Genomic DNA, 72,089 nt, shown 5'->3' with positions numbered 1-72,089 from the left:
CACGACAGCGCGAGGCTGCCGAAATCCGCGCAATCATCGAAAATATCGAAGGACGCAACTCTCCCATACCTCGAAGCCTTTCTCGCAGTATCTAGTCCTTCTGCCTTCAAAGTGGTGTCTTGTATAAGAAAGAACAGCAACGGCAAACCCTAACTTCTCGTCATACCTACTGACATGCGCGACGACATTCTTTTTGGCTGCCATGACAAGCCCACATCTGGTCACTTAGGCTCCTCACGAACTCTCGCCAGAGTTCTACAGGCGTACTACTGGCCCAAACTTTCTACATCTGTAAAGCGCTATGTCAAAAGTTGTGAAAGTCAACGCCGCAAATCCCCGCCACTGAAGCCCGCGTTGCTGCTGCAACCGATCGCACCACCGAGGGCACCATTCGATCAAATAGAAATGAATTTACTCGGGCCATTTCCATTATCATCCGCCATGAACAAGCGGATCGTAGTAGCCACAGACTACTTAACCAGATACGCCGAGACAAGGGCTCTACAACGTTCTACGGCTGCCGATGTTGCCCAGTTTGCTATAGACCAGATCGTTCTTCCGACATGGAGCCCCGTCGTACGTGATCACTGACAGAGGCACAGCTTTCAAGGCCCAGCTGATTGACGACGCATTCAAGCTAAGCTACACGAGTCATCACAAGACCACTGCATATTATCCGCAAACCAACGGGTTGACGGAACGATTGAAGAAACCCATCGCCGACATGTTATCCATGTACGCAGATGTACAATAGAAGACGTGGGATCAGGTCCTACCGTACTTAACAATTGCGTACAACACTGCCATCCAGGATACAACGCGATTCAAGCAGTTTCGTCTTGTCTATGGACGTGAGTTTCAGACCATGCTGGATGCGATGCTTCCACACGATTACGACGCGTTGCTCACCCCTGACGCTGAGCAATTTACGCAGCACGCCGAAGAAGCTCGCCAATTGGCATGCCTACACATCACGCAACAGCGGAGTGTAGATGCACGCTGCTACAATCTTCGCCATAGCCTAGTGGAATACCACCCGGGTGATCAAGTTTGGGTGTGGACACCGGTGCGCCGCCAGGGGTTGTCAGAGAAACTGCTTAGTCGCTACTTTGGACCTTACAAGATGCTGCGTCGCGTTAGTGACGTGAACTACGAGTTTCTCCCGGATAGTGCCGTATCGTCCCAGCGTCGAAGGCACCACTCGGAGATTGTGCACGTTGTACGACTGAAGCCTTATTTCGCGCGATAGTGCGACGTCTCAACTTTATGACTTACTTTCTGTTTTCTCCCTCGCTCACCCCCACTTGTACATACTTTATGTTCGTTTCCTCTTTTTTTCCTCTACATACGTCGACTAGCACTAGCATCGGGATGATGCCCGTTTTTTTTTTCAAAGGGGGAAAATGCCGCCAGGTCACGAGGTGCGGCGAGCGCGAGCCATTATTGAGGCAAGGAGAGGGGAAGTTGTTTTTGGGTCAGCCATCTTCTTGGCTAGTGCTCGTCTCTGCCGGTGCAGTACTTTTTGTTATAAAGGCCTTCTGTAGCGCGCGACAATATGGTATTGCTCCTAACAATATTTTTATCGGAAATGTACCAGAATCACGAGAAGTTCATGATCCAGATAAAACACGGAAAGAAAGCCTGATGAAAAAGAAGCCCATCCAAGATTGTATAGCAGGTAAAAAAGGAACCAAGGCAGAAGACCATTCCCCGGATTATTTGCTGGTCGACATAAAGATCCGAGAACAACAACCGAACTCATCCAAGGTCGATATCAGCACCTTGAAAATAACCAGGAAGGATCTTGCCGCAGCCTAAGACGAAGATAAGACCTTAGAGTCTTGCAGGAGCAAAGTTGGTCAAGTGTTCCAAGGCAAAAGATTAGCATCCTACTCGTTCGAAGTGGAAAAGAGAGTGCTGTATCGCCATTACCGGCTACCCTCGGGCAAAACGACCCAACAAGTGGTAGTACCCCAAAGCTTACGTGGTCAAGGGCTCACTTTGGCACTGGAAAGTCTGGTGTCAGGGCACAAAGGAATGAAGAGAACGATCGATGGTGTTCTAGAATCCTACTGGCCAGGAGTCCAAGAGGCAGTGAGAAGATACGTACGCTCTTGCGACAAATGCCAGCGAACGTATCCTAAGAGTAAGGTAGGCAAGGTACTTTTTGGTCACATGCCTTTAATAGGCACTCCATTTGAAAGAGTGGCGGTGGACATAATTGGACCCGTAAAGCCTATGTCAAATAAGGGTAACCGATACATACTGACCCTGGTGGATTTCGTTACACGATATCCAGATGCAATAACTTTGCCGTCGATAGATTCGGCTACGGTAGCCGAAGGACTGATAGAAATGTTTTCTCGCATTAGATTTCCGCGTGAGATACTGTGCGATCAGGCCCCCTGCTTCACATCAGACCTAATAAAAGATGTAAATAACTTACTGGCTATGAAACATATAAGTTCGACGCCTTACCATTTCATGTGTAATGGTCTCGTGGAGCGATTTAATGGTGCGCTGAAAACAAATGCTATGCAATATGTGCCAAGAAGAACCAAAGTGATGGGACGGATTACTAGCACCCCTCCTGTTTGTGTATCGGGAAGTTCCTCAAGCCAGCATGGGGCCACTCAGTCTACTTAAAGGGACACTAAAGAGAAACCGGAAGTTGAGCTTGAATGGTAGATTATCCTTTCACGATCACAGCCATACCATTCTTACTGCAAACAGATGTTTAATAAGCGAGAAAATAGCGCAAAACTGAAGGATAGGTGCTGACGCCCCTTCGAAATTCCCGCACTACGTGATGTGACGTCGGAGATTACAAACGCAGGCCGGTCGCGATTGGTCGAGAGCGATTTATTGCTGTTAATAAAATGCAAAATGAAATACACCTTAAACGTACATAAACAGCATTTGCCAACTTTTTAAACCGTTTCAAGCGTGGAAGTACAAGTTTAGCACAAAATTAAATAAATAAGAAAAAATGGCATGGCGATACATGCGGCCGTGATAGTTTCGTAGTTTCGTTTTTGGTCAATGCATCGTCGCGCGCGCCTGTTCCGCTCTACGGTGTTTGGTTGCGTGTTGCGTGGCTCGAAAAACGTTGACTTCGCGGGAAACAGCCAGAAAATGCCTCGTGTGTGTAGTGTTGAGGGCTGTATAAATGGCCCAACGCGCTTGCTCAGGGGCAGCGGCAGTGTTGACTCGATTGTGTCCTTTCATGTGGTGTCGCGCGGTGAGCCCCGGCTCCCCGGCGTTCGCAATGGCTCAGTGCTCCGCCGATGATAAAACGGCAAAAGATCCAGAGAAACCGATGGTGTGCTCTCTGCATTTCTCGCCCTCGGATTATGTGCATAATTCTGCCCTCGGAAAGTATCTTGGTGTGCCCCCAGAGGCCAGTCCTTTCTCGAGCAGCTGATCCCACAATGCGGCCTTCATCAAACCGCCTACCGGTGCCCCTGCAGCAGCAAACTGGCGGCTCGGTGAGTGCTGAATGTCATTAAATAAAGCCACGAAATAACCATACCGAGTACGTGCACAACTTTCTACGCTTGTTCTGTCGGGAACATCGTCGCCTGGCGGACCGGACGCTTCGCCTCCCGTCGACGAAAACGAAGCTCTGCATTCCGCCGGCGCGGCCGGCGGCTCACCGCCATCGCACGCGGAAACACCTACCGCTCGAGCACGGAGGATCATTTCGCACTCCGTTTCACTGAATATCGCTGAAATGCAGTCCTGCTTTCCTGGCGAGCTCTTCGTTGCAAGGTTCAGCGGCAGCTACGGTATCCATCGCGGCGAACGCAAACGCAGCGACCATGCATGCAGCCATGATGCATCCAGCGCCTCGGCCGTTTACGCAAGCGGTGACGTATCATGGCGCATTCTGATTCGCTGAGAGCAATGCAATCTGTGACGACACTGCTTCAGCGCCAAATCTGGGGTGAGAGAAATTGAGGAAGAGATATTTGGTCTTTGTTTACGAATTTCTCCGCTAATAACTCATATTTTTGCACCCAACAAAAACGGCATGCATTCCTGAAGGTCCCTCTTTTATTCCAGCTGAACTTCCTGTTTCTCTTTAGTGTCCCTTTAAGGAAGTATGGACAGGAGACGACTTATGCGAAGAAGTCAAGGCCACATATGTCTTGGATCTTCGAGATCGTCTGGGAAAGACACTAGGGTTGGCGGAAGAGAACTTGTCGCGATCGAAAACGACCCAGAAAAATTACTTTGACCGGGGAAGCAAGACGCGTCAGCTGAAAGTTGGAGACCGTGCCCTTATCCTGCTTCCCACGACGGCAAACAAACTGTTGATGCACTGGAAAGGGCCTTTCTTGGTCACAGGAAAAAAAAGTAAAAGACCTGCGCGGCACACGCAGCACAGTCACAGTGTAAGCTGGTGGAGCGGCTCAAGAGTAGCTCCAATTTCGGCACCACACACCAGGGTCTTCGCGGCAAAGTCTCATCGCCTCATTTTGACGAGAACGATGTGAACTGCCAGGCTGGCGTCGACGGCGAGCTGCGGCTTGTAATACTCTCTGCACAGCAGTCTTCGGAGCCCGATGATGGCTGGCCGCGCAGCCCTGTGACGTTTGCAGGCACCTTAACTAGATGGCGCCACCATACTCGCGGAGGCTCGGATTGTCTGCGCCTGCGTCAGCGCATTTTCTGGTGCCTGATAGCAAGCGCTTGCGTGGCTCAGTGGTAGAGTATCTGGCTCCCACGCAGCGGGCGCGGGCTCGATACCGGCGGGAACCGAGTATTTTTTTGCGCATTTCCAGCGATAGCGGTTACGATCGCCGGACGCATTCGGCGGAGGCGGCGGCAGCGGCGGCGGACGCCATCGCGAACCAAAGCGGCTTTTGGAATGAGCCCATAACAGCTTACGCTGTAAAAGGAAACTTTCATTACTGGCTGGACTTGGCACATACTACAAAGCTGTTCCATATCAACATGCTGAAGCGCTATGAAAAGAGTGACCTAGAAAGTTCCCCACAGTCAGCATCATTCATCGAGGTGGAGGAGGAGAACACGGACACCCCTATACCTACCTTCAAAACAGATGATGGCTCAGGTATGGAAGCAATTAAACTTGGCGATGACCTTCAAGAAAGTCAACGTGCAGAACTTCGCAGGCTCCTAGCCACCCACAAGGACAAGTACCCCGAAAGGCTAACTTATTAGAGTGTCGTCTTCAACTGACATGTGAACCAATTAAAACCCTGCAATATCCCTTACCCTTCGCAATGAAGGAAGTAGTCGAGGAAGAAATGCAAGATATGTTGCAGCATGGAGTGATCGAACGGTCGGACTCGCCTTACAACTCGCCCTTCATGCTGGTAAACAAGCCCGACAAGAGCTACCGTGCTTGCATCGATTTCCGTCGCGTCAATGATGTTCTGATTTCCGACGCAGAACCTATACCGAGGACGGATGTGATGTTCGCTGAGGTCGGTACAAGAAGATTATTTTCCAAATTTGACCTCACTAAAGGATATTGGCAGGTGCCACTGGACAAAGGTTCACGGCTAAAAACGGCATTTCCCACCCAATCCGGACACTATCATTTCGTCTATATGCCGTTTGGGATCAAGACAGCATCCGCAGTGTTTACCCGGTTAATGAGAATTCTGCTCCAGAGCATACCCAACGTAGTTCATTACATCGATGACGTTCTCATCGCTACGACAACCTGGGAAGAACACATAGAAACCCTGCATTGTCTGTTGAAAATGATCCGCGGAGCCGGATTTGCAATCAAACCTGAGAAGTGCGTGGTGGTTGTAACGTCGATAGTTTTCCTGGGTCATCGACTTGGAGGCGGAACAATTAATCCGGTAGAAAGGACGATCGCAAAGATTGCAAAAGCTCCACGACCAGATACTAAGAGACAACTACGTTCTTTCCTTGGCTTGGCGGGATACTACCGCAATATGATACCTCACTACGCAGAGGAGGCACAGCGTCGGACTGAAATCACAAAGAAAATGCAAAAGAACAAGATATGTTGGAACACCGAAAGAGAAGCCGCCTTTGAAACACTAAAGCAAGCGCTAGCATCTGGACCCATAGTAAAGGCTCCTGGCCTTAAAAGAGCGTTCATACTGCGCAGCGACACCTCTGACACCTGCATCGGTGCAGTCCTTATACAGAAGCACGATGGAGTTTTACACCCCGTATCATACGCCAGCCGTCGGCTATTGCCTCGAGAGCAGAACTACACGGCAATAGAGCGAGAATGCTTAGCATTAGTTTTGGCTATACAAAACTTACATATTGCCGCCAGCATACAGATAACGCAAAGACGCCTGCCGCATCATAGCTGTGTTCAAAATAACCGCCGCAACACAAGCGTCAGGCAAGGCACCGTAAGGAAACGCTGCGCCGCCCGTGCCCACACCACGTGCGGAAAGACCACCGGCGGCTTGTGCTGGAGAATCGGAGGGATGGCACGTGACGGGCGGCGACGAAGAAGAGAACGACGTTCTAAGAAGCGACGCTCGAAGGACTTTTGATTGAGGGTTGAGTCTCTTGAGTTAGCGGGCAGAGGTTCGCCCTGAATAACCAAGTTTTCTTAGAAGCTGTTGTCGTAACTGTTGGCTACAATATAATTTTGTGCGGAACACACGAAATAATAGTTCAAACTGATCATCAACCATTGCAGTACTTATCACGGGCAAAACACCTTACTAGTAGGGTATTGCGATGGAGCTTAGCACGGCAAGAATGTACCTTTCATGTAGAACATATCAAGGGATCTTAGAATGTTGGGGTGCACTATACATGAGTAGAATACAGGGGCGACTACAACCCGACGCCTCTTGATGTTACCGTTACCCGAGCAAGGTTGTGCCATCGCAATGTCGTACTATTAGTCTTTGATGCTACAGTCTTTTTTTAAATTGTTGTGCTTTCTTTGAATTAGTGTTTTTTAATGTTTTGATCAGTATGCTCAGTGAACTTTGGAATGAAACTTTACAGTGCAATTTTGTGGATGGACAATGAGTGGGTGTACAGAGTATACGTGAGATGTGTCGCGTACTGAGCGGCAGCTTTCCCTCAAAAAGCTTTGTCAAAAGGGGCTTAGGTGATGTATGTAGTGCGCGACACGGTGCAGCGGATTGAGACACACAAGCAGCAGACGACAGGGAGTGCGCACGCGGAGGTGAATTCCGTGCTGGATGGAAAACGACAACGTCGAAGAGCGTCGGGCCCGTGAACACGCGTAGCAAGAAGAGAAAAACGAAAAAGGCATCCAATCAGAAGAAACCGCGAAGCTTCGAGCGGCCAATGAGCTGAAGACGAATCATCCAGAGCGGCAGAAAAGCAAGGCGCGCTGGCAGAAGAGAGGGAGAGTTCCAGGAAGCGACGCCAGGAGAAGGTCGGCCACCAGACCGGGAGTTGAAGACGGGCCGTCGGGTTCCAGACACGAACCACCAGGACTTCACTCGACCGGGGCCTCCTGCCAACACGTTCATGGGCGTCGCCACTCTACCCGATCGTGAACTGTTGCCCGAGGCCGGTGGACCTCTGCTCCCGTGGGCAGAACGTAAGCAGTCGGGCTACGGGCCCGAGTTCCACGCCCAGCAGTCTGGCCAGAATGCCACCGCTGTCTGCCCGTGCCGCCTGCCTTCCCTCTCCAAGCCAGAGCTGCCGCGCTCTGGTAGCCTGTCCAACGGTCCAATACAGCGACCTTTGGTGAGACGAACGCCACGTCTTTCGTTGTTTCGTCGCATCCCATCCTCTGCGAACTATTGTGCGGCTTCACACTCGAGGTCAGCCCGGACTCGCGTACCGTTAATACCATTTTAGCTTTAAGTGAATTTGTTGCTGTTATTGTTCATTGAGTGTTAATTTTATGCCTTTATTTTCGTGCTAGTTTTTTAAAAAGTTTGTGTGTGTTTTTTTCTAAACAAACGGCTTTGTCCTGAATTGGGTTCTCGGAGGCAGCGCATGCCAGAACCATCCGAAACCATTAAATAAAAAGAACCTGCATCACGGAGATAAAGCTCGGAGCCGCCGCCGCGGTGGCGGCAGAACTCTCTTGACTCTGTGGCGAGTACATGTAGCCTTGATATGGAAGGACCAAAGAAGATCCGCACACCCGAAGTAGAAGCCGATCATCTTGAAGCGTGTCGCGCGGCCAAGCGGGAATCTGCGCGTCGGCGGCGAGCCGATTCGCAATACGGTGCCTAGCAGCACTTAGCATTTCCTATAGTGAAACTTAGCCAAGCCTAGTAAAACTTGGAAGAAGCTAGGTGGATCGCCAGCTCCGCTGTTTACTCCAGCCTTGCACCGCTATAGTGCAAGCTGCCCTCGTTTTTTTCGCTGAGTCATAGTCATTTTTGCTGATTCATGGTCATGACTATGACTTCTACCATTATCCTTTAGTGTTTTCGTGACTTAGTACGCACGTCCGAACCCATTTTGAGTGGTTTTTGAGGGCTAATTATTTTTCGCTTGGTCATTGTCATGACCTACATGACATGCATGTCATGACCTATCGTTTACGTTCTTCATACACTCTTGTCATACTCTCCTAATTGTGGTACATACCAAATTACCGAAACGGCCATGAGAGCACAAGGACGTAGGTAGCTAGATAGACACTGTCAAAGGGGAAAATGTTCGCCAAGAAATGTTTCGGATTAAAAAAAAATTGAAAATGTGAGGAAAAACCACGAGAGAAACGAAGGGCAAGTGTAACTAAAGAGAACAGAAACGCCCATTCAGAGTTCTGCTGTAGGATACCAAAAAGGCTAACGATGTGCCACGTGATGCTGGTAGATTTCACGTGAAGCGGTGACGACCTCACTCACGACCAGCTTCTTAAACAGCTTAAGTAGTGATCGTGAGCAGATCTTGCACTTGACGATGTCACTTTTATGGTCCCAAGAGCCCACAGCACTAACGATGATGGCGTCAACAGTTACGCGCTGGTAGCGTTGTGCAAGAAGTTGTCGCACGGGCATCTGGAAATCTTGGTTTGCGGGCTTGGGAGAAGGCGTTTGGTCAGTTGTCGAAAGGACGGCAGACGTCGATGGCAACCGCCTCCTTCACTGCGCGCCATGACCAGGTCTGGGCGGAGATTGGTGTTGCCTACTGGCCGGTTCACATAGACAATTAAAAAGCAGTTCCGGCACGCAGTGCGGAGCCGAGCCACGATATTGTTATCGCGAGCCGTGCACATGGCGTTTTTTTTATACATGCAGTGGCAGAGTACGTGGGGCAGGGTCTCTTTCGCGTACCCACAATCTGTGCACCGCTGGTAACGGCCAGTCGTCCACATGAGGCTTAATTTGTTCAGAGGTGGTAGGTGGAGCCTGGCTTTGAGGATGAAACTCCAGCCCGCAAACTGGGTGAAAGACCCGGTGTCCATAAAATGGGAGCTGGCGGGATCGGTGGCCTCTCCAGTGTAACACCTTGACCTCTTTGGGCTTGTTGTGGAGAGCTGCATGCCTCTTAGCCGACCGAATGGCGCAGAGCGTGCGGATGACCTCCCAAGTTTATTCTGATCTTTCGCTGTGCACGTTCGCTCGGTTATGAGGTAGGGCGCCGACGCTCGCCGTAGGAACGGGCGCCTCAGAGCTGCGCTCTGAATATCCGTCTCTAGCATAAATTAATATATTCACGAAGAAAACATATGGAACAGACTGACATTATTAATAGGCTGTCAACCTTATCTTTTGCCTTTGATTGATGGCACAGGAAAAAGCTTGAAGACTATAGGCTAACACCCTTGGACAACATTTGGCGGGTACGGCCGGCCAGCTCCGAACACTATTCCGAGTCATTCCTTAAAGGGCCCCTAAACCACCCAGAGGTCGAAATTTAGTTCTGGCGTTGCACTTGTGCACGAGTCTACAACGAACACGTAGCCGCGAGAATTTTTCGAAATGGTGCCGTAATAGCGGAGTTACGCGCGTTTAATGATCGAAAAACAGCCCTCCCTCGTTTCGCTCTTTCCTTCGCTACTCTCCTCGTCGGTTGGTCTCCCCTCCTCGCCGAGTGCTGCTCGAAATGTCACGTGACAAACGTCATCGCGAACGCGTTCTCAAAACACTGCCTACTTCCGGTTAAGGCACGGCCATAGAATAAAGAACCAACTTGGCACGGCGAACCGGCCTCCAGTCTACCGCGCGAGAGGTGTCCAAAGTAGACGGCAGTTAAGCCGGCGCCCCGCCCGCTGCTCGATCAACAGGCCAATCGAGGACCGCGAAGCTGCGCGCCTCCGCCACCGGCAACGAAAACATCGGCTGCAGCTGAGTGCACGGCTACCGACGGGAGACGACCGGCTCGGCTGTTCTCGCATCGCAGCCGATGGCGCCGCTAATATCAGCGTATTTTTCTTCTTTGTGTACAATTATTGCGAAGAGCGATAACAACGATTAGAAAATATTGCGGCTTGTGAGCGTCGGTAATTCATTTCGAAGCGCTGTCCGCTTTAGCTTTGAAGGGAACCGGAAAAGGCCTAGCGACGATATCGGCGCCGTCGAGCGATCAGCGGCGGTGAGGCTGCCGCACAAATGAGTCCCGGTCTCATCCTCTCTACGTACGGCAAGGAAATCTCGCCGCTCGCGAGCAAAACCGCTGTCGAACGGCGGCCCGCGAATGGCAAACGGCGTGCGGCGAGTTAGCGTGCCGGTAACGTGGACGTAGACTCGGCGCTTCTCGGCTACCCGATGTTGCTGCGGTGCCGGCGCGTGTTATGCGAAGCGTGCCGCTATAGACCCTGTGTTGAGCGCACGCCTGGAAAGGCCAACATTGTTCGCACAGTTAATCAGACCGCTAAGCATGACTGTGTTGGGACACGAGCGATTTGGCACTTGCGTTGCGGGCTGCAATTACCGATGCGCAAGCGCGCACAAACGAGCAACACGACGAGGACGAGCAGGGAGCGCGCGTACCTGCTATAGCAGACAAACCGGAAGTCGTAAGTTCTTGTTCGACCAATGGACATCGTTTCCACCGTTGGCATCACCAGATTCCCCCTGCTGACATCATGACGACCGCTGGGGATACCAGAAAGGCGAGGGGAGGAGGACGGCATTGTTTTTTTGATTTTGTGGCGCTCCCGCGGCGCGTAGCGCTGCAGCGTTTGGCATCGTTGATCGTGACGGCATGCTGAACTCGATGCGCGTGTTTACTTGAAATGTTCAAAAAATATCTGAGGTGGTTTAGGGGCCCTTTAAGCAAAAGCAATGAGCAAAATGTTGGCCACTGAACAGGAAGTGTAATTAAAATTAACTGTACAACCTTCAATTTAGTGTTGTTGGGTTCAGGGCTTCATTAAACATTAGAGCGACAAGTTAAGCTAGTTGGTGGATGTTCATCTTGTAAAAGGGGGAGGGGGGGCACTGCGCTACATAAACGTATGTAGCCTGGAGCTTGAACAATGATCGGAACTCTGCTCTGGGAGCTGATAAAATGATGGATGAGATAAATCATCCTCACTCTTACACTCAAATGACACTGCTGTCCATCTTGAAAACTATCTTGGCAGTTGGGTACTTTCCACGGGTATGCAGAGAAGCTATCGTAGTACCCATTCTAAAAGAAAGTAAAGATGCCTCCCCATTGGCAAGGTACCGCGCCATCGTATACAAGTTGTCTTTGCAGCCTTTATGAACAAAAAAAAAATGAAAATCGCAGGCTTTTAGACTTTATTAAATTAAACGAACTACTCGATCCATATCAGTGCGGATTTAGGGGAAGGCCGATCCCGGACTGCTCAGGTTCTTCGCATAGAAGCAAATAACCGCGACGCTTTCATGCACAAACAATTCTCTCCTTGTTCCTCGGTATGGAGAAAGTCTATGATACAGCATGGCGGTATGGAATATTGCGAGACCTCTCACAAATTGATATTCGAGGGAAAATGCTTAACATAATTCAAATGTACTTATGAAATCGCACATTCCTGTAAAAGTTGGCAATTTCCTGTCCAGAGCATTTGTACAACAAACTTGGGTACTGGAGGCTGGCATGCCCCGCTGTACACATTTTATCATAAAAATGAACGCCTTGCGTTCATCAATACCGCGCAGCATGTTTTATTTGGTATATGTAGATTATGTACACATCGGTGTCCTGTCATGTAGCCTCGCAATCTGTGCTCTACATATTCAGATAGGTCTGAACAAATTGTCAAACTCGGGCAATGGAACAGGATTGATACTAAATCACAATGAAAGCTCTCGTGTTTACGCCCACGAAACAGAGCAGCGGTCGCATGTCTGAATGCAGAGTTTTAAATGCATAAGCATTTCTATGCCTACCCAACGAGGAAACCCGTCCGTCAGACCGACCGTTACGTAAGACGAAAGCGGCGAGAACACAGCGCACAAGAAGCTATCAGCACTCGGCGCACTCTGTCCCCATAGCAGATCGCTTGCAAGATAGCGCCCGCGCGGCCGCGCCATACACAATGTCGCTATAAAAATTACAGGCATAATCACCCGTGGGAGTTATCTAAATGATGTGTGATTTTGCTACTATTCACCTGCTGTTTGGGCGTCGTTAAAGTCCCTAGATTTCCTGGTATTTTTTAAGTAGCGACATATACTCTGTCGGCCGCCATTATCTTCCTAGATAGCATGCGACCGTCAACGGTCGCTCCTATCTACGTTGCTCGCAGCAGCGTGCAAATGATTGCGGGGGAACAGCGTTAGGAAGAACATGGCTGCCGAAATTAGCGCCGCCCAATGAGATTCGTCGGTGGTGCTTCAAAGCTTGTCGCTACCTAAAGAAACCAAAAATATCTAGGGACTTTAGGCGTCGTATGCTGCGGTGTTTGCTATAAGTGCAAAAAAAAAAAAACACCGCAAAAGAATCGCGCTCATCATGAGCTACGCATTGATTCATAAGCTTGAGCGTCGTTGGACAATAACTCCCTGTTTCTCTTCCAGAAGCTATTTTAGTGACGCCGGATGAAGATTTTGGTAAGACCCTAACCACAATTAAATACGTTACCTTGTGGGGGAATGAGAAGTGCCAAGAGTCACCCATCTTAGGCTGCCGATCAGGCTTCAGACCTCCTCAGGCGCATGCTAGGCGAGATTGGAGTGGTCAAACCTAGAAGTTTAAGATAAATGGCTATTTAAATTTGGGACACGAAATTCTCGACAAGTATGATAATGTGAAATGGAACACAATATTTTCGACTCGAGGTCCAGTAAATGGCCAAAGTTGCGTATTTAAACGCAGGCGCCAACCCAGCCACCGCCTACAATACAAAATATTTTTATTTTTTGCAGCAATTGGTCCCCCGGATGAAAGTAAGCATACATTTTTTACACCTATTACTGCTGACGTCTTTTGAGCTACTTATGAATTTACTAAGGCTATATATACTTGGGTAAAAAACGGAACTTTTTGTCCATTGTCCCAAAGGAACTTGCTAAAATGATTACGTCGTTTCTTTTATTGCGTAATAGTAATTTTCTGTGCGTTTTTCGCTATTTTAAATTTGATGAGTAGGTGTCGTATTAGACTATGTCTACAGAAATCGTACAAGTAAACAAGCTTCTCCAGCTGTTGCGAGGTCGAAATACGTGCATCTTTAGGTAATCTTTATTTACGCAGATAGCGAGACGTTCTTCGTGGAAGCATGTTCTTTGTGCTTAGCCCCGCATCATCCGACCACTCGCGCTATATTTGGGGCCAGTTCATTTTGTCTGAACACCTGTGAAGTTTCAACTATGGAGTCTGTCAAATTATTGATTTGAGTTGTCGGTTAAGGTAATGAATAATTTGTTGCAATGCATCCACAGCGTTGCTGAACAGGACAATGTTATGTGCGAACCGAAGATTGTTGAGATATTCGCCGTTGATCCTCAGACCTTAGCATTTCAAGTCTAATAGCTTGAATACTTCTAAGAATACTGGAATAGCATTAGAGAGGTTGTCTCTTTGCCGCACCCCTTCCTTGATAGGTAATTGTCTACTTTTCTTGTTAAGCGAGGTAGCTGTGGAATCTTTGTAGATATTTCCCAAGATATTCACGTATGCCTTCTGAGCTCCTTGATTATGCAATGCCTCTATGACTGCTGGTATCTCTACTGAATCAAATGCCTTTTGCATAATCTATGAAATCCATATAGAGAGGCTTATTGCACTCCGCAGGTTTCTCAATTACCGAAATGATGATGTGGACGTGATTCATTGCAGGAACTCCCATCCTGAAGCCAGCCTGTTCTCTTGGTTGATTCAACTCATGTGTTACCCTGATTACATTGGGGTGAATGTTAGCTTGGTGAATGTTCTAAACCTGACTTAAGATAAGCTAGTGGACCTGTAATTTTTCAGTTCTTATGAGGTCTGCCTTTTTATTCATTATTATAATGTTGGCCTTCTTCCAGCTCTCTGGTACACTTGAAGTCGTGAGGGATTGCTTAAAAGGGCCGAAATCTATTGGAGCATATTGCTTCCATCTTTGATTAAATCGACTGCCATTCCATCTTCCCCTACCGCTTTCCCCCGGACATGTATTGCAAGGCTATTCTACGTTTATCGCTAAATATAGAAGGAGCCTTTGTATCCTGTTATCGCTACTTCCAATGAAGCTTGCGTGGCTTCTCTGTGTACTGTACATTCCAGTATAGAATACATAATTGAAATTACTTATGACATTAGCCTGCCTATCTTTCACTGCATACATCTTGGTAGGTCCTATGCCAGGTATTATTCTCACTGATTTCATGCTTCAGCCATGTTTTACTGCTTCTCAGTCTTTCCGACGTTATAATTTCGGATATTGCTTATTTTCTTCGTGTTTATCAGCTTTGACAGTTCAGAAAATTCTATCTGATCATCCCTTGGGTTAAACACTTCCTGCTTTGTCGTTTATTTTTCGCGCTCCCATGACTCTCGCAACTAAACCGTGGCCTAAAGGGCCGTTTATAGTCCGACGTTTCCGGCGCGCGGGCCAGCGTCGTTTGCGGCCGGTCACGCTACGCCGGTTACGCTGCGCCAGCCGAGATGCCATGCCCTCTATACTCCAACGCGCGCGCCGTCGTCTGCTACGTTCGGAGCATGCGCAGAACGACCCCCAAGTCGCGCGCCGCCCGCAAAAGCCGTCTGCGAAGTTGCGTTGACGCCTGTTTCTTCGCAGTCGGATCAGTTTCGTGCTTCTCGAACGAAACATGGCTTGGACATTATCCGTGCGACAGAAACTTGCCCTTGCGTTATTAGTACACCGTCTGCGACGGAAGCGCAGGCGCTCCATGTACGTTCGTGAAATTTTCGCGGAACGGAGAACCGCCAGCGAGTACCACCAGCTAGTGCAAGAACTGCGGCAGAAGGACCCGGAGTACCATCTCAAGTATTTCAGGTAACCGCACTTCGCACAAAGGGTGTGGTTTATTATTGTTGAGATTGCATGTCCCCTTTTAGCTCACTGTGAAGTACGCGAGCCACTCTTTTCATTGTTAGAGACTACCGTATTTGGGTGCCGGACTTCAAACAACAAATTCATCTGCGCTAAACCGGCCTATTGGAGAGCTAACACCGCTCACAAAGTAGCATACTATTGTCTACATGCTTTCAGAGATCGTTCGCCATTGGCACTTGCCTGGATGTTGTGTAATTAACGATAAGTTGGGGTTCCCAGCAAGTACAGTTATCAAAAAAATTCTGGCTGAGCAGCTGAAATGACGGGCTACGCCACTTGCCGGCTGTAAAGGCAAGCGATGGCTTAACTCGGTGGGTGGGCAAGTTGTGCGGTTCATTGAACATTCGAGTCAGAAGGAAAGAGCCACCGCTTCTCATACTAAAACACCCTTAACATGCTGTGGTAACCGTCATAAACGCACAACTCACCTGCCCACCGAGCTGATCTGTCGGCTTCTTCTTCGATCGGCAGGTGGGGAGCCTTTCGAGGCTAGCTGCTTGGCTCGCGTCTGCAAGTACTGTACTCGCAGCCGACAGCAGTTTTCTGGGAGGCGTCGTTGTCGAGCTCGGACTTGGATTTCACCGAAAGTTTGTCAACCGGGCCCAGCTGATAGCTCGAGCCGCAGGGGTACGCAACTAAAAACGCACCAACCTCTTTTATCAGAGTAATCTAGTCTACTCTCTCTCCTTAATTAAAAAACCCCAGAAAACATAGGCAAGTACCGATGTGAACTTACATCTAAAAGAACACAGACTGTAATATGCTACCTCAAGTATGAGCAGTGTTAGCACCCGATTAGGCCAGTAGTTTGCGCGCAAGAATTTTGCCAAAATGCCCGAAAACAAAAATTGACTGCGTATTATGCTTTGCATAACCGAGTGTGTTCACACTCCGTCGTGTTTTGTTCTCGATTTGTTAAATTTTGTTGTTCCACAGCCTGTTCTAATGAGATTCGGTACTCTTCTGGACATGCTTAGCGTTATTTTGAAGAAATGTTAACTTCTAATCAATTTCCCCGCAGGATGACCAAGGCCTCTTTTGACAAACTTCTGAGCCTTCTCTACGACCGCATCATCCATCCACCAAACCACGGGAACCCAATCTGCCCTGCAGAAAGGCTAGCAGTCACAATACGGTAAATATTCTAGATTTTATTTGCGTTCAATCGCAGTACTCACCGGTGACCGTCTTATCTGGCATGATGCTCGACCTAAGAGGTCACCGCGGTGTATTGCCTTGACTTTTAACCATGCCGAAGACAAACACAGTTAAGGTTTAGTTTTTTTTCGAATGTTCTTTCCTTATCCATCAAAGTAGCTGGGAAAACGACTGTGTGTTGTTTCTCCACTTGTAGCACTGATTTTTCTAAATGCACTCTGACCGGTTAGCCCAGTTGTCTGTTCTTTAGTTGACTTGCGTAGTTCGTACTTATTTCCTTACCACCTGCATGTTGCACGTTTTGCTCAAGTTTTGTCTAGAAAGAGTACGCCTGCAAATGATTCCACAGTTGAATCTAATTGAAGTGCTGAGTCAGCCCAATTGTATATCAACAAACTATGTCAACTGAGTTGCAGTTTACAATCGTGCTACTATTATCAAGAGTTGGGCTTCTTCAAATGAACAGCAGTGTTCGATTATAGTAGAGAAACATTTAAGTAATGTTTCTCTTAATAAAAATGTGTTGCGAGTCAGCACTTGTGTTGTGTGCTCTTCGTCCGTCATGCTTTGTTTCCAAGCTGTTACAAACATGAATAAGTGTCAACTTGCCCAAATCGTATCCATAATTGTAACTTCAATTTGGCTCTGTCTATCCTTCACAGGTTTCTGACAACCGGCGGCTCCATGCTGGACATAGCTTTCAGTTACCGTATGCATGTGTCCACTGTGTCCGGGATCCTGAAAGAAACCTTACCTGCCATTTGGGACTGCCTTTCCCCAGTTGTACTCAGACAGCCAACCAAAGATGAATGGGAGGCCATTAGAAAGGACTTTGATTCCAAGTGGAACTTTCCGAATGCTGTGGGGTGTATAGACGGCAAACATTTTGCTATTACTTGTCCTGATGGCAGTGGTTGAGAGCTTTACAATTACAAGGGCTTTTATTCATTGATCATGCTGGCTCTTGCAGATGCACACTATCGCTTCATATTGGTTGATATTGGTGCCCAGGGCCGACTGTCTGATGGCTCTTTCTTCAGAAAAAGTGATATAAGAAAAAGTCTTGAAAATAACACACTTGACTTGCCTTCGGGTCATAATGGCCTGCCGCTCTGCATCGTTGGAGATGCGGCGTTTCCACTGAGGCCCTATTTAATGCGCCCCTACCCCGGCAGGCAGTTGAATGAAACAAGAAAAGTGTTTAATTATAGGTTGTCACGTGCCCGCCGCTGCGTCGAAAACGCGTTTGGAATTTTAGTGTCTCGATGGCGCTGTTTCCTCGGAACTGTCAGCGGTGACGTAGAGTTGCTTACAGACATGGTTAAGGCGGCGGTTTGCTTGCACAACTTTCTGCTGTCTGACAATGCCTACTGCCCAAATGATTATGGTGACAGGGTCATTGGTGACAGAATCCAAGAAGGCGGCTGGAGGCAGACCATAGCGCATGTAAACCATCAGAGTGCTGGCAATGGCAGCCGCTCTGCTGTAGACGCCATGCAAATCCGGGACACCTTGGCAGATTACTTCATGTCGCCAACAGGTTCCTTGCCATGGCAGCTGAGGTTGGTCAGGCGGTGCTGATGCATAATATGAACTTGCTAACTCTGTGTGTAAGGTTATTTCTTTTCCCTTCAAAGTAGGCAAAAATCACAAGTCACATCAAATATGAGCATTTATTAACAATCTGGTGATCACTAAGTATACGAGATTCACCTGTATTGCACTAGTGACATATCACATATACAGCCTTCGACAAAAGTTCAGACCCCGGGGGTTTCCTTCTGCGGCACACTGTGCGACTCATGGTGTATTCCCTGTATTCCATATCTCGTGGAGATAAGATATTTAGTCCTGCCAGCTACACTGTGTAGGTCTTCCAAGAGTGCCGCAGAGGCCCCACCACACTGCTTATAAGCAAACCCTTCAGGCTCTGAACTTTTGACAAAGGGTGTGCGTTCTTGCAACACTTGTGTTCCTTCATGCCAGGTCATTGCACATCTGCTTTCTGTACAAGCATATCACGAGAAAGTGTGTATTTGTTTTGTACACCATAATAAGCGGATTGACACAAAATTTGATGCTTGACGCTTTATAATTATGTGTAAGACATTAGTGAACATATATTCCCACGTGAAATTAGCCTCCAGACAGTAAATAATTTACAGTTTAATTTCTTCTATACAGTTTCAGTTTCAGGTTGCTAAACAATGGTTGTGATGTCCCGAGTATGTGATCATAGGATACATACGCAAATGAAATATAATGGCTGCTTTGTAGTTTTAATTCATACCAATGATTGCATTAAACTGTTCCAGAAGTCGAAATGACAGTGACTGGACAAACAGCTATTGCACTATTTTATGCGCCTCACATGATCTCATACTCGCTTGTGACTTCAGAAACATTGTTCAGCAATCTGACACTGAAACTGCATGGGAGAAGAAATTCCAACTGTAAATGATTTACTGACCACAGGCGTTTATGAGATGGCCCATGCCCTATGTATTATAAAGCAGAAATATATAAATAAATATTTTGTCTCAACCCCTTTCAAGACTTGCGTTCATGTTTAATGTTTCATTTGAACACATGAAGGTGATGCGGACTATATCGTACAAGATGTTTGATATATGAATGAATGTGTGCTTCGTGAATAAATACATACTGGGAACTTCAGCACTGAACACTTTTTCCCCCCTTTTCTTTCCTCCTTGAGCAATACAAATGCCATTCGCATGACATCACAGACAGCCTGTACTACGAAAAAAAATTTGCAGCAGTGGAAGTAGCAGGCGACACTACTAACCACATTGAAACGTACAATACTTGCAGTTAAAAATTTTTAACTATAGGGCTGGCTAAAACAACAGGCAACGTGAAAACAACATGAAAGCAATGGTATTAGGAAACTGTACTGAATGGCAGGAAATTTTAAAATGTGAACTGGCAATGCCTCCAGGTTACAAAAAAAAAAAACATTGCAGGGAACGCAAAAAAAGTGAACACGCAAGGTATCACAAAAGCAAATCACTCTTGCAGAGATCTGTAAGAGTGCTTTCACAGGGGCTAGTTGGGTCTATGCGGTGAAGGGCAACAAATCATCTGCACTCTTTGTTCTCTTTCGTAGCCTGGAGGGTATTCGTACAGAAACAACGAAAAGAACAACACAAAAGGACTGAAAATGGAAAGGCACACATAGGCCTATGTGTCTCTCAATGTTTCAGTCCTTTTCTCTTGTCCCTTTGCTGCTCCTTCACCAATACCTTCCAGGTTATGAAAAGAAATGAAGAGTGCAGATGACTTTGTTGCAGCACAAAAAGGCATGTTTTAAACCTAGAGTCATCAAATTCGGCGATGAGCGCCATTATTTTTGCCTTGCACCTAGAAGCAACTGCCCTTGGCATTCTGTCAAGGCTCATGGCTATAGACTGTGCAAATGCCTCATTCTCAGTCATCTGCTTGCCAAGTTGGGAAAGGAGTTGCTGCTCAAAGTAGTCGCAACTTTGCGACTTTTTGGGTCGTTTTGAGGGTGGCTCCCCCACCGTGCGATCACCCTGGCAAGCAGGTTCCCAAGGATTTGCTGCTGGGGCTTCCAGGCTAACGTCGTTGCTGCTAGCAGTGGGTGGTGGCGTTGTCGTTCCATCTACCATTGTATGAAAAATTGCCTCTGGAGTGGAGGCACTATCTTCCTCTCCTGGTAGGCCCGCCGAGCCCACGTTGCTGGTTGTTCTAAAAAAAAAACAGTCGATTGAATTGAGTTAATTTGCGTCTTGTCTTCCTTCTCACTTCTTTTGTTTTACTGCAAAAAAGTGCCAGTGTCCTTCAGTGAAGTGGAACAGTGCTACACAAAGGGACGAAGACGAAAGCAAGACAACATACAGGTGCTGCATTTCAACTGGTGTTTCAAATTCAACTGATATACATGCATTTGGTTTGTCTTCATCCCTGTGAGTAGAGCTGTTAGAATCCACAAGATTCACAAGCCGAACCCTTCACATGATGACCCTTGTCTCAAAGCGAAAATATTGGTGCTGCCTCCGTGAAGCCTCGGTGAGTAAAGCATCGATCCTCCAGAAGTACCGGCTACCTCCCCACAACATCTAAAAATCCACCCACAAAATCACTCGCAACAGCTCAATTGTCTAAGCATCAACATCTGCAGAATTCACGCATCAGATGTCTGATAGTCCCACAAGTTTGTTCTATGACATTGTTGGTATAACTTTTGATTTAGGTACTAGATAAAATGATATTAGACAAATGCTATGAAATTTGCAAAAAAATGCGAGCAGCGCCGACAGCTTTCTCCTAATGCTAATTTTTATAAAGCGCAGCAATGCATTCAATTGCAAGGAGCCAAACAAATAGGAGGCGAAGGCCTCGTGCGCTGTTATGGAGGTGCCACTGCGTCGGAATATAATAAGCAGCGCCAGATTATGCACGGCGCGCGCGAAGAGCACAGGACCCGTGAAATGTACGTCTCTCGGCAGCAAGCGCGTGAGCTTCATGCCTCTCGGCGCGCGCACGCACGCACACACACGCGCACGCACACACACGCACGCACGCAACGCACACACACGCGCAAGCACAAACACGCGCACACAACACACACGCACCCAGGCGCACGTAACACACACATGCGCACATAACACACACACGCGCGCTGACAACTCCACGTAGCTGGCAGATCCAACAACGGAGACATAAAACTACTCACTTCCTCGGACGACCACACTGCTTGTAGAATTCCATGGCAGCGGCGAACTCCCACGTTTGCCTCGGCACGTATCCGCTGCCGCTCCTCGTCGCGAGCTCGATAACTTTGAGCTCGCGGGTGAACCGGTCGCTTAACCGCTTCCACAGCTTGTGGCATTCCTCCACTACAAACCGCAACGGAGAAACAAAAAAAAAAAAAGCAAACATGACGGTGCATGCCGCAAGAAAACTCGCTTTGGGCTCGAAACGTGCAAAGCCGAACACAAGCAGACGTAAACAGCTCACCTGTGGCGAGACCGCTGCTCTGCCTGTTCTGCTCCCATGCGTTTGCCTTGCGCTGCTGGTCGCGGAAATCTAGTCGTTTTGTGTCATAGACACAGGGGTGTTGTTTAATGGCTTCCAGCAGCCGCTCAACAATGTTATCGGGGTCAGACATCGCGTTTGCACCGCTCGCGCTATCGCTCCGCTGTCACAGGCAGCGGCCATTTTCGTCGCGCGATGCATTGTGGGCTGACGGTGCCGTCGCCTCCGACGCGCGAATGGCTCCGGAGCCGTTTCGGCGCCGGGCACGTCGGGGCACGTCGGAAGCCGCCGGTTACGTTAGCGGCGCCGGTGCGCCCGACTATAGAGGGGTTGTTTTCTCCAACGTAACGTAGCGTGCGCGCGCGTGCGTTACGTCGGACTATAAACGGCCCTTTAAGACCTCAGCGGCTATGGAGCACCTAACCAAGGCTGCGGTCAGACCTGCCACGTAGCAGAGGGTGCTACTGTTTTACCTAGGCGCAAAAATGACGCCACCTCGCTGGACGCAGTGAGCTTGAATCTGTCTGTTTTGTGCAGCACGATTCTGATGAATGCATGTGGTACAGTTTTTATTGCAATGGCAGAATGTACAGGAGTTTGTCCTTTCATGAACGGGCCCTGTAGGTGAGCAGTTCCACGGCGATCACTGCTTTCCACGCAGCGGCACTCGTAGCCCTACAACCGGTGAGGGGCGGCCTGTCGCTGTCGCTGCGTTCCTATCCGGGCGTGCTGGTGTGCGGCACGTGTGGCGTGGGCAGCAACCGGCTGGCGGAGGCCATCACGCGCCTCTGCTCGCACGCCGTCTACACGGGACACCTGACGCTCGACCAGGACGAGAGAGGGCGCCACTACATCTACCCTCAGGGTGGGTTCGCGTAGACCGCTGCACTCCTACATACGTAAAAAAGATGGTCTTCGGGACAACCACTATAGTCAGAAAACTGAATACGCGAAAAATAAAAAAGAATGCTGTCGGTAATATTCTCAATTACAAAAAAAGTGCAGTAGAACTTGACACAACCTGCTCCTTGAAGACAAAGCGCTTGATTGAATTGATGGCTTTTTTATTTTGCAGTTTGTTGGAACAAATTAAATTTTCTGCAGCGCTTCAGTAATAACTGCCATTTCAGTAAAGGCTTCAGGAAAAGTTAATGCTCTAAGTGATTTTCAAGGAGGCCGTCATATGGTGCTGGTATGCCCTGCCTGCAGCAAGGACGAATTAACTCTATACTTCAGAATAACTGCTTGCACGAGCGGAGAGGAAAGACGAGCGCTACACTTAACTGTTTATTCCGAAACAGGACATCATATATATATATATATATATATATATATGCGCAAACGCATAAGAACACACAGAGGGCACCAGTCAGCCGCAAACATTGTCATCACTTACAAATCCTTAGTAATGTGAATTCCGAATCATAAAGCGAACAGTAGTCTGGTACAGCCTGCGTGAGTCGAACTACTGTTATGCTCTATCATTCGAAATTCAGATTGGTAAACATTTGAAAGGGATGGCACGGTTTAGGACTGACTGACGCCCTCTCTGTGTCTTTATGCGTTTCCACATGTGTTTTTATATAAATAAATAAATAAATAAACAAATAAATAAATCACACAAACTAAAGCAGTCTATCAAACACGCAAACAAATAATCAATCAAACAAACATACTACAAACAAAAACATTATTTTTCACAAGTTAGCGGAAAAGTTAGTTGCATGGTGGCATAGTAGATTCTGAGGAAGAGGGCCATAAGAACAAATGCGTTATTTGACATTTGGGCAAGGGTATTTGATAACATTTTGAAGATTTTCGGAATCGAAGTAACCGCATGCAGTGGAGCACCGCCGTGATAAAATGTCGCTTCGAAGTCATATTGTCTTATGACTGCGCGTGCGCAGTAGCTGTCGCTGAGGAGGGCGTATGGGAGGGTTGTAGGGGTACTCTTCCGGAATTTGTCCTTCTCTTTGTTGCATGTTCATGCGCTTTACCATTCTTCTTATATTACTATAGTGGTTATACCTACATTGTCCATGGCTTCGCGTCGTCCGCCTGTGCGTCATCATCATTATCATCAGCCTATATTTATGTCCACTGCAGGACGAAGGCTTCTCCCTGTGATCTGCCTGTGCGTACCTTGAACTATATATCGCGGCTTGCTCTTTTGAAAAAAAAACATTCATCGGAGCGCCCATAAAAAGTCGCAGTTTCACGAAAGGCAACGCATCGATTGCGATGGCAAATTGGTAGACAGCTACGCGAAGTAAGCGTAGCAGTTTTATCGGCTGTATAAACTCGCAAACCTTCTCAAGCATGGCGCCAGGCGCGCACAAGCAAACATGAACACATCTCACTTGATGACCGCGGAAATTCGCTGTCAGAACGCTGGAGTGAGGAAGCGCGGCTGGAACAGCGAGTGACTTGACCTTCGTGCTGCCTCTTCGTGAACCGTGATTACGTGCAGCTGTACTTCGCATCTCTGTGTGGAGAACATAATTACCTGCACGGCGAACTGGCCCTGGACATCATCAGTAAACGGCAAAAACACAGCGCACACGAAGGTATCAGCACTGGGCGCACTGTCCCCATTGCAGATCGCTTTCAAGATAGGGCCCGCGCGGCTGCGCCATACGCAGCAGCCGCCGGAATAGAACGCCCCCCCCCCTCTTCCCTCCCCTCCCCTCCGTGCCTTGGGCTCGACGGAAGGCGGCGCGCATCCTCCCCGCTTTCCTCCCTTGCGCGCGCGAGATGGAGCCGCCATCGTCACCTCACCCACGCAGGCTTTCACTCGCATATAAGGCATACGGTGCGCGGTGGCGATGTTATCGCCCTTGGACATTATACGGAACATCAAGGCGGCGCCGACGGCAAAATTACGCCTGGAGTGTCGATATAAATGCATCATGTGAAATGAATACAGGCTTACGCGTGACTAACTGTAGTTGGATCTCCGGAACTTATGCGTATGTGCAGTGATTTGGGGGGCCCCTATAAGGCGATTTATAGACAAGGAGTAGGTACGGCACTAATGAATGAATGTAGCAATGAATCAATCAATCAATGAAACAAACAAACGCGTCACACGAGTATGCCAGCCAAGCAGTAGCGCACCCAGGATCTCTGCCAGGGGGGGGGTTGACAGTTTGCCAATACCATCTAAACAGCACTAATTTCGATTTCTTCACGGAAAATTGTCAAAAAAATGCGCTTTTTGCGAGTGTGCAGACGATTGCGCGTTTTACATCTCAGTTGCAGCACTCAAATGCGTAAGAAAAGGGGTTAAACAAAAGGGGGGGAGGGGTTAAGTCGGCCTCAGGGGGGGGTTACAACCCCCGAATCCCCCCCCGTCGGTGCGCCACTGCAGCCAAGCCAGCATTTCTTTGGCTACCTTCTGGTGCAGACGAGGACGCCTTGCAGGATTTCCTGAAGGTCAAGGGCTTCGTGAAGCGCTACGTGTCGCTGCCGGTGTCGCTCTTCTCGGCGGTCGACGGTCCCGCGGCGAAGGCAGCGTCGCGCTTCGTGGCCGACCATGCGCTCCGGGGAGCCGAGTTGGCCGTCCGCACCGAGGACGACGTCACCCGGGTGGCCGCCATCTGCCGGGTGGGTGCACGGTCGAGCGGGTGCCGCACGCGCGAAGGCGTTGCCGCGGCGCCACTCCTCGCGAAATCGCCGGCTGCACTACACTGTAGCAGATACCCAAAACGCGTTAAAGCGATAGCGATTGCGTGTAGGCAAATGCAATGCTCCTGTCGTTTGAGAGTACACTTGGTGTATGCTTTGCGGTCTATTGACTGCGATTGAAGCTAGGCCGTTGTGTGTGTTCCTAACCATACAAAGGCAAACTTACAATTTTTGATGTCTTGAATATGATAACAGAAAATACTTACTTAGATAATAGAACTGGTTGTAACCTAATTCAGAGGTCAGTTACCTTTTTTCATATGTGGAAGGTAGCTTTCAGTTTTAGACAATCTTGCAGGGAAATTACTACTGACAAAATATCATGCTAATTTCTTACTCAATGATCGTTTGATTGTTTTTGTGTTAGTGCACCTTCCATAGGTACAAAGAAACGTGAATGGGTTATTTTATTTTTTAAACTTGGTGTATAAAGTATTTAAGGTATACGGTGGCCGGCCATCTGGGGCAACAAAATTAAATACCACTGTCGCTGCAGGCGGTTGTGCTGACCAGTGTAACACCAGTCGACAACAAGATAAAATGTGTTCGAAGAGAGTGGGAAATGTCGCCTGCCACGCAGTCAGCAGGCGCAGCTGGCACACCTGCATGAAGTGAATATTGCATTTACGTTCTTGCGATAGCATCTGAGGGCGAAGAAATTTAAATGCAAGAATGTTTTTAGGAATAAGCAGCTCGTATTCACAGCTAGGTTTGTATAGCGCATGTTATTGAACAGTTCAGAGTAAGTAATTGCAGTTGATGAAAATTATCCTGTTGTGAGCTTGCGCACACCTAGTGCAATATGGGACACTGTTCCCGGAGGCCCAGAGTTACATTGGCAGAGGAAGGAGGCCTTGGAGCACACTAATTGATGTTGTCGCGTAGTGGCATGATAGTCTAGTACACGTGATTATGACAGCTAGTGTCTATGACGTCATGAAGTGTCTCTGACCGGGGAAGCAACCGCGAAATATCGCGCTTATTCCTCTTTATACTATTAGGCGGGATGTTCTCGCCCTTTCCCGTATTCGTCAGAATAATGTCGCAATAAACCACTCAAGGGCATCCAGTCTTTCTTCGTCTTCCAAATTTCAAAGTGTTTATTGAAATTCAAATGAACATAAGTACAGGACGTGAACGAGCCAAATGAAAAAGGCTGAACAGGTAAGCTTGACTGGTCTTCGACTCACCACTGTTCAAAGCAGAAGACAGTGGTATTTTGAAGCAGACTTCCTATTCTAGAATTGTTAGCGCATTGCTACCTTCTAAAGTATAAAGCGCTGAGGAGGTCACGTGGATCTAGTAACGTAATGGCGAAATCATCGTCTTCATATGCTTGAGGCAATGAAAAGTGTGGCTCAAACAATGATTGTATTTTTTTTCTCACGGGTGCTACACTACTTGAGGGCAGGACAGATGCATGACCGAAAGCCAGCCTTTTCTGATGGCTAAGCGTAAAATGCGTATTACTGCAATGAAGTAAGTGTCGCTGTAAATCCTGATATGGTTGAGCATTGACATCTGGATATTGATATATGAACATTTAAATGTATCGAAACATTGGCACTGGCGTTCACCTAGTTACAAAGAAAAATTGACGAGGGAGGTGTTTACAAAGCATCGTTCAAACTAGTCGAAGTAACTGCATGTAGTGTCTTACAGCAACAGAGACTTACAGAAAGTGACAATGACAGAAGGATGCAAGAAGACGACGACGACTTAGCGCGCCACATTAAGCCGGACTATATCCGCCATTCGCCCGAAACAGTCGCCCAGTTTTTCCTGTACCATTCGCAGTTGTTTCGTGATGCAGCTTAGTAACTGGCACAGACAGCCATGTCATTCTACATCAACATCTTATTAACTCATTTTTCATAATGCATATTCCAGATCATGGAATGTACATGTCTTGTGTTAAAAAGGGGTAAAAATGGCTTTCATAACTATAACGCGCATGTAAGTGATGTTCGTTAAGCTTTCAATATGCGCTGATGTATTATATTAAAAGCGCCTCTACTGAGTGCGACAAAAATTAAATGAATATAGATGATTTCTGGCTTCACCACTGCACTTTCGGTCTCTAAAGGTGCATTGCTTGTCTGCAGTGTCACTGTGCTTTCAATCAATCAATCAGTCAATCAATCAATCAATCAATCAACTTTAAGCATTCATGTGCATACATAATAGTTGTGCCAATGCCAAAAGGCTAGTTCCCGGTCCAATTTTATTTGCATGTACAGATCAGTCGCAGAAAAGAAGCTGTTTTCGGATGTGTTTGCGTGTCCGCGAATTTTTTGTTCTAGGAACAAAGCAACGCTATGATGACGGAACGAACTGTGAGTGCCTTCCATTCTCCGCGTTGGAACGCTGTTTTATGCTCACCAATTAGGCACGTTTAAGCAGTCGACTTTAGTGGTTGCTTCCAACTTATTGCTGTGCTCTTATACATGGCTCATAGACATTTTGTTTGCAGTGATTGGGTAGACAGTAGAAAAGCAATTTTGTTCTGTGTGACTAATTTCATCATGCCAACCGCTTTCAGCAGAGTATTCCCCAGTATATTGACATGCGTAACGTTGTGGTGAATATCGGCGAGTATTAAAGGGCCCCTAAACCACCCAGAGGTCGAAATCTAGTTCTGGCATTGCACTTGTTCACGAGTCTACAACGAACACGTAGCCGCGAGAATTTTTCGAAATGGTGCCGTAATAGCGGAGTTACGCGCGTTTGATGATCGAAAAACGGCCCTCCCTCGTTTCGCTCTTTCCTTCGCTACTCTCCTCGTCGGCTGGTCTCCCCTCGTCGCCGAGTGCTGCTCAAACTGTCACGTGACAAACGTCATCGCCAACGCGCTTCTCAAAACACTGCCTACTTCCGGTTAAGGCACGTCCACTCTAGCCATGATGCTAGCGGCACATATACGGACAACGAAACGGCCTCCAGTCTGCCGCGCGAGAGGTGTCCAAAGTAGACGGCAGTTCGCCCGGCGCCCCGCCCGCTGCACGATCAACAGGCCAATCGACGACCGCGAAGCTGCGCGCCTCCGCCATCGGCAACGAAAACATCGGCTGCAGCTGAGTGCACGGCTACCGACGGGAGACGACCGGCTCGGCTGTGCTCGCATCGCAGCCGACGGCGCCGCTAATATCAGCGTATTTTTCTTCTTTGTGTACAATTATTGCGAAGAGCGATAACAACGATTAGAAAATATTGCGGCTTGTGAGCGTTGGTATGTCATTTCGAAGCGCCGTCCGCTTTAGCTTTGAAGGGAACCGGAAAAGGCCTAGCGACGATATCGGCGCCGTCGAGCGATCAGCGACGGTGAGGCTGCCGCACAAATGAGTCCCGGTCTCATCCTCTCTACGTACGGCAAGGAAATCTCGCCGCTCGCGAGCAAAACCGCTGTCGACCGGCGGTCCGCAAATGGCAAACGGCGTGCGGCGAGTTAGCGTGCCGGTAACGTGGACGTAGACTCGCCGCTTCTTGGCTACCCGCTGTTGCTGCGGTGCCGGCGCGTGTTATGCGAAGCGTGCCGCTATAGACCCTGTGTTGCGCGCACGTCTGGAATGGCCGACACTGTTCGCACAGTTAATCAGACCGCTAAGCATGACTGTGTTGGAACACGAGCGATTTGGCACTTGCGTTGCGGGCTGCAATTACCGATGCGCAAGCGCGCACAAGCGAGCAACACGGCGAGGACGAGCAGGGAGCGCGCGTACCTGCTAGCAGACAAACCGGAAGTCGTAAGTTCTTGTTCGACCAATGGACATCGTTTCTACCGTTGACATCCCCAGATTCCCCCTGCTGACATCATGACGACCGCTGGGGATACCAGAAAGGCGAGGGGAGGAGGACGGCATTGTTTTTTAGATTTTGTGGCGCTCCCGCGGCGCGTAGCGCTGCAGCGTTTGGCATCGTTGATCGTGACGGCATGCTGAACTCGATGCGCGTGTTTACTTGAAATGTTCAAAAAATATCTGAGGTGGTTTAGGGGCCCTTTAAGGTGAAGATGAACTGTTCTCCTTCTTTCTAGGAAAGGGGAACAGTCTTGGAGGGAGGAATGGTGTTATTTGGTCAGTTCGACGTTCGTGTGATCTGCTGACGAGAGAAACTACTTTTGAGATTAGTCCGGATAGGTGCGCCTGGCCATACAAATTACCTGCATGCCGCAATTCTTCACGCGATCAGCGCTAAATGTAGTCGTGCACAGCTAGATTTCAATTAATGCATGTTTTGAGGCTCCAAATATGGTTCTGCGTCGCTAGGAGTCGGTTGCTCAGTGCAACTGTTTCGTTTTGAACTCGCTGCATTTAGTAAAAGAACTCTTCTTCCTCTCCTCTGTTTTGCGTAGAGTCTGAGAGAAAACGTCAGCGGAATTAGGAAAGAAACGTTTGTTGGTGTTGACTGAAAATTATTTCTAGGGTGTAGTCGGTACGTCCTAATGACCAGAATTGTGTTGCAATTTAGATAATTTCATATTAGCTATACGCATAAACATTTCCGTAATCCAGACGTCCCGATCTTAGGCGGCAATGTGAACTCGGCAACAATGACCCGATGCCTAGCAAGAGATAATTTTCTACAGCTGTTTGGCGCAGCCTACAGTAGAAGGGGGTGCGTTTGAAGACGACGGAAAAACTGTGCAATAATAAGTTCGCGTTGCATATTGAGATAATGAGAGTTGTGATTTCTTAATTCCAAAATGTCTACATATTTCAGGCCCTCCACAAGATTCATCCGGACGACATTTCGCTTCTGGTGAAGATTGCAGCGTCAATAAAGCCAACTGCTGAGTTTCTGAAGAACATATCAACGTAAGAAAATTGACTGCAGGAGTACCGCTCGCGTTTGTCAGGGTGCTGCTGTTTTAATTTTGTAGCGGTTCTTGTGGGACAGAAAAAAACGTTCTATTTGGTTTTTTAAGAGATGCCAGTCAGTTATGATCCTTGTTCTGACCAAAGGAAAAAGAAATCTAGAAAATCAGAGAAGCATGCCGATGACATCCAATTACGAGACATTCTACAACTCCTTGCGATATACATGGATTGAGAGTTACGGTGAGTTTGTTTCCACCCGTATTTGTAGCAATATGAGGCACAGGTGTCCAACAAAAGTAAATAAGCAAATAAACGCCGCAGCTATACTTCTGCGGTTTTTGAGCGTGATGTTACTGACGTCACTGAAAGCCAATCTCTTAAATGTTCTGTTCATGCACACGCTGGCGTCACCGCGATTTGGAAGAATGAAAAGCGAAAGAGAAAAGTTTGAAGACACGCCTGAGTACCACTGACGTTGCAAAATGTACGGTTCCGTTTTTAGGCTGACAGCAACCGTTTATTAGCGTATTCCGCAAATATGTCTATAAATATAATATGAGCTGCCCTCTTTAGGGTTTCCAGGCACAAGCATGTATGACACTATGCACTTTTGTCATTCACCCAAGATAATTTTATATGTAAATTGTCGTGAATAAAAAGAAATGAATGAAGCAAGAAATAATGAAAGAAAGAACGCAGTTCAGCATATGAGCTTCCACTTCTACTTTACGAAAATTTAATAGCCAGCATTATTACTATATGTCATTTTATCTTCACCGCTATGTCACTACCTCTATGCTTCCCGCAACTGCACGTACGCAGTAAACCATGCACATGAGGTGATCGCGGCCGGCGCTAGCGGCAACAATAATGGCGAAAGTATTAGGACTTGCACATTGCAGATAACAGCATTACAGATAAAGTTATCGAACTTAAGTAACGATGCAGTCGGTTGCTCAGTGCAACTGTTTCGTTTTGAACTCGCTGCATTTAGTAAAAGAACTCTTCTTCCTCTCCTCTGTTTTGCGTAGAGTCTGAGAGAAAACGTCAGCGGAATTAGGAAAGAAACGTTTGTAAAACGTTTGAAAGAACTTAAGTAACGATGTGCGCTAGCGCTGAAGTAATTGCGGGGATTGAGCTTGTGCTTTGGAGTTTACATGATGTTTAGCACGGCAACCATACCGTCATAGTCACCCGTAGAGGACGCTGTTTGGAGCAGCATCGTCATCGCGCGACACCTCTTCGCAGGCTGGTGGACAAGGTGATATTCGAGACGCAGCAACTTCGCCAAGACACGCAGCTGCACTCGATTCGCTTCGCCAACCCGTACATGCCACACACGGACGCCGCCGCAGGAGACGTCTTCATGGTGAGGCGGTTGCAACTCGCAAATTACGACATTGGTGAACAGGAAGATTCTTACCGTCACACAGAGAAAAACGTAGCGCTACCGTGCAGTATCTGTTTGCAAAGGGGTGTGTGGGCTCAGCTTGGGGACAGACATCTTACTCACGAGTGCCAGGACCACGGCGGAATACCAGTGCATCTCATAAGTAGTTGAGCATTACGTTGGCATCGTATAACGGTGGGAATAGTAAGTGGGACAGAGAGGCAGGGAGTTTAAGCAGTGAGGGTCGCAGGAAGAGGCTTGCAGGAAATACAGTCGGATGGTGTCATTTTCTTAATACATCGACATATCTATGAAAGTACTTGGAAAAGCTCCACTAAAACTGTTTCGCTCCTTAACGCCAACTAGTAACTGTTGGACACGGTGAGCCTGATGTATTGTAAAGGGTTTTGCAACCTTACTTGCTGGTACGGCGTTTCGCTTTTTGCTTGTCTTCTGTCGTCGCCCCCAGTTTGCCAAGAACGGGAATATTATTGTTTTAGTCACCCGTATATTTACTTCTATTTAAGGAGAAAGCCTGTGCGAAACCCTTCCAAGCAATGACACTGGATACCTAAAGGAGTTCTGCCACAGAACATTCGAGTGAAGAACGGACAGTTGGGCGAGTTGGTATGGGTTCATTTTGGGAACGGCGCCCCAGAAAAAAAAATGTCACAAAGGCGAAATGATACAACACAGGCGCTTGTGTTATAGTGCCATTCCGTGCCTGTGATGCTTTTTTTCTGTGGTGCCATTTCCAAAATGAAAATTTGAAATCAGGGTGTCGATTGTGCATCCCCATGTGTGATGCGATCATGTGATGTTTCAATGCTAGTTTTTGCAATCACTTGTATATACGTTGTTCTTTCCAATACAGATTTAGTTGATAGTTAGCGCTTGTCCTGTCTTCTTCTGCCTTAATTCAACCGTGTTCTTTCGCGCTTAAACAAAGAATCTGTTACCGCACCAACTCGCCCAACTGTACATCCTTACGCATCACCAGTAATTGCCATTTTGTGGATCGTTATCAAGCCTACCAGTCTTCTGCCGCCCCAGAATGCGCTTTAATTTCCTTTGTATTCAGTAAACTCCTTTGCATTCGGTGTACTCGTAAGCCATTACATTATTTTACCGCCAGCCCCGACACCACTTCTTCAGCAAATGCATCAGCCACTCGAGAGCGTTCCTAAACCCTTGTTTGCTGCATGTCTTTTCCCATGAAATTGCCCCACGAGCGCTTCATGTTTTACAGTGCCCTAACAGCTCACGATGACCCAGTGTTGCACGGTGCCTCTCTCCCGCAGCGGCGGCAGCTGAGCCGCGTCTGGTCTCTGCGGCAGCAGCTGGTTGCCCAAAGCGCTGCAGCGACTCACGGCTGGTGCTTCACGATCAGCCTGGGTGCCATCAAGAACTACGTGAACACGCTGTACACGAAGCTCGTCTGGGTCTCCGGATACGACTACACGAGCCTGCAGGAGGTGCGTGGTTGATCGAGTGCGGCGCCTCACGCTAGCACAGTTCTCTAGGAGAAAGGTAAACTGGACAAGTTGCCACATGCCTTAATTCCAAAATGTCTACATGTCAGCGGAACATCGCTAATGTCGAGATAAGCAGCGACAGTTCATGATTCCAAGAACGCCAAAACCCAAGACAGACCGAAGAAGCAGGTACGACAAGGCAAATCCAGCTGACGTTTTGATTGAAGAGAATGGTTCGTATAATCACCAGGATGCTTCACCGCGAACGCACTACACCGGCATAGCTAAAAGAAAAGAAGAATGGCAGGACACTCATAACTGCGTCTCCTCACTTTATGGGAGGAAGAATGACGCCCGACCCTCGCAGGCCTTATCGATCCTTTTAATATAGAAGGCGTCCTTTATTTACTGTTGTCGAATCCCAGTGTCGGTACAGTAATTGAGATCTTTGAGATTCAGGCTGACACGTGCAGCTACGACAATACGCCTCGAGAAGCGAGTGTAGCCGTCTTTAGACTGTTTTGACGCTAGCGTAGGCGGTAATTAGTACTTCCAGTGGGTATTAGGCGAATCTTTCAGACTGACGTCCATAACAAAAATAAACGTCATTGGAAGTAACTGACACTCTTGTTTGTCTTGATTTTTCGTTGTTACTTCGAACCGTTCAACAGATAAGATTTTCAGTTAGTAAATGTACTAGCGACTTCTGGATATAGCGCGTCAGGTCTCCACTGCATATTTCGTTACATAAGTTCGTCATCGTTATTATAAAATGTATTCTGCGCTTTCAAGCAAGAGACAGGACAGCAAGAACATAGGCCAGGAACAGTGTACCTCCAGCCACGTTTCTTCTTGCTTGAAAGCAGGGGAAATATCCAATGATGTTAACATTTCAGTAGCCGAATTTCTGCAACAGCTTGACAGTTTTTTACGGCAGTCTGCGTTTTTATCGGCAGTTAACTTCATCGAAGCCCTCGAAAGATGACGCATTTAGGGATGCACTATTTGAAACATTTCCAAACATAACCTTGCCACAAGCGTGTCCTTGAATAGCTGCTTCAGAGAATCGGTATACACAGGTTAATGTAGAGTGTATGCCATTTTTCTGATGGGGAAAGAAGTAAGGAATGCAGCATTGGGTCCTTTGAGATACTCTACATCGGACAGTACTGTGCTCTGAGTTTGTTATTAGCTGCAAAAATGGAGAATGCCAAAAACAGTGGTGGCAATCTTTTTTTGCTCCCTATGACAGATTAAAATGTCGGTAAATTTCCGATAATTTTCCATCAAGGTCGCAAAAAAATGCCGCTCTAACTGTCGAGTGAATCGAGTGAGCCCCATAAGAAAGCTAACATGGCGTTACTCATCTACCGAAGCGTTTCACGTTTGTCTATATTATCTGTACGGGTGAGGAATAAACGTAAATTCACCGACAGTGTGTACAGGACTCTTAACAACAGATCTGCATAACAACAGATGAGCTAAGGTAAGATTTTTAGTTTACCTTCTGATTTTACCGTTATAAATCCAGGACGATTCTACAAATAACGGAACCTATTTTTTGCGAGATAATTGAGGCACTTGGGCCACATTATCCGTACAAATTTTGTAATTCTAGGCGCTCGTAAACGGAGTACAACATTCTTCGACACGCGCTCGGTCATGTATTGCTCACACGGCGATGACACTTGTGTGATCTTTATGTATGTTAGATACTGCGCCTCCGCCCCGTGATCCACCTTAAAGACTTCGTGCAGTATTTATTTGTCCGAAGGCTGTGAGAAACGGAAGTGTTGCGTTCAGTATCGCGTGAACGAGTCCAGCCGCTCCTATATGCACGTATTTTTGCAGTCGACTTGTTGTTTTTGCTTGCTTGGGTAACCACGTGGCATAAAGTCAGAATAGAATTAAATTTAAGCACATAGGCCCGTTTCACGCATGTACTTCAAAGGCGACTCATAAAATGGGTTGTTCATGAACCATCGTTTATAGTCGTCAGGTTGGTCGTGCCTCGATTTGTACGATTATGTGCCTGCTGCGTACTAAATCTCTCCGTACATTTATTGCTATTAGTTTTGATTAATTAATTACTGCTACATTTGCGAAGGTTCACAAATCAAGCTGCTTAGTGAAACTGCAGAACTTGCATCGTTAAGAACCATTAAAGTCGGTTTTGTAATAACTTCAAAAACGCATTTCGTAAGCGACATATGAAGCCTGTTAAGACCACGAGCTGTGAAGCACAAACACAATACGAACATCGCCAATGTCGAGATAAGCATTACTTCTGCATGTCCGCAGAGCCAATGCCCCGTAAAAGTGGCATGGGTCACTTACTCGTAGTTGTCCTTGAAAAACAGAGTGCGTCCTAGAAAGCCATTTTCGAAGCAACACTCGTGACTTCAAAGTAGGCAAAATGTTGCTAAATGTTCTGTAATGCCGCTAAAACAGTCGCCTATCACTAAAAAGAACATTTTGTCGTTAAACAGATATGAAAGTCACCCGCCGTGGCTTCTTAGAGGCTTTGCCGTTGGGCTGCTAAGCACGAAATCGCTGGATCAAATCCCGGCCGGGCCGGTCGCATGTCCGTGGGGTCAAAGTGCAAGAACTCCCTGTACCGTGCATAGTGTGCACGTTTAAAGAACCCCAGCTGGTCGAAATTAATCCTGTGTCCCCTGCTACGGCCTCCCTAATAATGAGATAATGGTATTCGCCCGTAAAAACACAGATTCTAATCTAGACACGCAAGTCTCTACATCTAGCGACAAAATCATTAAAATGGCACCACCGGCCAAAAAGTGGTTTGACTGGCAGAAAAATACTTTGCATTAAAGAAACGCAAACTAATCTTTCACGGCCATACTGCGCGATACGGCACACGCCCGTAACTGCGTAGCTCCGTAGCCGCGAATAGGCCGAAAGTCCCCAATTCGCGAACAGTTGACGCCGAGGCAATAGGGTTTTACAATACCTTGTTAAATGCCCCCAAAACGTCCTGCATATTCGGGAATACGGATGGAGGTCCTGAAGTTGGTGGGCAAGTGATAGTAGTTGGATTTCACGAGAGCAGGTTTTGCAAAATCCGTGTGGTGATGGTGAAACAAGTAGTTTGATTCGAGAAAGTCAGCAAGGTTCGAAAGCAAAATATGTTCAGATTTTTGATCGAATATTCGTAAAGAAAATAAGCCGGTAATTTATTAAAGGCTGCTGGTTACCTGATTTAAAAAGTTAAATCACCTTCACAGACCTTCCACTGAAACGGGTAAAATCCCGTGCCTAGTGGTTACTGAAGTGAAATCTCTTACGAAAATAATAAAAAAGTAATCATACAATTTTACCCTTCAAAATCTTTATATAAATTTTATCGCCGCCAGGTGAAGGTAGATTTGACTTTCAATCGCATTTTCAAAATATTCGAAGAAACAATTGTACGAAACATTCAGGTATAGTCGCAACTGAAGTTCTGAAGTTCTGAACTATTGATTGTCGGGAAATTCATGCAAGTAAACCGCGTTAGGTGCAGATCTATGCGTATGGTTTGGCGGAAATATCATCACGACAACTATCGATAAGATTTACTATACTTCGCAGTTGCTTCACTCACCAATTTTGCGGGTAAGTGGTCAGCATACATGGAATTGTATTCTGACCCTGCCGCGTGAATAAACAACACCACCTAGTTAGCTCAAGGCCTGTTAACTCCGATCCATGACGTCATGCTAGCTGACCCGAAATTTCCATTGCCTGGCGTGACGAAAGTGGTGACGTCGAAATCACCGCTGCTTACTCGGGAGCATCCCCTTTAGATTCTATGGCAGTAGGGCCAGGTATAGCATGACGTGATGGATCGGAGTGAACAGGCCTTGTGCTACCTAGGTGGTGTTCATTGTACTCTAGGTGGCCTTGTGCTATCTATAGGTGGTCTTGGTACAGTACGCTGCCACTTTCCTACACTCTGATTGCTTCTCGCCACCTTACCACACTCCACCCTCTCACGTGCCCCCTTCCTCATGCACTTTCGTGGACTTCATTCGCAGGTGTGTGCCTTGTTGCGCGAGAACAAGGCCCAGATGAACAATGAAAGCCTGTCCCGGTTCGTGAAGACAGACTACGTGTACTATACGTTCGACGACAGAGACACCATTGCCCAGAAGGTATATATGCAATGTGGCTCTGTTTTACTGACGCATACCTCGACAAGCCGGCGAGGCACGCACAACGTGAAAGACGAAACTGTTCTTTGGGTGAAATTTTACATGCACACAAAGCTCAAACTGAACGTCAGAGATACCTACAAGAGCGTTAAAGGGACTGTGAAAACAAATATAAAGTCAAGCTAAAGTGATACATTTGTGCTAGAGAACGTCTGAGGCGTTGATATTGCTACATGCATATTGGGTGTTTCTTCTGGACGATGCGCGTGGGCGCCTAGACGAAGAAGACGAACTGTTGTAGGCTCTAGAGCTATCGGCTGATCTGGCCAGCGCTGCAGCTATCTTTTGTAAATATACTTCTAAATAGTCTCCTGTACTTAATCCTTCGTTCGCGTAAGATTTTGGTGGAGCGTGCCGTTCCCCGTCCTCACCACGGAGCTCCGCAGCGGCCGCACCGTCCAGCTTTCCACCATGGCTCTCAGTGACGACACCTCGTCTGCTGCTACTACTGCAACTCCAACCACAACGTACGTCACTGTTGCCACTTCCCGCGATCCTGGTATATTCTCCGGCCAAGATAATGACGACGTTGATGACTGGCTACGCATGTATGAGCTTGTTAGCCGCAACAACCACTGGGACCCTACCATAATGCTAGCGAATGTCCTCTTCTACTTGGGCGGAACACCTCGTGTCTGGTTCCGGACACACGAGGAGGAGATCTCTAGCTGGGACGCTTTCAAGGAGAAGCTCCGCAACCTCTTTGGAAATCCGACCGGTCGGCAGCAGGCTGCCAGAAAAGAGCTTGCTACCCGAGTACAGTCTTCCACTGAATCGTATGTCTCGTACATACAAGACGTGCTAGCTCTTTGCCGGAAAGTCGACGAGAACATGGTCGAAGTTGACAAGGTTGGCCACGTTCTCAAAGGGATCGCGGACGACGCGTTCAACTTGTTGATCAACAATGTGTCTACGATCGACGTCATTGTCAAGGAATGTCGCCGCTTTAAGCTCGCCAAAAGCCGCCGCGTCATTCCACAGTTCTCCCGGCTCCCTAACACGGCTGCGACGTCGTCCTGCGTCGCCCTTACCGCTTCACCCCCCTCCAATGAGACTGTCACGCGGATTGTTCGCCGCGAGCTCGAGGCTGCCAGTCCTGCCACGTTCCATGCGCGCCCACTTACCCCACCATTGACCAACCAGCCCCAGTGATCTCCCTCATTCAGGAGGTTGTGCGGCAAGAGTTTGCCAACCTCGGTTTTCCTGCTGCCTGCTCCATCTCCCGACCTGACGCCCGACTGGTGCCGACAGCTGCGCTTCGCAGCGATCTGTATTCCCCTCCCAGATACCGCAACCCTACAGAGTGGAGAACTCCGGACGACAAGCCCATTTGCTTTCGTTGCCACCGCAATGGCCACGTCGCTCTCCACTGCCGCACCTGCTCCTGGACATCGCCGTATTCGAGCTACTTTTCCCCGTCTCCTCGCCCATATGCCGACCCTCGCCGCTACTTGCTTCGCCGTATGCCTTCTAGCTCTGACGTATCCGTCGATGACAGTCGTCCCACTCGCTCGCCGTCACCTCAGCGCCGTCGGTCCCCGTCACCCCAGCCACGCCGCTATTCGTCGCCGACCAATTATGGACTCTCCCGGACGGAAAACTAGACCATGCAGCTCCTGGGGGTAGCGCTGCATTATCTTCGTCGTGTCAAACTCCTCCATTGACGGTCCCAACGCACCAGAACTTACTTGATGTGCACGTCGACGGTGTCCCTTTGACGGCGTTAATAGATACTGGAGCCCAGGTGTCCATAATGAGTAATAACCTCCGTCGTCGACTGAAGAAGGTCCTTACGCCTGATACTAGCTGAGCCGTACGCGTCGCCGATGGCAGCACTGTTGCCGTCACTGGAATGTGTACTTCCGGGATAAGTATCGCCGACCGCCACGTTCCAGTTCTTTTTACAGAGCTGACCAATTGTCCCCATGACCTAATCCTTGGACTCGACTTTCTTACGGCGCATTCAGCTTTGATCGACTGTTCTACCGGTACCCTTTGCCTCGAACTTCCTCTACTCGCGCATATTCGCGCTGAACAGCCGAACAACTTTAGTACGACCGCCTTCATCCGCCTGCCGCCTAAAACCGTGACTTTCGTCGATTTGCTTTCATCTTTCCCTGTGCCCGATCGTGATTACGTCGCTTCACCTGTTCTTGATGTCCTTTTGATGCGCGATATCACTGTGCCCCACTCCGCTGTAACCGTTGTCGACAGCCGGACATGCCTCCCCGTCGTCAATTTTGGCCTAACAAAGCAAGTTCTACCCCAAGGCATATCGGTTGCAACGCTGCGTGCTGTAGGAGATGACCACGTCACGGTGTTTTCAGTGGACGGCTGCTCCGATTCTTCACCATTTCCGCAGGATGCTATTTGCCTTGACGCAACCTTTAGTCCCATGATTGCTGCGGACCTATTGCCTGAACAAGCAGCAGCTCTGTGTCGCCTTTTGGTTTCTTACCAAGACATCTTCGACCTCAACAATAGACAATTGGGCCAGACTTCAATTGTTAAGCATCACATAAATACTGGTGATGCCAGTCCTATTCATCGTCGGCCATATCGAGTTTCTGTTTCAGAGCGTAAAGTTATCAAGATGAAGTGCACAAGATGCTTGCGAAAGGCATTGTTGAACCCTCGTCGAGCCCTTGGGCGTCACTCATCGTGCTTGTTAAAAAGAAAGATGGCACGTGGCGCTTCTGCGTCGATTATCGTCATCTAAGCCGAATTACCAAAAAAGATGTCTACCCCTTGCCTCGCATTGACGACGCCCTCGATTGTCTCCACGGTGCCAACTACTTCTCATCATAGACCTTCGGTCTGGTTATTGGCAAATTTCTGTGGATGAAAGGGACCGAGAGAAGACCGCGTTTGTCACCCCTGATGGTCTATATCAATTCAAAGTTATGGCATTCGGTCTATGCAACGCCCCAGCCACATTCGAGCGCATGATTGACTGTTTGCTCCAGGGTGAACAATGGTCAACGTGCCTTTGTTACCTAGACGATGTTCTCGTGTTTTGGCCTACGCTTGAGACACACCTTGAGCGCTTATCAGCTGTTCTTCAAGTCTTCCGCGAGGCTGCGCTCCAACTAAATTCCTCGAAGTGTCACTTCGGTCGCCGGCAGATTACAGTGCTGGGCCAGCTCGTCGACGCATCCGATATTCAACCAGACCCGGAGAAAATTCGTGCTGTCACGTCTTTTCCTGTACCTCAGTCTGTCAAAGACGTTCGAAGTTTTGTAGGGCTCTGCTCCTACTTCCGACGGTTCGTTCAAGACTTCACTGTAAAATAATTTACACCCCTAAAAGTGAAAAAGGGTGTAAATGTGTCTATAACTCACACCCTAAGGGTGTTACTTATATAAGTCACACCATACGGGTGTGAGTTATAGACACATTTACACCGTTTTTCACTTTTAGGGGTGTAAATTATTTTACAGTGTTCGCAGCGATTGCCCGACCACTTACTGATCTTCTGAAGAAGGACGAGCCGTGGGGTCGTGGGACGTGGGGTCCCACTCAAACTGCCGCGTTTGCCCACCTTACCAACATCCGCACCACGCCGCCTATTCTGGCCCAGTTTGACCCGTCCTGCCCTACAGAGGTCCGTACCAATGCCAGTGGTCATGGTATCGGAGCCGTCTTAGCCCAACGCCAACAGGGACGCGATCGTGTTATCGCCTACGCTAGCCGCCTCTTCACAGCAGCGGAGCGCAACTATTCGATTACAGACCGTGAATGCCTGGCCCCCGTCTGGGCGGTTTCTAAATTCCGCCCGTACTTGTATGACACGCATTTCTCTGTAATCACGGTGTCACCTTTACTTGGGAGTGCGGAGAGTTGCGAGCATGCGCTACTCTCGATGGAGGAGAGAGACGACTGGCGGCACGGCAAACGAAGATTTAATATATACAGGAACGATGAACGCACGCGACACACAACACTGAAACTGAAACTCAAAACTAAGGGCACGCGAAACTAGACATAACACAACGAAAAAGCGTACTTAATGGAAAATCCAAAACTAACTAAATACAACACTATAAACCAAGAACTATCTCATTTCTGGAGCCTCGCTCCGCCTTAAAGTCTCTCGGTCAGTCTTAGCTTTTGCTCGCCAGAGTCTAGCCACCTTGGCCCCGGCCTAACTGCGTCGTAAACAAAAACATGGGCTCTTACGGACCGCCGACTTGAAGCTCCTCTCGTCGGGTCCAAGTCGCATTCATTCGGGGCGTCGTTACTGCCGTAGATGCCGACGACTCGCGTTGCCTCCTTTGTCGGTGGTGAGCTCGTCGGTATCTCGTCGGTGATGCGCTCGTCAGCGATGGCGCTCGGCGCTGCTTAGGCCCACCTGGATAGGCCTAGCGTCGGGATGCGTCGCAATCTCTTCGTGAGTGCCGACGTGGCGTCCCGTGGAGAATCGAACGTGCCGGTCTGTCGCAGAAGGGGGATCCTCTCTGGGGTGCCTGGTCCTGCCGTGAGAAGCTGCAGCCCGTCCAGGAGCCTCGCCCGAACTTGCCGAGGTCGACGGCCACACCTTGGACGGCCAGCGTCGCGGACTCAACCAGACCCCCAAGTCTCCCGTCGCCAGAACATAGCTGGAGATGCGACCTTCCTGACCCGGTGCCACGTTGAAACTCAACGGACACCGTCGTTCATCCATCGACTATGCCTCGGTTCGTGCGCCTCGCGCGCTCGCGCCATTCGGAACCCCGTGTTTCTCGTGCTCCTTTTCTTTTTCGCGCCACCGGCGGCCTCTTACATATGACATGGGTCCCCTTTTTGAGAGTTTTATTGCGATAGCAATTATATGGACACTTCAACCGGATTTCTGCCGTCGGCGTCGCCGTGAGGTTCCGCATAGACAAAATCTTCACCGCGCGCCGTATGCTCGAGCGGAAGCGTGCGGGGAAGCCCGCTGTCACGGAGAGCGAACGCACTCAATCTCCCACGCGCAAGCAACGAAGCGGGAAGCCAGCGCCGGAGGGAGCGAGGGGGGGGGGGGAACAACCGCGCTCGTCGCTCGACCGCACCGTCTCTTATCTCTCCCACGCGCAAGCAAGGAAGCGGGAAGAAAGCGCCGGAAGGAGCGGGGGGGGGGGGGGGGGGGGGGGCGCACTTCTACTATGCCAACAACCGCGCTCGTCGCTCGCCGCACCGTCTCTTATCTCCACACGGCTCTGACCTTTCTATGTGCCGTGCACTCGCCGCTCAGTTTCCGTTGAAGCGATAGACCGCACGTACCTTCGCCCGCTGCAGCGTATGGGCTTGCTGCCAGCGTTTTGACAGTCCTTGTCTGCAGTCATTCAGTGTGATCTATTCATGTTTGTTTGTGCGCGCTCACACCACAGTTAGTAATAGTCGGGCCACATTTTCCAACGCACGCTACACATGCAATGCTGCCCGGATCGGCAGTGCAGCGCTACAGGTGTGTCCCTTCGCACGCGCTGCCCACGGGCAGCGCTTCTCATCAACACCACCGTTTCACACGCGCCTTCTCGTGGTCATCGAGTCTCTCTTCATGTCGGTCTACTTACGCCGCAGCACACCTGCTTACTTAATCAGCTCATGTTTACTACAATTGATATTGCTACCAAAGCCGCTCACCTTACTTCGTATGACATTGCTGTGTTGCTATCGCATTCATTGCTTCGCCCTTAGGGCGAAACTGTGACATGTTTTTTCCAAAAAACTGCTTACTCCTGATCTGTGGGGGGAGGGGGTGACGTTCGGGTGATGACTGTGACTCCTCGTAGTGACATTGGTGCCGGTTCGTGTGAAGACTTGATGCACTACACAACACCACCACACACTTCACCGCACAATTCACCAGTTGCACTGTTCACCACGTTTAAGAGTTCACTTTGTGCACATTTCACCTATGTATTCACCTTAGTCCCGTCCGCGTTAATTTCACCGTCTCAATTGTCAATCGCCCTACTCATGAAGTCCGCTCCCACATTCTGTCTGCCTTTGATATATTGTATATGGAAGCAATACTCTTGCAAGGTGAGGCTCCATCTCATTAACCTACCATTTGTCAGTTTAACTTTGCTCAAAAACTGTAGTGGTTGGTGATCTGTTTGCACCCGAAATTGTTTGCCGAATAGACATATGTGAAACTTTTTCACAGCCCAAACGAGAGCTAGGCATTCCTTTTCTACTGTAGAATAATTTTGCTCAGCCTTATTTAGTCGCCTGCTAGCAAAAAACACGGGATGGAGTTTTCTTCTTTCTCTTGCAAAAGTACTGCTCCTAACGCTTTGTCTGATGCGTCTGTGCGAAGCACGAACTCTTTCTGTATATCCGGTGCTAGAAGAACCGGCGGATGTGCCAAACTGTTCTTTAACATCTCAAAGGCCTTGTGATGTCTATCTTCCCATTCTACTATGTTGCTCGCTCCCTTCTTTGTTAATTCTATCAGAGGACCTGCCACTTCAGCGTAATGTGAGATGAGCTCTCTATAGAACCCTGTCAAACCTAGAAACGATTGCACCTGTTTCTTAGTCCGTGGTCTGCATACCGCTTGAATCTTCTCCAGCGTATCCTCCCTGGGTTCAACCATGCCCATTCCTAACTTGTGCCCTAAGAATTCTACAGCAGCATAGCCTAACTCACATTTGGTGGGTTTGATTGTCAATCCTGCATCCTTGATTCTTATTAATAACTGTTCCAGGGCTAGTAAATGTTCTTCCCACGTGTCTGTGGCAACTAAGATGTCGTCAATATAGTGCTCGACATGCGGCACACCATTCAACACGTGTCTCATCAACCTCGTAAACACAGCTGCTGCAGTTTTCAATCCGAACGGCATATATCTAAATTGAAATAATCCCTTCGAACATGAGAATGCAGTTTTCCTTTTGGACGTTTCCTCCATTGGTATTTGCCAATACCCTTTTGCCAGGTCGAGCTTTGAGAAATATTTCTTCTTAGCTACCCTTGCCACCACTACATCTATTCTGGGTATTGGTTCCGCGTAAGTTTCTAGCACGTAATTGAGGCGCCTGAAATCCACGCATACCCTGTTGGAGCCATCTGCTTTTTTTACCACCACTAGCGGTGCGTTATAGGGAGAGTTTGCCCTTTCAATGATGCCTTGTTTCAGCATCTCTTCAACCTCCCTCTCTATGGTTTCCTGCATTGCCAGCGGTAGAGGGTATTGTTTTACATGTACTGGCTGTTCTGTGGAACACAGTAGCTCACACTGTACTACATTCGTCCGCCCCGGTAAATCTGAAAACACTACTTCAACGTTGTGTATTAGCTCTTTCAGCTCTTTTGTTTGTTTATTTGTTAGGGCTGGATTTAACTTGACGCTCTCCACACCCATAGTTCTCTTATCAACATACGTTGGTACCTCGCCATGGTCATTCTCCTCCGCGATTACCATACAAACTCTAGCTCCTGCGTCATCCACCCCTTTTCCGGTTTCTTCTCTATCTTCATATTTCTTCAACATGCTAATATGAAACACCTTTCTATGACCCTGCACCTCAATTTCATAATCCAACTCATTCTTCTTCTGCGTCACCATGAAAGGTCCTTTCCACTGCATCAAAATTTTATTATGGTCTGTGGGGAGCAGCACTAACACCTTATCTCCCGCTTCTAATCTCCTAGACACTGCTTTGCGGTCATAATATTTCTTCTGAGTTTGTTTAGCCTGCGCTAACTTCTCATGGGCCAACTTACACGTCTCCTCCAACCTGTTCCTCAGCTCCAACACATAGGTATAGGTCGTCTTTTCCTCACTACCCAGTTCTTCTTTAGTACACAACTCCTTGAGAATAGTTGTCGGCCCTCTGACTGCTCTGCCATAAATCATCTCGAATGGAGAAAACCCTATGCTGGCTTGTGGTACCTCTCGGTACGCGAACAAGAGCGCTGGCAAGTATCTATCCCAGTCTTTTGGCCTCTCCTGACACATCCTCCTGATCATTGTTTTCAATGTCCCGTTAAACCTTTCCACTAACCCATTGGCCATTGGATGGTACGGGGTAGTTAGCTTTTGATCTATGGATAGCAGCCTGTTTATCTCTTTCATAACTTCCGATGTAAAGTTAGAGCCCCTGTTACTTAAAATCTCCTTTGGAACGCCGTACCGGGAAAACATCGCTAATAATGCTTCGGCCACCTCAATCGTGTCTACCGTCTTAAGTGCTACCGCGTCAGGATACCTAGTGGCAACATCCACTAACGTGAGCACATATCTGTTACCTTTCCCGGATGTGGGACTAATGGGTCCTACAATATCAATCGCTACACGGTGGAATGGTAGCTCAACAATAGGCATCTTTCCTAACGGTGCCTTTCCTACACGACCCTTCGCCACCGTCCTTTGACATATATCGCAGGACCTGACGTATCTCTTCACATCGCTTTGTACTCCAATCCAGAAGAACTCCTCTGTAATTCTCGCCAACGTGCTCCCTATCCCTTGATGTCCTGCCATCACACTGTCATGTCCTATCTTCATTACTGTTTCTCGCAGTTCCTTTGGGACCATTAATTGATGAACCTCTCTTCCTGAATTGAACACACACCTCCGGTATAATAAGTCGTTCTTCTTGAAAAACTCCGCCACGTTTCGACTTCTTTGTCTTCGTACTACTTCCCCTATCTTCTGTACGCACTTCTGCAATGATTCGTCTTTCTCCTGTAATTCCTTGAACTCAGCGACCGTTATGTTCAACCCTTTAATGTTCGTGACCGGTAAGGGTTTTAAGGGCTTAGTACTCTTACTCCTGGCTCGCGTTTGTACTGCCGCTGCTACCTCTACTTTGGGTGTCTCCTGTTCTAGCGCTTCTGGCTTTTCCCTCTTCTCTAAATCCTGTGTCCTCCTCCAGTTAGGGTCTGGGTCTTCGGTCCTTCTCACCCCTGGTACATTTCCCAAAATCAAGTCAAACAGAGGATCTTCTACACACCTAGCTGTGACCAATCCCGTAAAAATGGTGTCGAAACTTGAATTTGCGCCTCTGGCAAATACTTGACAGACCTGTCCGCCAAAATGACTGGTTTGAAATAGCCGGTCATGTTCTCTGACGGCACCAGACTTTCCCTAACCAATACTGTGTTCGCCCCCGTGTCTCTCAAAACTGTGGCCCTGCGTCCTTGAACTGCTCCCTCCACCACGGGCATGTTCTTTTCTCTCGGCTCACCCTCTTTACCTTTCATCATACATGCAGCTTTGTCTGCGTATCCTGATCTGCATTCGTGCGCTCCATGCCCTCTCTTTTGACATAGCTGGCAAACCACTGGTGGACCACGTCTACTATCCTTCACCCGACAGTTCATTGCTATATGTCCCAGCCGGTTGCAAAAAAAAAACATCTTTGGAGTGTCCCTTGCCTGTTCATGGGGCCCCGATTCCTCGTCTCCCCTACTGCTGCCATTGGCGCGTCCTTGCCACTCTTTCCTAAATTCCTTAGTCCCTGCGCCTCTACGAACTGATCTGAATGCGCCGCCATTTCCTCTACTGTTTTTAATTTCCTCTCCTTGAGGAATACCGCCAGACTGTCGCTGCACCTGGCGAGAAATTGTTCTCCTACGACCTTGTCTCGCACCCCTTCATATGTCTTGTTGGCCTCTGACAACTCCATCCATCTCTCAAAGTAGTTTGTTAATCTACATGCAAACTGTTTTCCAGTTTCCGCGTCTTCCGGCTTGCATGACCTGAACTTTTCGCGGAAACCCTCAGCGGTTAGCCGGAATCTTTGTAATAAAGTGTTTTTCACCTTGTCATAGTCTAGACTCTCTTCGGCGGGCATCCGTCCAAACACACTCAAAGCCTCACCAACTAGACACAGGCTTAAGGCGCTAGCCCACTCATTCTTTGCCCAGCCTTGCCAGACCGCTATTCTTTCGAAGCGATGCAAATACGCATCTAAATCATCTCTACGCTCATCAAATGGAGCCATTAACTTCCTGGGGCAAATCTGCTTTGGTCTGGGCGAAGTAGAGTCGGATGACGCCGACCTGGGGGAAATCCATCCCTCGCGAGACCTGGCGTTCATCTCCGCCAGTCTAATCTTCAACTCTAAAATTTCTTTTTCACTTTTGCGCTGTTGTTCCTGCTCCGCGCGTGCTCGTTCGTGCTTCTCGCGCTCTCGTTCGTGTTCTTTTTCTTTTTCTTGCTGCGTGTATTCAAAAAACGCCATCGTCTCCTCCTTCGACATATTTAAATCCTTCGCTACCGCCGCCAAACGTTCCCATTCCATCTTTACAACTCCCGAGTATTGGTGACTGGGCCGTATCAATCCTGGCAAGCTCGCCAATATTTGTCACCTTTACTTGGGAGTGCGGAGAGTTGCTAGGATGCGCTACTCTCGATGGAGGAGAGAGACGACTGGCGGCACGGCAAACGAAGATTTAATATATACAGGAACGATGAACGCACGCGACACACAACACTGAAACTGAAACTCAAAACTAAGGGCAGGCGAAACTAGACATAACACAACGAAAAAGCGTACTTAATGGAAAATCCAAAACTAACTAAATACAACACTATTAACCACGAACTATCTCATTTCTGGAGCCTCGCTCCGCCTTAAAGTCTCTCGGTCAGTCTTAGCTTTTGCTCGCCAGAGTCTAGCCACCTTGGCCCCGGCCTAACTGCGTCGTAAACAAAAACATGGGCTCTTACGGACCGCCGACTTGAAGCTCCTCTCGTCGGGTCCAAGTCGCATTCATTCGAGGCGTCGTTACTGCCGTAGATGCCGACGACTCGCGTTGCCTCCTTTGTCGGTGGTGAGCTCGTCGGTATCTCGTCGGTGATGCGCTCGTCAGCGATGGCGCTCGGCGCTGCTTAGGCCCACCTGGATAGGCCTAGCGTCGGGATGCGTCGCAATCTCTTCGTGAGTGCCGACGTGGCGTCCCGTGGAGAATCGAACGTGCCGGTCTGTCGCAGAAGGGGTACCCTCTCTGGGGTGCCTGGTCCTGCCGTGAGAAGCTGCAGCCCGTCCAGGAGCCTCGCCCGAACTTGCCGAGGTCGACGGCCACACCTTGGACGGCCAGCGTCGCGGACTCAACCAGACCCCCAAGTCTCCCGTCGCCAGAACATAGCTGGAGATGCGACCTTCCTGACCCGGTGCCACGTTGAAACTCAACGGACAGCGCCGTTCATCCCTCGACTATGCCTCGGTTCGTGCGCCTCGCGCGCTCGCGCCGTTCGGAACCCCGTGTTTCTCGTGCTCCTTTTCTTTTTCGCGCCACCGGCGGCCTCTTACATATGACACACGGACCACCAGACGCGCGCCCTGCTGGCTTTCCTCACTCAAGGATCCTACCGGCCGGCTTGGTCGCTGGGCTCTGCGGCTACAATAATATTCCTATGCGGTAGTCTACAAGTCGGACCGCCTACATCAAGACGCAGACTGCTTATCACGCTATCCAGTGGACGAACCACCCGCCGACCCTGACACCGATACCGACGCTTGCGTTTTCTCGGTTTCTCAGGTGCCACAAGTCGCCGACGAGCAACGCCGTGATGCCACCTTGCGCGCCATCATTGATCGTTTGGAATCTTCGCCGTCTGATTCGTCCCTTCATTTGTTTGTTCTCCGGGATGGTGTATTATACCGCCACAATGTCCGCCCCGACGGTCCTGCCCTACTCCTCGTCATTCCTAGGCATCTCCGATCAGCTGTTCTCCAAGAACTTCACGACTTACCAACGGCAGGTCACCTCGGCGTCTCCCGCACCTACGACCGGATTCGCCGACGCTTCTTTTGGCCAGGCCTTGCTCGCTCCGTCCGGAAATACTTGTGGCGTGTGATAAATGCCAGCGCCGGAAAACACCATCGACGCTCCCTGCCGGGTGCCTTCAACCGCTCGACATTCCTTCGGAGCCGTTCTTTCGCGTTGGCTTGGACTTACTTGGTCCTTTCCCTCTATCAACGTCTGGCAACAAGTGGGTCGCTGTGGCGACAGATTACGCCACGCGTTACGCCATCATCACTAGAGCCCTTCCAACCAGCTGAGCCACAGATGTCGCCAATTTTCTTTTACGCGACGTGATTCTGCAGCATGGAGCTCCACGCCAACTACTCACTGACCGTGGTCGGACTTTCCTTTCTAAAGTCATCGCCGACATCCTGCAGTCCTGCTCAACCAGGCACAAGCTGACTACGTCTTACCAGCCACAGACGAATGGTCTCACGGAGTGTCTCAATCGAACCCTGACAGACATGCCTGCAAAGTATGTCTCGTCTGACCATACTGATTGGGACATTGCCCTACCGTATGTCACATTTGCTTATAACTCTTCGCGTCACGACACTGCCGGCTATTCCCCGTTCTTTCTGTTGTTTGGCCGAGAACCTACATTGCCACTGGCCACATCTCTTCCATCCGCCGCAGCAGAGACCAGCGAATATGTACTTGACTCCAACACCACGACAGCCCAAGCTCGCGAAATTGCCCACGCTCGCCTCCTGTCCTCCCAAAAGAACCAACGGCGTTTATACGATCGACATAACAGAGACGTTCACTTTTCGTCTGGATCCCTGGTACTCCTATGGTAACCGACTCGTCACGTTGGCCTGTCTGAAGAACTCCTGTCTCGCTACACATGCCCATATCGAGTGCTGCGTGCCATGACTCCAGTTACGTATGAAATCGCCCCAGTCAGTACCAGTGCCTCGTCTGCCCCGCCTTCCACTTACTTTGTGCATGTAGCACGCCTAAAACCGTACTACCCTCCTTTTCCCACTGATATTTAGACGCACTAAGACTGTGCTTCTGCCGCCGGGGATGAGGCTACATGCATATTGGGTGTTTCTTCTGGACGATGCGCGCGGACGCCTAGACGAAGAAGACGAACTGCTCTGCGCTCTCGAGCTATCGGCTGATCTGGCCAGCGCTGCAGCTATCTTTTGTAAATATACTTGTAAATAGTCCCCTGTACTTAATCCTTCGTTCGCGTAACAATATTATCGCGAACAGAGCTTTAGTATTCGAGAAATTGAGGTAAATGCAACACACGATGAGAAACTCCCCCGTGACATTCGAGTACTTGCCCGATGGTGAAGGCACGCACTCCTCATTTTAATTCTGTCCTGGGTATGCAACCAGTCGTAATAAAAACATCATTGTATGGCGTTATACGACGAAAAATGCAACTTGTGGAGTTCTATTTCACATTTAAAAAAAATCATTGGTGTAACTCTTGACAACGACGCGGGCAGACGAAAGGTTTCGTTCTCTCTACGCTGCGCCACCCGCGCTTTCGCGTTTCAATAGTTTCGTTATCGCGTAGTGCCTCGCGGGTTTTGCTGAATCGCGATATTCGCACACACTGTGAGTAGTACAGAATGCCACAACCATGTGGTGTAGCGAGATTTACGAACGGTCCACGCCACTTGACCAATAACAGCTGCAGCGTCGAATCCAACGCTAAGTCTTGCCTCATGGTGAATTCCACTGGTCGATCTAGAGCGGAGTGTTGAATCCAAGCGAGGTAGCAAAATCTGGCACGGAGCGACCCAATTCAGATCGACCAGCGAAAAATAAACATGCTCCGGCAGGGAGCGCAGCGGAAGTTGGGCGCCCGCCATATCTTCCGCCAGCCATAACGCGATTTCAAATGCTAGTGGGTCGAGCGCTCTCGCGCAGCAACGGCCCTCGTGCTTTGAAGCTGTGACTACCCTGCCCGTCGACGTTGCGCTGCTCCGAGCTCTGGATATGCCCGCTAGGAGGTCGCGGTGTGCGGACGTGTTTTCGCATGGGCTCCTCTTTCGGATCTGTGTTTTGGATTTTCATGGACTCCGGTGCCCAATTCATCCACATCATACGACTCACCTAGTGGACCGGAGCTACCCGATACCACTGGGGTCACTGTGAGTCGATTTTCCATCAACTCACAAGCCTTAAAGACTTCGACGTGGGAGACGCCCCAATAAGCCTAACGGAACCGGTGTCTGCCCAACCTAGGCACGGCTCCATCGATGCATGTCGCTCTCGGCGGGCACCGCTCCACCTCGCGCTCTTACTGGCGACATTGCCAACCACGGCCCTGCAGCAAGGCAGCGTCTAACGTCATTACCGCTATTATGCACTGTTTCGGAGTGCGCTAACGAGCAAACGGTGCCAACAATGCTTAATGACGCCGAAGAGACGCTTACAACCGCCGACAAGCCAGCAACTATCGGAGCATTGAGCGACCGCGACGCTGCCAGCGTTCCCATCACAGAACAAACGAATGACTCGCCACCGGGGGAGGACAAGGACGAGGATTCCCCACTTTTAGCCATCGACACGTACACCATAGAAGACGAAGCCTACAACGGAGCCTATTGGAAGGTGGTCCGCAACAAGCGACGCGCCCGCAACGCTGCAGCCCACGAAACGGCGTCGCTCTGTCAGAACGCCTCTGAACACCCTTCCGCCGAGCCCAAGCAGAGCGGGCCAAAGCGCCTGCCTCCTCTTCCCCTCCGAGATGAAAAAAAATCACAGCATATCCACGGGGTGAATGATGATGAGTGGGCGAAGCTCCGGAGGGAATGATCGGATCTCCCGCTTAAGGGGACGCTAGCACAAACGCGTTAGAAACGTGCAGTACTCTCTAGTAAGGGGGAGCGGCCACAGCGTCTTACGCAGCCATTTACACATGCCGGAACGTGCACCGCGTTTGCCAACGCCATCACATGACTGCTGAGAGAGTATACCCCCCGTATTCATAAACGCTCCTCGACTTGAACTTGACTTGCCACCGCTTTGGGTAGCGCGTTCGAAACGCGTTGAAGGTAAGGCGGAGAGGCCACAGCGTCTTACACCAGCTTCTTACACGGGCCGTAACGCGCTAGCACAAACGCGTTAGAAACGCGCTAGAAACGCGGCCTTTCGTTAATGTTGGGCATTTATTGCCATCGTGGTGCGTGTGTCCGTGTCCGCTTCGTGGCGTAGTGGGCTAACGTCGCGCGCTCGGAAGCGAGGGGTCCCTGGTTCGATTCCGCGCTACGGGCACAACTCCGGAGTTTTTTTTCTCATTTTTCTCAGACTGGTTACACACTACTACTACGACGACGGGGACGGGACGGGTGCCGCTATAAGAAGCTTCGCCCCTAAAAGTTATCCTCCGCCCTCTCGGAGGCCTCAGATTGGATAAATGTCCCAGACCAACGTTGGTCACCGCGCTTTGGACAGCGGCAGTGAGTTAGCCCGAATGACCGGAGAGTCTTTATCCTAAGGACCCGGCCAGAACAAAACATGGCAGTAATAAGCACCCCATCATCGCACGTCGCAGACGCCCTGCTGAATATCCAGGAACTGTCGATCAGCCAACGCACCTACCCGGTGTCTGCATATCTAGCCGCCCCCGATGATTCGTGCAAGGGTATCGTTCCGGGACTGGAACCAGGCACCTCCTCACATATGCTGGTAGAAGAGATGCAAGCATCTGGAACCCAGATACTACAGGCTCGGATGATGGGTCAGACGAATATCGCACTGGTCACCTTCGAGGGCCTACGTGTGCCACGCTTCGTCCGATTTCTTGGGGCAGAGCTCCGCTGCTACCCACACCGTCCCCGCCAGCCAGTCTGCAAAACGTGCCTCGAACAGGGACACCGAGCCGACCACTGCCCCACACCAGACGTCACTATTTGCGAGCAGTGCGGCATCGTGAATCCCATCCCATCACACCCATGCTCTTCCCGGTGCAAATCATGTGGAGGGGACCACCCTACACTAAACTGAAGTGCCCGAAACGCCAGCGACAACCCTTCAACAGAGCCTGGGTGAAAAAAGCCATCGAATATGAACAGCGACAACTGAAGGCCTCCACCAATGCGGCTCCTACATCTGCGACAGCCCCTGCATCTGGAACATCATTCAAGAAAGCTGGTCGGTCCCGTTCGAAGACGCCGTCCAGATCCCGCCCCAAGGCTCGGGTAAACTCCAAGTCCCGTTCCCGATCCCGCCCCCAGTCGTCCTCCGCCCGCAACCAGGTGAAGCGTCAGACTACCCCGGCATCTTAGGCATCCCCGCAGCCATACAAGAAGGCACTACTAAGCAAGCCGGCAATTTCAGCAGCTACCCTGGACCGTCAGCAGCCATGGGCCCCGAAGAACAATGCCAAGGCGGCACCTCGGGAGGTAAGTTGCCCGCGCGATCCCCCACAGCTCGCTCCCCCCCAACCTTCACCCCACAACACGTCCCCCTCTACTCCCCTACCGAACACCCACAGCGATTCTCTCCCCGAAATCGCGCGGCTACGCAGTGACATGGAAGCGCCCCACGCTCACATGCATGCACAGCTGGATGCTGCAATAGAGCGCACAAACGCCAGAATACAGGCAGCTATAGAGAGCGCGCGGCAGGAGTCTCTAGCACTCCGGCAGGAGATCATAAGCGTCAAACACGCATCAGAAGAGCGGACGCGCGCCCTATTCGCAGAGTTAGTCTCCCGTTTGGATTCTATAGGCGCACCCCTGCCGGCCTCCAAATCCGCGCGTCCCCAGCCACCCCTTACAGGTGGAAGAAGGTCGCACCCATACTCACGCCCGGCGGCTTCCTCTCACGAGGATGATGGCGGCCCTTAGCAAGCAGCAGATCGTGGTCTGGCAGTGGAACTGCAGAGGATGCCGTCGGCAAAGGGCATCCCTGCAACAGTACGCTGCTATGTCCACACACCCTCCTGATATTACCCTTCTACAGGAACCGAACTGCTCCCCTTCCCTATCCGGCTTCACCACTTTTACGGGTACCTCTCCACTGGTGGGAGCCCTAGTATCAAAACACTTAACGTGCAACTCCCACATTATAAACATCGGTATCTGTGATAGATTGTGAAATCACACGAAGTGACGTCAGTGGGCAACGAGAGAGCGTGCGCCAGTTTTGTGCCTGTCTTCTGTTATCACCAAGTGTGCTGATACCTGTCACCGTCTTAGCTATATAAGCAGTGTCCTTCTTGTAATAAACGTTTTTGTGTTCCGTGTCGTTGCGACTCATGCGTCCGTTCATAACAGTATCCCACACCAAATTCTTGAAATCATTACACAGGGCAAGAACAGTTGCAGTCTCTTCATACTTAACCTGTACAGTTCTCCCCGCTCACGCAGACGCTCGTTTCATCGCCTTCTAATAGAACTCGGACGCCTTGGGCGCACCCTTCTCGTGTGCGGTGACTTCAACGCTCCGCATGCAGTTTGGGGGTACCGCAAATCTGAAGCCAAAGGAACTCGACTCTGGGATGACATATGCAACTTGAGATACACCTTACATACAGACCCGGGCACCCAACACGTTTGGGTAACAGCGTCACACGTGACACGTGCCCTGACCTTACTTTTTCCAAAAATACAGGACCAGTACATGGTCCTCTCGATGAACATCTAGGCAGCGACCATTATATCGTGGCCACTACCCTACCACTGCAGAGTGCACACTGTCCCGAGCGGAAAGTGTGCATCACGGACTGGACGCGGTTCAGGGAGCGCCGACAGAATCCTCCTGAAGGTCTAGGATACGAGCAATGGCTCGAGTCCCTTTCTGCTGACCTAGATGCGTGTACGCGCACACTGGTTACCACAACTGCGAACCTGGACATGGACCCCCACCTACTGCATCTGTGGCAGGCACGTAGGGGGCTCACGCGGCGCTGGAAACGCCAACGCCTCAATCGCAAGCTTCGCCGACGTATCGCCGAAATTTCGCAGGAGGCACAAGAATACGCTGAGACACTCGTCCGAAACAACTGGCGAGGTTTTTGCGAGCGTCTTTCGGGCACCCTAGGCACCGTGAGAATATGGTCGATACTTCGCGCACTCATAGATCCCTCCACTACAAGGACGCAAACATTTCATCGCCTACACAGCTTAACACATAAGTACCGAGACGATCCGGCTGCTCTTCTCAAAGAGCTAGAAAAACGATTGATCCCTACTAGCACACCTCCACAGTATCCGAATTACACGCACGCAGAACAATCTAATGAGGAACTCGACGCGGACATTACAATTGATGAGGTTCGCGTGGTACTTCAAGATCTCCATCGAAACACGGCCCCAGGCGCAGATCGTATCATATTTTCCACCCTTCGAAACCTCAGTGATTCAGACCTCCATCATCTGACAAACTTATTCAATGATTACAGGCGTCAGGGCACGCTCCCACAGGCATGGTGTCATGCTGACATTTCGCTAATACCCAAACCAGGCAAGCCCGTAGCCATAGCAAATTTACGGCCAATATCCCTTACTTCATGCATCGGAAAGTTAATGGAGCACGTGCTTTTGCGGCGACTGCAACCTTTTCTCGAACGACAGTCATTCTTCTCCCACTCACAGTTCGGATTCTGGGCACATCTCTCCACGCAGGACGTGCTTCTACAGCTCAAGGAAGAGGTTATCGGCCCCCCGTTCCGTGCCCAGACGAGGGCCATCCTCGCCCTTGATCTGAAGGAGCATTTGATAACGTGGCACACGATTTGATTCTTCGAAATCTTGCAGAATCACATTGCGGCAGCCGCATGTATAACTACATTCGCTCTTTTCTGCGGGACCGAACAGCCACCATTGGAATAGGACCACATCGGCCGGATACGATTCGCCTCACAGGTCGCGGCACCCCACAGGGATCCGTTCTGTCCCCCACTCTAACATCGCCCTCGCAAGACTACCTCAGCAGCTCGACCAGATCCCCGGTGTTGCACATGAGATTTACGCAGAAGACATCACGATTTGGACGACGCGAAGGTCAGACGGGACCACTCAGGATCGACTGCAGCAGGCCGTCGACATCGTCACCGCTTACGCACGACAGGGCAGCTTGTCCTGTCCCCCACAAAAGTCCGAGCTTGTTCTCATCCGCACACGTAGCATTACCCCTCCACCCGAAATCACGGTGCACGTGGATCGCGTTCCTGTCCCCCAGGTGGACCGTGCTCGCATTCTTGGACTACACATTCAGGCGAACGGGAAGGCGAACTACACTATATCTCTCTTGTCGCGGCAGACAGAACAGACTTTGCCCATGATTCGGCGGGTTTCCAACAGGCGCTCAGGTTTACGGGAACGGGACCTACTGCGCCTGGTGGAGGCCTGTGTGATCAGTCGCATTACTTACCACCTTCCCTTCCACAGACTTACGCAGTCGGAGCAGATACGGGTCGACACAATGCTGCGAAAGGTGACCAAGCTCGCTCACGGCCTCCCACACTAAACCGCCACAAAACGTCTGCTAGCCCTAGGGACGCATAACACTCTCGGTGAGTTATTGGAAGCTCAGTGGGCCAGTCAAAGACAACGTCTTTTGCTGACACCCACTGGGCGGTACCTGCTCTCGAGATTGGGACATCCAGTTTTGGACAATTATGATGAAGACATCGCCATCACTATTCCGACTTGGGTCCGTACAGCCTTAAAGGTGCACCCACTACCACGAAACATGCATCCTGAGCATGACGTGGGACGCCGGCGCGTTCGTGTACGGTGCCTGGTGCGCATGCTCGGTGACATCCCTGAGACAAATACCCTATACACGGATGCTGCTTGGTGCCACAACGGGTATTCCGCGGTAGTGCTGGATGGCGCTGAAACATTTATTACGGCCGCCTTCTTACGGAGTTCTACACCTGGACAAAGAGAAGTCCTTAGAGTAGCGTTTGCTCTGCGACACGCTCTCCAGATTCCTGGGGAGGTGTATATCCTAACCGATTCCCAGCAGGCATGCCGCGCCTTTTTGACGGGACGCGGCTTCTCCAAGGCGGCTCTCCACATCCTACACCAGTCACCAAACACAGACACATCTGCCCCACAACGCATCCACTTGCTCTGGACTCCTGGCCATGCCTCACTGCCGGGTAATGAGCGCGCACACGCGGTCGCTCGAGAAATTACCCTCCGAGCTGCCTGGCATGACGAGGATCGGAGTCCAGATCAGGCGGGCTGCCCACTCAGATACAGAGACGTATTAAAATACAATACACGAGCTAGACACACCATGGGTCCGCCGCCACTGTCGTTCGCGCGAGAGGAAGAGGTGGCACTCCGCCAGCTCCAAACAAACACATTTCCCAATCTCCTCTCCCTACATAAATTTTACCCTGACCGCTAAGCAGACTCTTGCCTGGGCTGTAGAAGCTCCCCCACGGAGTTCCATGTCACGGTGGAGTGCACCGCAAAATTATTCCCTCAGCTGCCAGTCATCTTGCACCCCTTCCGCACCAAAGAGCTGTGGGAGGATGCCCTCCGCGACGGGCCTCCCGAGGTCCGCCGGGCTCTAGTTCAACGGGTCCGTGCTGTAGCTGAGATCGTTCTAGGGACCCCGGACTAGGGGTCCCTCCCACACTCTTACTACCTTTCCTTTTTGTAATAAAATGTTTACTCTCTCTCTCTCTCTCTCCGAGCTCTGCCAAATAAACACCTTTAGAATTAGTGGAGATACGGGGTACCCTCAGACAATCATCCTGGAACTCCGGTCCCGCACCCTGCCATCTAACATGCCCCAAGACGCCTCCCAGCAAACGCCTCCTCCCGCACCCATTGCGTGTCCCGGGGTGCCTCGTCATCGCGACCCTCCTCTCTACACTGGAGCGGCTGACACTGACGTGGATGAATGGCTCACGGCGTACGACAGGGTAAGCGCCCATAACAAGTGGGACGAAGCGGCCAAACTGAGCCACGTTCTGTTCCACCTCACTGGAGTGGCCAGCCTGTGGTATAACAACCATGAAGCAGACTTCCAGACATGGTCAGCCTGTGGTATAACAACCATGAAGCAGACTTCCAGACATGGTCCGTATTTAAGACATCCCTCGCCGATGTATTTGGTCGCCCTGCTGTTCGTAAGCTGCGTGCCGAGCAGCGTTTGCGAGAACGAGCTCAACAGCCAGGAGAAACATTCACCAGTTATATTGAAGATGTCCTGGACCTATGCAGGAAAGTCGATTCGACCATGGCGGAATCTGATCGAATCCAAAACATACTGAAGGGCATAGAAGATGACGCCTTTAACATGTTGCTGGCCAAAAGTTCTCGCTCTGTGGCCGAAATCATCACACTGTGCCAGAGCTATGAACTCCGCCGGCAGCGATCACTGACACTTCGATCTCTACTGCGCGACGAACACCTCGCTGGTTTGGCTGTCATGTCCGACCAGACAGCTTTACTCGCAGAAATGAAGGCGTTCGTCCGCGAGGAAGTTGCCCGGCAACTCTCATTGATGTATTTTGCACAGCCGCAGCCGGTACACGCGCCACCGCCGAATTTTGCGCCTTCGCTTCGCCGCGTCATAGCGCAAGAACTGTACGAGGTTTTGCCTGAGCACCACCAGCGCATTCCTGCGGCTGCGCCTCACAGCTACGTCGAAGTCATGGCCAGGCGCCAACAGATCCCGACAGCTGTACCACTCAGCTACGCCGAAGTCGTCACCCAGCCTCAACAACTACATCAACGGGGACCTCTCACGCACGCCGAAGTGCTCGCGATGCCCCGACAGCAGCCTGCTGTGCAATCACTTGACCAGCCGCCACGTCCAACGCGTCCTCCCACATGGATGGGACCTGCTGCAGCGACTCTGTGACGTACAGCGGACAATCGGCCAATATGTTTTGCGTGCGGCTACGCAGGCCACGTCGCACGCCCCTGTAGTCGCGTGCAGGGGCCTAGCGCTACACCATATACGCCAAGTCCGATGGTGGGTTCTCCGCGCCCATACTACGACGACGAACCTCGGGCTACGTCACTACCATTCCGCCTGTCTACCAACATCTGCCGCTCACCTTCTCAACGCCGACGCTCACCATCACCGATGTGGCCTCGTCCCGTAGCTCGGGATTAGGAAAGCTAATCGTCGCAGTCCATGAGACAAGGGCTGCAACGCCGTCGAAACGCGAAAGTCCTCAACGTGGACGACTAATGTGATAGACGTGTTAGTTGACGGTGTGCGCACATGTGGCCTCGTGGATACCGGAGCCGCTGTATGAGTTATGAGCGCAAAGCTTTGTCGCTTCCTTCGAAAGGTCAGGACGCTCCTTGCCGGATTCTCCCTCCGCACAGCAGGCGCACAGCGTATTCACCCGATAGCGGCGTGCACCGCTCATGTTCTCATCGAGGACGTTTATACGCCATCTAGTTTATTGTGATTTCTTCGTGCTCCCACGAAGTTTTCCTTAGGTGGGACTTTCTCGCCCGCCACAATGCTGTTATTCATTGCGCGCGGGCCGAACTAGAACTGTCGCCGATCTCAGATATGACGCATGCCGATAACGCTTATTTTGCGAACAAACTGCTCGTCAGGCACGACACCAAGGTGTCGTGCCTGATGGTGTCGTCCTGCCAACTCGTCAGTGATTGTCTCAGTGCATTGCAGTCGCCTATCTGGCGCCGTCGCAGTACTTTCTCCGTCTCGCCGCTTTGATACTCGAAAAGGTCTGCTGCTGCCTTTTGCGACTGTGAACTTCACACAGGGCTGCACAGCTATTTTCGTCTGTAACCCCTTCACATACGCTGTGATGCTGCTTCAAGGCGAATGCCTTGGCCATGTGGAGGTGATCGACGACGTACAAATTGTGGATGTTGCCGAAGCCACGTCCTGCGACAGTTACAACACGCTCGGTTCTCTCTCTACGTCCCACCCTTTACCCACAGGTGTGTTCGATTTATCTATTGCCGATGGCCTCACCCCAGCTCAGCGTTCTCAGCTTCTGCGCATCTTAGCAGAATTTCGTTCTTCTTTTGATGTCGGGCAACCTTCCCTAGGCCGGACGTCTGCTGTCACGCACCATACTGACATTGGCTCCCAACCACCATTGCGGCCACGCCCATATGGCGTCTCTGCCACAGAACGACGTGTCATTAATGAGCAAGTGGACGATATGCTTCGCCGCGAAGTGATCTGACCCTCGCACAGTCCATGGGCATCCCCTGTCGTCCTTGGTACGAAAAAAAAAGACGGCTCGGTACGGTTCCGTGTAGACTATCGGCGCCTGAACAAGATCACTCGCAAAGATGTATACCCACTGCCACGAATAGATGACGCTATCGGTAGCCTACAAGGAGCAGAATTCTTTTCATCTCTAGATTTACGCTCCGGCTATTGGCAAGCACCCATGGGTGACGTCGATAGGCCGAAGAGAGCCTTTGTCAGACCCGACGGCTTATACGAATTTAACGTCATGCCGTTTGGACATTGTAATGCGCCAGCAACCTTTGAACGCATAATGAACACATTTCTGCGCGGCTTGAAGTGGCACACGTGCTTTTGTTATCTCGACGACGTTGTTGTTTTAGGGGCGAAGCACCTTAGGGCCGAGCCTTGTCCCTCGTCGTTGTCTGTCTAGCTCTGGTTTGCATGGAGACCGCTCGGGGCGCTGCGGTGCACAAGGGCTATATAAGCGCTGTATATACTGTACACATGTGCAGTATATATATATATATATATATATATATATATATATATATATATATATATATATACTTACATATGCAGGGGATTCACGGTTACCCGAATGATCCCCCGTGATTCGCCCACTCATCATCATTCACTTCGTGGGTATGCGATTTGTTTTGCCTCTGACTTCCCCACGAAACTTCAGCGCCTACGGCGTGTTTTGGCGTGCTCAGCAAACGCTGACCACCAACTGAACCCAAAGAAGTGACGTTTTGCAGCGCGGCCGGTCACGATACTAGGTTACGTCATCTCCAAGGATGGCCGCTGGGCCATTTTGGCAGTAGATCACCTTACAGGATACGCCGAAACCGCTGCTCTCCCAGCAGCTATAGCGCGCGACGTTGCCTCATTCCTGCTTCGCCGATTCATCCTGCGGCATGGTCCACCTCAAGAACTGCTCAGCGATAGCGGACGCGTCTTCCTGTCGGAAGTAGTTGAAGCGGTTCTCAAGTAGTGCCACGTTGTTCATCATACGACTACGGCGTATACACCACACTCAAACGAATGGCCTCACAGAACGATTCAACCGTACACTCGGCGACATGCTTCCAATGTACGTCAACTCTGACCACACGAACTGGTACGCCATTCTGCCCTTCGTAACCTACGCGTATAATACCGCTACGCAGAGTACCACTGGATTTTCACCCTATTTCTTAATGTATGGCCGATACCCTTCGCACACCATCGACACCATTCTACCGTACCGGCCGCATGCATCCGAGTGCTCGAAGGCTGCCTTCCTAGCTGTCGGCGTAGATGGTCTCCTATGCAGGCCATAATTGGTACATATGCTACGATTCAATTTTCAGTGCGGAGCTGGACTGAGGTCTCATGTTAAACAAAATATGCGTTGCTCTGCTACCGCAAACACGAGAGACCAGCGGAGCTGGGTAAATCCTAGTAAAGTAGTGGCAAACCACGCACTTACTTTCCTGGCACTCTTGATTTCTTCGCGATGTTCTGCGTAGTATCACGATGAATTAAATGAGCCACGTTCACAAGCTTCCGGATCTTTATTTCGTCGCCTGTGCGAACTCTCGGCTTCCCCCTCAATCCAAACTCGGGATGTTCTCTTCTGCGACGCTTGGTTTCAGCTTCCCTAGCTCTCGCTTCAGTCTTTCGGAAGAAATTATAGTGTCCAAGGGGGGGGGGGGGTTATTCTGTAAGAGTCCACTTAGTTGACTGCCCACTTCGGCTTTCGCCATTGGCTCCCGCTTCACGAAGGCGACGGAGACTGGCTGGCACCTTCGCGCTCGTGAAGCGGGAGCCAATGGCGACAGCGAAGTGCACAGTCCACTAGGAGGACTCTTAGAAAACAGCCCTCCCAGTTCTCTGGTCGAAACCTGCTGAGCCGCCGCTAGAGGCATCGGCCACAGTCACGGACACCGCCTACCTTAGGCGCAAATGGGGTCGGTGTCGGTAGCAGCTCTACGCGTCCCACTACCACCTGCCTCACTCCTCCTCTCCACCTTGCATTGGCTATGCTAAGCGATGCTATTATTGCGATAGCAACTACACGAACACTTCAAGCGGATTTCTGCCGTCGTCGTCGCCGTCAGGTTCCGATAAAGTCAAAGAGCGATAAAGTCGTCGCTGCGCGCTCTATGCTGTGTGCGCGCGTGAGAACATGTGAAGGACGCACGCTTTCACCTGGAGCTAACGCACGGCGGAAAGCAAACGCGCCTTCTTACGTTGAGCGAAAGGCCGTGGGGGAGGTAAGGGGGGCGACATTGTGCTGCGGTGCCAAATGCGTATCTTGCGACCGAGCGCAAGGGGAACTGGAATCTCGCAGGCGAATGGAGGAAAGCGGGAAGGCAGCGTGGGACGGGCTTCTGCTCTGCGAGCAACTGCGTACTGCGGCGGCGGCCGGTGGCCGGCAGCGTATCTTGAAGAGATCTGCGACGCGGCTCTTACCTTTGTACGCGCTGTGCTTTCGCCGCTCAGTTTCCGTTGAAGCGATAGACCGCACGAACCTTCGCACGCGCTTCTGCTGGCGTGCTTGCTCACGCCAGCGTTTTGACGGCGGTGGTGTGCGGTCATTGGGTGTGATCTACTCATGTTTGCTTGTGCGCGCTGACACCATGCTTGTTAATTCAGTCATAAGCGAATGTGTCCAAGTTTATACAGCCTATAAAGCTACTGTCCTTACTCCGTATAGCTCTCTACTAATTTGCTATCGCAACTGATGCTTCGCCTTTCGGGCGAAACTGCGAGTGTTTTTTATACTCTGCTTTCACTCTGTCTCTCAGCCCTCTCTCCCCCAGCTCGGCGAAGCTGTCGCACACCTGGTATGGGGTATGGCGTTTTTTGCTTACGCCGACACGAAAATTTTCTTGGCTGGTAGAGGTATACAGCTTCGCTGTAAAAACATCTCCTACTTGTTCTTTTATAGTCGATGGCTGAGCCTCAGGAAACTTCGTGCGCATTGATGCTGTGGCATTATGCTACGCATATGATGCAGTCCGTAACGTCCCTTTCACCGTAGATCGTGTATTTCAAAGGGGACTCCGAGGACATGGGAAATTTCTTGGTACACTTCCTCGAGCTCACTTTGAAGCGTTTTACACCGTTCGTACTCCTCAATATAAACAAAGCGCGAATATGTAACACTGTCAAATAGATGACGCACCGCATACACACAACCGGCGTAACTTGTTTTGTAAAGCGCCCCACATATACTGTAAAAATTCCATTGGACAACAAGTCTAATCTCGACTTGCCTCCCGATTGAGCTTACGGACATTAGCTTATAGACGTTAGCACGAATGGACATTTTTTGCGTACAATCCTGATGGCGTTGCGCTCTTACATAAAGAACCTTTTTGAGGAAGAGCGAAGTCATATATCAATTCCTAGCCTACACATGTAATTAATTACAGATAATCAGCGTTTAGTTTAATTATCTGGGTGCGAGCCATCTATCAGGCGAACCAGGACTCGCGGTAGCGACCATTACTATAACTTTCCTTTACGCGCCAGTTCATCATGATCATCGACAGAAAAAAAAGATATTCGCAAAAGGGACAGCTTTTTGAAGTGAAATTTACGTGTGACTGCACAAACCTTAAATCCCTGAAATTTATCTCACGCCTTTCCCGTGTTTCCTGTACACAGCTTAGTAAGGCAAAGGAATACAGGGGAGTTGGCGACTGACGGAAGCCTCAAGTCTGCCGCAGATGTTTCGAGAAGAAAACATCTTTCGCAGGGAGGCTGACAATTTTCGATGAAGGCTCCGCTTCAAGCAGGCGACTTGCCAATCATGTGCTTGTTTTACCCATGACGCTTTACAAGTTGTCATCAGTGATGCCTGTACAACGAGTTGTCTTTTTCCTGTTGCGCGTGCAGATGTCTCGAGCACTGGGCGAGTTTCCAGAACTATGCGTAGCTGCCTACGACGTTGAGATGGACGACCTGGATGGATACTGCGACGCCCAGGGTGCCGACGTCGGGGCGCCCTTGCTCGAGCTGCTGCACGCAGTCGCATTCAGGCATCCACCCTGACAGCAACATCTTGATGTTTGCATTCGCCACCATGTCTGGAGATGATTTTTATAATAGAACATTTTGATCCCACATAAACACCTGACTCAATAATAGAGTACGCGGTAGCGATATGAAAAAAAAATGGCCGCGGCTTAGATCAGCTAACCCTGGATATGCAAAGCGAAAGCTTGGTTTAGTCTGGTTAAATCTTGGTTTCAGTTGGTTAACCTTTGATTTAGCTGTAATTAATATACTTAGGTATACACTCATCTTTATGCCAGGTATAAATTATAAGCCGACAAGTCCAAACGTTTTGCGAGCTCTTCCTCAGTCTCCGACGCTAGCTTCGCGCGCTTGGCATTCTGGACCCTCTCCAGTGAAGCAGTTCGCCGGGCGATATCCGCGGGGTGGTCAGACGCCGCTTGCCGACGACGGCTCAAAGCCTCCTCCTCCCGCGAAACGCTCAGAGAAGTCGGCCCGGCCTCGCTCTCATCCTGCCCCCAGGTTCGAGATGGCGTGAGGATTTCCAAAGCGTTCACGCTAGATATGGCACGTCGACGACGAGCCCTTTCCCGAGCGCGTTCGCGGTGGCGTTGCTCAAACGCGTTAGTACACGTCGTCAGTTGCTCATGAATGGCTCATACCCCCGTAAATGCGGCCTCCCCATTACGACGACAGAAGAGAAGTGAAATTCTATGCCGGAATTATTAGCGGCAACGCAGCCAGCTGTGGAAGCAGACGACGACAACGACGAACGCAGCAGGAGGATGAGAGCGAGCGCGGCGCTCCTCTTATCCAGGCGAGCGGCGAGTCACCTGGTCAGGCGGCGATCGAGCTGCGGAGAGCACATGCGCAAATCCGGCGGCGGCGGCTAGCGCACGCTACGGCTACGGCACAGCTGCGGTCAAATGAAGGTCAAATTGCTGGTGACGGCGAAACTCGGCTCGACTAAGTTAGTAATTCGCTTTAAAAGAAAATCAGCCAGAACAGATTCCTGATGTCTGCCCAAGAAAGCGGAGCTTTCTTAGTTTTGGAGAACGTTGAATTGAAACGCAACGCATGGTATGCACAACGTGCAGGTCTGTTAAGCATGAAATGCTTTTAGCTACCGTTGTCAGCGACCTTCAAGTGACCTTGAGCCAAAAGCCAGACCCGTCATCCCGGGCACTCAAAACGAGAACATGCGAGCAACCAGCCAACCTTAAGAAAATGCGGTCTCTGGCCCCCAACCCTGTGTACAGGGCGTCATTACATACGCTAGCTGCTCTCCAAACAAGTTAGAAAAATATTGCTTCCGAGTTCTTCCTAATGTTTCTTCATAATATCACTCAAGCTGTAACTTGTACGCTGTAGTTTTGTAGCGAGAGCTACATTGGCCGTAATCTCGCCGTTTTGCTGTGGCCGGTGGCCGCACGGCGAGCTGAGCCGTTGCCTAGCAACCACCGCAGCTGGCAGCGCCGCTCGCAGCACCATCTGGCATGACATCAGAGGAAGATCCGGTGAAACCGTTCTTCTTCTTTCTGGGGTTTTACGTGCCAAAACCAGTTCTGATTATGAGGCACGCCGTAGTGGAAGTCTCCGGTATAATTTTGACCACCTAGGGTTCTTTAACGTGCACTACAACGCAAGCACACGGGCGTTTTTGCATTTCGCCTCCATCGAAATGCGGCCGCCGCGGCCGGGATTCGATCCCGCGATCTCGTGCTCAGCAGCGCAACCGCGTTGCAACAACAGAGGAGGACCCGGCGTTGCATCGTATATATAGAAGGGGCGGCTCGGCGGGATTCGTCAGCAGATATGGAAAGTGAGCCGGAGAGACTGAAAGAAGCCAGGCTTCATCGTCAGAACGAAACCAAGAGGAGGCGGCGAGCCGAGGAGAGGGAGGAAGAACGAGCCGCACGCCTCGAGAAGCGTCGTAAGTACGAAGCGGCCAGGCGAGTGGGATTCACATGAGGATAGCACACAAAACGTGTTCAAGTCACTGGAAGATAACCCCCTATCCTTACGCCTAACCCACCATCGGGCCGTCTTTGTGGCAATTGAGAAACAACAAGATGACTTTCAGAGAAGAGAGAATGAAATTTATTGAAAAGAATGGCTCAATGGCCTAAGCAGGGGTAAGGGTCAATATAAATGCGTTACACTTTAAAAATGTCTAGTCTTTAATGTAACCATAACTTCACGAAACACTCAGACGTACGAAGCTAAAGGATAAAGATGTAACCGTAGAGCGAACCAAGCTAAACAAAAAGATTAACCGTACCTCTCGCTACGCATGCCCAGACATAACTGAGTTAAGCGACAGCCAATTTTTATTTGTCATTTGCAATAGCGACGTTCAAAAGGCAGATACAGGGGACCTAAGACCGCACATTCGCAACCGACCGCTTCGATGCGACAGGAAGAAAAAATGTCGGCAGACGTTGAGCGCGTTCGGCTGTTGCAAGAAGAAACGCGGTTGAAGGCGGCGGCACCACAGGCAGCAAAAGACGCCATATGGTAGCCATTTCATGCTTATATCTACTCTCGATTACGGGAGAGCCAGCAATTCTTTGTTTACAGGTTGCGACATGGCCATAGGTGCGGATCCTGTATGTTTTAGTGGCACGAGTACTGAGTGACCCTCTTGTTTACCGCATCAGTACATGTTCCCCTGACCCCCCCCCCCCCCCACGACCAGAAGTGACGTCATCAGTGACGTCACACATAAACCAGGGGTACCCGCTCATTACTAATTAAAATAAAAACAAGCTAATTAGTACTACACACCACCTGACACTAAGTGAACGCCTGGTTAACACAGCCCAGGGGTGACGTGACTCCCTCCTCTCGCTTCTCTCCCGGCGAGTACTTGTTCCGTCACTTGCTCGCGCGCGCCAGTTGCGCGTCGGCGCTCGTTCCATACCCTCACTACACTGTACCCTCACGTCAGCGGCGGAATGGCCCGTAAGGTGCGCTTCGTGCGCCGTCAGCTAGGGAGCTGCGCGTGGAGCCCTCCTCGCCCTCCTCCGCACCCTCGCCCGCTCCTTGGTTCTTGGCGGTTTCCCGCCAGTTCCATTCGCTCGCCCCTGCGGGTGCGGTTTCCCGCCCTTCAACAAGGTAATCCAACACCGAGGTGTGAGTGCCACTTAAGCGCGCAAGTTAATTTTCATTCTGTCAAAGATACAGAAAGAAGGACTGTGACAAAAATCTGTTTGTCAGAACAGCTTGACTAGGTCACAGCCCCAGAGTCACAGACACCTGAGTCAAGGATTAGGGTAGTTTCTCATTTTCCCTTTTTCCTTGTTACGCAGCTTCGGGATTTCCGAGGTTGAACCACGTGCAACTGTGAGAAAGGGTCTTCTGTAGTCTCGCTTATTATTTATTTATTTATTTATTTATTTATTTATTTATTTATTTATTTATTTATTATACCCTCAAGCAGGGGCGTAGCCAGAAATTTTTTTCGGGGGGGGTTCATCGGCCCGACTGGGGGGGGGGGGCAAGCGTCTGTTTTCCTCTACGTGACATGATCGATAATAAATATCGGTAGTTTAAGCACACTCTATGCATGTATGTCAAAGACATGGGACCCCCCCCCCCCCCCCCTCGCGTGTGTGTGTGCTAGAGCACTGCACGGGCTCGGGCTTACCCGAAAGCCCGGGCTCGGGCACGGCGTGTGCATTTTTGACCCGGGCCCGGGTCAGGCTCGGGTTTTTTGACGCGGGCCCGGGCCGGGCTCGGGCTTTCTGGTGGTGTGCATGTCACGTGCAGTGAGTTATTCTCGGGCGACTCAACTCTGAAAAACATGATTTTTCGGTCTCGGGCCGGGCTCGGGCCTAAGGTAAAGGGGTGGCGGGCCGGGCCGGGCGGGTAACGTAGATTATTTCCGGGCCCGGGCCGGGCCCGGGTCTCGCCATAAAAGTTTTGATCGGGCTCGGGCGGGCCACCCAACGCAATAACGGGCCCGTGCCGGGCCCGGGCTGCAAAAATCGGCCGTGCAGTGCTCTAGTGTGTGCTTGTGAAGAAATTAAGTAAAAAGTAATGTAAGCTCAGTAAAATACAGTAAGTACGACAGGTACAGTGGGCATTTGGAGCAACCGTCTCTCATCGCGCCACCGAATGGACCAGTCTTCGAAAACGCATCATTGAGACTACCCGCCCGATCGGAGAAGACATCATTAATTGTTAATCTCCGTTAAGCGTAGATGGCGTCGTACTCGTCGGGGCGAAGTGCGTTTCACAGGTCAAGGACGGCTATACATGTGAAAATGCACGTGTTACCAGGCTATACCTATTCCCATAGCAATAGCTTGTTCGCTGCGTCTTTGCGCTAGAAAACTTAAATACGCGCAAAAACGAGTAATGCTTTATTTTTACGAAGCTTTCGTCGCCTTGCATTTCCTGCGGCAAGTGCATGGGCCGCTGTGTCTTCCGCTGTGTGCGAGCGTGCAGCCGTCATTTGCCTTTACGTCAACAGATTCAGAATTGTACAGAATATTTCACCGCACTGCATAGTTATGGCATGTGTACGCATTTTTAAGTAGTGAGTGCGAGTCATTTCTGCTTCACTTAGGCCGGTGCAAACAGGAAGCGGCCTTGTAGCTCACAGAATCTCGACTGATTGGTGTACTAGTGATGCAGGAATGAACTCCGGTCTTGTTCAGTGCATAGTGCACATAACCAATTTCTCAGGACGCGTGAACTCCGACGAGAACTGTCAGCGCCTGCAACTAGAGTTTACTTACGCTGTACTGCGCACAGCAGTAATCCATGCTTGTCGGCTGTCTGTTTCGTGGATTCTGTTGCGAGTCGGTGGAATTTCACTGCTGGCATCAACCCTTTCGTGTGTACATTGATGGTTTGAGATTCCACAACACAACAGCAACTACCAACCTTTCGTAATTGCTGGTTTGGGATTCAGCAACGCAACAGTAACTACCAGCCTTCCGTAGGGGCGCAATCGCAAACGAGAGACTATGGTTACGTTCACACTTGGGAAGCGGCAAGCGGGTGGAGAGGACAAAGCGGCCGGAAAGGCCAAAGCGACCGGAAAATCTTTTCCGCGCATGTCCAAGTTCACATTTGTTTTGCTACCACCGCGGCCGCCGCTGCCGCTTTCGTCCACATCCATCTAGTCTGCGTACGTTTGTCGGCGTGGTGGCGCTCGATCATTATCGCATTATTTCGAGCGGTATGTTCATTCACTGACCCACCCGTCATCAAAAGTGATCATCTTGCGCAATTTCGCGTGTCATCTGCGACCTTCGTTGGCGTTCCTCGTTGGCGTTCTGTAATTCTCCTCACACGGGCGCGGTAGCGCTGTGTCACAGGTTGCTGCATAGGCGTGATTATATTTCTTTAATAGCTTTTATTTACAAGTTGTAATAATATTTCATCATTTCCTATTATTTTTGGAGCCTCCAGGACACGAAAGCGGCAACGGGAACACCAAAGCTAAAACCCGGGCTGGCCCTTGTGTTGAGGCTCGCCGAAGCCTGCGCGTCCTACGTGAGACCTACGCTCCGAATCTATCGTCGCGACGAGAAAAGCACCCCGCGACTTCTGCAACATACCGTGCACGTGCGAGGAGAATTATGGAGCGCCAACGAGGAATCTGCCTAACTATTGTCTGTCATGGAAGTGGAAGAAGAAATGGCTTTTATACTTCTACCTACTTGTTTTCTAGAAATGGACAATGAATAAACGGAAGACAAGAAAACCTCGGAAACGGCAGTGGTGGGTTCGCCTGGCTTTGCTAAAGTGTAAGAAGTTGGGTCACGCCAAGGCTTCGTTGCCGCACCTCCGGTCGCGCGACGTTGAATACTATCACGAGTATTGCTGACAGTAAGTTTTAGTACTTCTCTTGTCGTAGAGAAAGGAGTGGTTCTTGATCGCGTCGATCAGCATTGCAGCCTACACTTTTGGTGCCATGTTCAATGTTACGACCGGAAGTTTACATGCTAGTGTAGCTTCCGGTCGAGCAGAACGACTTTCCGCCACGTTTCCGCTTCGCCATGGCGAAAAAATCGGTCCGAGACCAATTTGGTGTGTATAATAAACACCTCCTCCTCCTCCTCGCCGCCTGTTTTTCTGCCTGTTTTGCCGCCTAGGCGGGCGGATTTTTGCAAGATATTGCCGCTTCCGCCAGCTTCGAGACCAAGTTCCTAGGCGAACGCGGCCTAACCGGCACCTGAAGGGAAGCGGCGGAAATGTATACCGGAAATTTCGACCACCTGGGGACTTTAACGTGCACCTAAATCTAAGTAAACGGGCCTCGAGCATTTTCGCCTTCATCTAAAATGCGGCTGCCACATTTGTTGCTTCATTTGTTGCGCATTTGTTGTTTCAGAATGCGGCCGCCACATTCGCGCCCAAAACCTCACAGAGTGTCAAGGCCTTGACAAACACTGTGACAGTTTTTTTCCATATGCAGACATGATTCGCTGTAAATTACCAACCCAAACGGAAGCGCCCAGGAATGAAAGTGTGAAAGTAGCACCGGTTTCTTGAAATATGTCAGCGCGAAGCGACGAGAGCAAAGGGTGGGTTAGTGGGGGGGGGGGGGGTACAAAAAATTTCGGGGGGGGGGGGGGGTTTGAACCCCCCCAACTTGGCTACGCCACTGCCCTCAAGGCCAATGGCATTACAGAGGGGACTGTGGAAATAGTTGAACATAAATTACGCATAATAGCATCAGCAAACCAAAATATACTAGTATAATTATACAATTTTAGCGGATGTACGTAATTGAACGTACATAGATTGAGTAAACCAACGTGCATAATGGACATAAATAATGACGTGTGCACAATTCATTGTAAGAAAGGCATTGAAACAATAGTTATGAACAACACTTAAACCTAAATGTCGCGTCAAGTTTGTTTAAAACGGTTAGTATCCCTTATGGAGGAAACAGTAACGGGAAGGTGATTCCACTCATCAGATATCTGCGGGACGAATGAGTGTAAGAAGGAGTAGGATCTACAAGACGTAATATCAACTTTGTGTTGGTGATCAAGCCGAGATGATATGTAATGTTGCGCCGAAAGAAGCTCGTTTCGTATGTAACACAGGGTGATGATATATCTTATGAAAAAGAGAGCAGCAAGTGTTTACGCCGTAATGCTAAGGGTGCTAACTGTAAGTTAGATTTAATTGTGGTGATGCTCGCTGTCCTGTTATACTTAGAAAATATGAATCGTGTGGAATTGTTCCACACCATTTCTACTGAATAAATTAAGTTATTCTGACTAGGATCCGAAACTGAGGCGGCGTATTCGAGGTCGGATGACGTCAATTGCCTCTTTTTGATTGGTTAGTGGTTCAGAATGTAATTTTAAATATTTGCCATACGCCAAATGCTCTTCCCACTGCCAGTAGACCTCATCAGACCCGTGAAGCAGTGAATTTTAGTGTCCTGACAAATACGCTTGATTACCACAGGGCGCGCTCGAAGTGATCGCCACGGTTGGAGGCGTACTACATTTTTTGACAAAATATATAGTTGTGCAAAATTAAATGTCTAAGCTTGATAATTTTCCCTGGAGATAAACGTGCTAGCAAAGTTGTAATATTCAAAATTATCCTTTCTAATTTTTATTGCGATAGCAATTATATGGACACTCAAAAGCAGATTTCTGCCGTCGGCGTCGCCGTCGCCGTGAGGTTCCGTATGACGTCAATGGAGATAAAATCGTCGCCGCGCGCCGAACGCTGTATGTGCGAGTGAAAGGGCGCGAGGGGCGCGCGCTTTCACGGGGAGTGAACGCACGGCGGAGAACAAACGCGCGTTCTGCGCCTTGCTCGCTTAAGGGCTGCAGAAGTAGGCGTCTCCTTCCTCCTTTACAATCACGATATATGTAGAGCAAACGCGCCTTCTTCCGACGCGCGAGAGGCCGTGGGGGAGGGGGGGGGGAAGGGAGGCGACGTTTAGCTGCGGCACCAAGTGCCTATTATTTATATCAGAGGCTCCGGCAACAGTCACCAACTCCGCACGCATTTTGAGCGAACGCGGGAAAAACGCCGACGGCGTCGACAACAGTTCTGCGTGTTGCCGGTGCTGCTGCA

General features: G+C 49.8%; 1 protein-coding gene across 1 annotated transcript; it reads left to right on the top strand.

Annotated features, from left to right (window-relative positions):
• The first annotated feature begins 21,984 nt into the window (after window positions 1-21,984).
• LOC119441356 (uncharacterized) lies at window positions 21,985-64,110 on the top strand. Its single transcript, XM_049662674.1, has 8 exons — window positions 21,985-22,008; window positions 22,199-22,439; window positions 24,981-25,180; window positions 29,981-30,075; window positions 31,327-31,447; window positions 32,770-32,943; window positions 36,981-37,097; window positions 63,903-64,110. The coding sequence occupies exons 1-8, from the start codon at window positions 21,985-21,987 to the stop codon at window positions 64,056-64,058; spliced, it is 1,128 nt and encodes a 375-aa protein (XP_049518631.1). The 3' UTR covers window positions 64,059-64,110.
• Window positions 64,111-72,089: the final 7,979 nt, after the last annotated feature.

Source organism: Dermacentor silvarum, chromosome 2 (assembly GCF_013339745.2).
Source record: "Dermacentor silvarum isolate Dsil-2018 chromosome 2, BIME_Dsil_1.4, whole genome shotgun sequence".
In the NCBI taxonomy this organism is placed as follows: domain Eukaryota; kingdom Metazoa; phylum Arthropoda; class Arachnida; order Ixodida; family Ixodidae; genus Dermacentor; species Dermacentor silvarum.
The sequence above is the reverse complement of the archived record's forward strand: the minus strand, read 5'-3'. Positions and strand labels throughout refer to the sequence as shown.

Bases quoted from the DNA above. Each gene is read 5' to 3' on its own strand.
- LOC119441356 (XM_049662674.1), top strand. From the start codon at position 21,985: ATGGAGCACCTAACCAAGGCTGCG. The intron at 22,440-24,980 runs GTGGGTTCGCGT...CTTCTGGTGCAG, and splicing joins CCACTACATCTACCCTCAGG to ACGAGGACGCCTTGCAGGAT. The intron at 37,098-63,902 runs GTATATATGCAA...TTGCGCGTGCAG, and splicing joins GAGACACCATTGCCCAGAAG to ATGTCTCGAGCACTGGGCGA.